Source organism: Triticum aestivum, chromosome 6B (assembly GCF_018294505.1).
Source record: "Triticum aestivum cultivar Chinese Spring chromosome 6B, IWGSC CS RefSeq v2.1, whole genome shotgun sequence".
NCBI classification, from domain to species: domain Eukaryota; kingdom Viridiplantae; phylum Streptophyta; class Magnoliopsida; order Poales; family Poaceae; genus Triticum; species Triticum aestivum.
The window spans coordinates 204,545,000-204,617,088 of NC_057810.1; the positions used below are offsets into that span (position 1 = coordinate 204,545,000).

General features: G+C 43.2%; 1 protein-coding gene across 1 annotated transcript; it reads left to right on the forward strand.

Annotated features, from left to right (window-relative positions):
- The first annotated feature begins 13,720 nt into the window (after window positions 1-13,720).
- LOC123136573 (DNA-directed RNA polymerase III subunit 2) lies at window positions 13,721-38,751 on the forward strand. The gene is made up of 37 exons (XM_044555981.1): window positions 13,721-14,056; window positions 15,437-15,558; window positions 15,651-15,743; window positions 16,761-16,827; window positions 17,255-17,345; window positions 17,452-17,504; window positions 17,705-17,769; window positions 21,828-21,933; window positions 22,399-22,509; window positions 22,655-22,714; window positions 23,250-23,279; window positions 23,507-23,557; window positions 23,635-23,733; window positions 24,324-24,383; window positions 24,463-24,552; window positions 25,474-25,578; window positions 25,663-25,773; window positions 25,841-25,957; window positions 28,193-28,309; window positions 28,392-28,472; window positions 29,362-29,466; window positions 29,537-29,617; window positions 29,694-29,840; window positions 29,915-29,959; window positions 30,217-30,294; window positions 30,394-30,533; window positions 30,654-30,753; window positions 31,372-31,490; window positions 31,598-31,733; window positions 31,813-31,943; window positions 32,751-32,876; window positions 32,977-33,032; window positions 37,186-37,256; window positions 37,544-37,628; window positions 37,730-37,833; window positions 38,125-38,253; window positions 38,347-38,751. The coding sequence occupies exons 1-37, from the start codon at window positions 13,916-13,918 to the stop codon at window positions 38,395-38,397; spliced, it is 3,474 nt and encodes a 1,157-aa protein (XP_044411916.1). The 5' UTR covers window positions 13,721-13,915; the 3' UTR covers window positions 38,398-38,751.
- The last annotated feature ends 33,338 nt before the right edge of the window (window positions 38,752-72,089 follow it).

Below are 72,089 nucleotides of genomic sequence, written 5' to 3' on the forward strand. Positions count from 1 at the left end.
AATCATGTAAAAATATTATAAACATGGCATGAATTAAAAAACAGTATAACAGAGTAACCTACGACCCCTCTCAGTGATTTGACTCTTGCACCCGTCCGATCAATGGTAGGAACGCGTAGGATCATTCTATCATCTGGCGGCATCCCTGACCTCTCATTTGCGTCGTCTGCGAGCCAGTCGGGCCAACTAAAAAAGGGTCGCTGCTCCATTGATCAATTTTGGAGCCTTCTAATGAACTGGGTCGCATGGTCGTGAGGGGGACAGAAGATCGGGCCTTTATCTTAAGCGTAGTTCCTTCTAACAAGGCGAACCAGGCTCGATCTGCTCGCAAGGCGGAGCGACGATGACAGGTTGGGAGGCAGAGTGGCGGCGTGGGGAAGTCCATGATGGCGCCGCAGTAGTTTCTTCAAGGTTCAAGCTTAATGGCGCAGAAGATGGCCGGCCTTGCATTTCCTCTTCTTCTAGCTCTAACGAATGGCAGTTTCTGCCTACAAATACTCTCCTCCGCTCGCATCATCGTCCTTCCTTTTCTGCGGTATCCATGATCGCAAGGCTACAACAGCGGAGATGATGCAAGATAACCACCAAGCTCGCAACCATCGAGCTTGCATATGCTCTAGGCGCCCGGCTGCACTACCAACCCCCTATCTCGGTGTCCGGTGGTGGCGGAGCTCAAGAATTTTACGGTGGCTTGCTGACCATGGCCAATTACCCTGATACACGCTTGATAAGTGAATCGGGAATTTTACAACTTGGACTGTATAACATTTTCTCCTTTTCCATTGACATGGCTCTTTGACCTTCGCACTTAAATTGATTGATGAATTGTCTGGTTTGATGTGAAGAAAATATGATGACAGTTTCACCATTAACCTCAGGTAATTATCCCTCCTAAATATTCTAACATTGTTAATCTTCACTGCTCACAACCAACCGAAGGTTTTTGATGTTGCATCTTATTTTCAATTTGGTTGTTGCTAATCAGATATGAAGACGTTTGTGCGGACATATATTTCAGCTACATGTACTATGTACCAAAAACATGTTGTTTCTGTACTTTAAATATTACTCATCAGTTAACTATGCAGCTGCAGCAGATTGGTCAATGAATAATGTATGATATAAGTTTGCACAAAACAAAGTGTGTCTATTGTAAGAGCTGGGGATGCGTGTTTCCTCCCTCTTCCGAGTATCTTGATCCCCGGTAAGTTATCTTTGGCTCACGTAAGTACACTGTGTTCATGTTCAAATCCCATTTTCATCCAGTTAATTGCAGAGCTTAAACTATTACTATGGCCCAAGCTCCAACCAGCTTTTGACTCCTCTTCTGATTTAAAGAAAATGATTTTTTATCAAGTTGCACCGCTCGTTTTCTGCGCTATATCAATATCAGGTCATTCTTCTTCTAATTACGCAAAACGTTTTCTGAGTTACTTGTATGTGTGATGGTGCAGGAGCCTTTCTATGAGTTAGATGATTTAAAGCAATGCTTGATTCACTATAATCAAAGCGGGACATCTAAGACACAATTGCAGCGTCGAGTAAAACTAACAATGTGCAACTTGATGGACACCATATGAAAATTATTATCAGTTCTATAATTTCAGCTGCACTTTAGATGATAATGGAGCCTATGCTAGGAACTTTGAGGTATGTTCTGCTAGCTGCATCAGTTATTTAATAAGTTGAGTGCACAAAAAATTGAATACATGCATTTTTATATCTGCTAGAATTCTCCAGAAGTTATTGGACTAATGAGTGGTTAAATGTTAGGGATGGTGATGTAGTAACCATTCATGCCTTTTCAATGGTAGTTACTGAATTAGCTCTTGCTTCTCTATTGCTTGCTGCCATAGAAAAAAACCAGACACGCTCCACCACATATTCAAACATCTTAGCAAATGTCATACGTAAACAAACTTTTATGATGGAATTGTCACCCTTTGATTTTCCAACCTATACCTAGAGCTTGAACCAATATGCTGCACTATCCACACTGATTTACTATAGCAATTCTTCATTTCCCCCTTAAAACTAAAGGCTTTTAGACTTTTTACATATTTAAATAATTCTTTCATTAAGACGGGCGTCGCAATGCACGCCTTTATGTTCTAGTACTTCATAAATTACAGATACGTTGGAGACGTATCAATGCTATGCATGAAGAGCTACACAATTTCGAGAGGAACCAAATGTGGACGTTGGTTGAAAAGCCTGATGAGAAGCACAATGTCATTGGAACCAAATGGGTGTTTCGGAATAAGAAAGATGAAGATGGACAAGTTGTACGCAACAAGGCCCGTCTCGTCGCCCAAGGCTACACTCAATTCGAAGGTATGGACTATGGTGAGACATATGCCCCCGTTGCTAGACTTGAATCCATTCGCATCTTACTTGCTTATACCAATCACCATGATATCACATTATATCAAATGGACATTAAAAGTGCTTTTCTAAATGGTGAAATTGAGGAGGAAGTTTATGTTAAACAACCTCCCTGCTTTGTTAATCCTAAGAAATCTAATCATGTCTACAAACTTCACAAAGCTCTTTATGGTCTTAAACAAGCTCCTAGAGCATGGTATAAATGCTTAACTAAGTTTCTCATTGAAAAAGGCTTTGAGATTGGAAATTTTGATTCTACACTTTTTACTAAAAGGGTTGATGGTGAATTATTTGTGTGCCAAATTTATGTGGATGATATCATATTTGGTTCGACTAACCCTCATTTTAGTGAAAATTTTGGAAGGCTAATGTCGGAGAAGTTTGAGATGTCTATGATGAGCGAACTCAAGTTCTTTCTTGGTTTGCAAATCAAGCAAACTAAGGAGGGTACCTTTGTTTCCCAAACAAAGTACACCAAGGACTTATTCAAGAAGTTCAACATGCAAGAAAGCAAAGGTATGAAAACACCCATGCCTACTAGTGGACATCTTGACTTAACTAAGTATGGTGAATCGGTTGACCAAAAGGTTTACCACTCTATGATTGGTTCATTGTTATATCTATGTGCCTCCCGTCCCGATATTATGATAAGTGCGTGCATGTGTGCACGATATCAAGCGCCCCCCAAAGAATGTCATCTTAAGGTTGTGAAAAGGATAGTGAGATACTTAATCCATACACCAAACTTTGGCATTTGGTGCCCTAAGAGGTCTTCTTTTGATCTTGTTGGCTACTCCGATTCGAACTATGCCATTGATAATGTTGATAGAAAGTCCACTTCAGGTACTTGTCCATTTCTTGGTAGATCTATTGTGTTTTGGTCCTCCAAGAAACAAAACTCGGTATCCTTATCTACCACCGAAGCGGAATACATTGTTGTCGATTCATGTTGTGCTCAATTACTTTGGATGACCCAAACTCTTAAATATTATGATACATGTGAAACATGCTCCATTGCTTTGTGACAATGAGAGTGCTATTAAGATTGCTCATAATCCCATGCAACATTCTCGGACTAAGCATATTGAAGTTCATCATCATTTCATTCGAGATCATGTTGGTAAAGGTGACATCAATCTTAAGCATGTTCATACCAATAAGCAATTGGCGGATATATTCACAAAACCGCTTGATGAGAAGTATTTTGTCGTTTGAGAGGTGAATTGAACATCATTAATGCCTCAAACTTGGAGTATAAACTCCATTTGGATGCATGCAAGGCATGAGCCTTTGACCAGTCCTTGATATTTCTCTTATGATGATGATCATATGTCTTGGATCTATACTTGTACGCTTGCATGTTATCTAACCCTTGTAGGCACTTGGATAAGCCCAAATATATGAGATTGCAAGTTACTCACATCCTAAGCAATCTCTACATCATCAAGTATCTACAATATGGTGGTTGAAGACAAGGAAGCATGAATCCTTTCAACACATCCTTCGACAATTTCTATATATCAAATCTCATTTGACATCAAATTTCATGATTGTCATTTTGGATACAAAAGTGCTCTTCCTTGCAAAACTAACCCATGTAGGTAGACGAACTCAAACTACAAACGATTCTCCCAACTCTTGATGAACTACATCAACCTTGAGCATCCTACACAAGTTCAACTACATGATCAAGACCAACACCACCACCAAGGTATGTCATTCCATCTTAGAGAAGCTTTGACCCAAGTTATGAGTTAAAGCAACTCAACAAGATATGAATACATCAAAGTGCTTAAATAAAAAATGGCAACCCCATTTTGAGCTTAAACGATGAGTATGACCTATGACCAAGTGACTTCACTTGACTCCTAAGTCAATATACTCTAACATAGGTGACTTTGTCACCGACAAATTCTAGATGAAGTTCTCTAGTGTTTCTTCGTGTTCTTGCATTTGTCTCTTGCTTGCTTGTCCCCCTTTCAAAAAAAACTTCATCTAGATTTCATTTCATTTCTTTGTTATTTTCTGCATTCCCTGCATCTAATTCCTTGTAAATCCTTTAGCTAATTCCTTGCAAATCTTTGTGAGATCTTATTTGCCAAGTGAGCTGAGATGACAAAATATTTCCTCTGTATTGAACTCGGCCTCACCTATTTCTGCCTATCGGCTCGATCGAACTGCAATATTACATTATAGAGTGTTCATCGGTACGACCGACAAGGACAAACCCAGTCTGACCGATATGCATCATCTCTGACACTGCCAACTTGGTGTCACCGATGAAAATGAATCGGTGTTATTGATTTCACTACTGAGAAAACATTTTGCCATTGCAATTGTCATGTCTTTTCCAGCTCCACTCGATGATTCTTATCCTCTACTCGCATCTTAATCTACATGCTGCTTTGTCATGTGACTCAAGGACCAAACTTGTTTGACTCATGCTCCAGATGATCCCTTCTTGGAAATTGATGTCAATGGGGGGAGAGAGCACATCAAAGCTTATCACATAAGAGAGCATACTTTAAGCTTCTCCAGATGCCTATTGTCCATAGAGGAGAGAAGTCACATGTCTTTAAGAGGGGAAAGACATGTTAGTAGATGTTACTTTGCTCTGTCTTTGCTCTGATTTTCTCTTACCTTATATTCTCCCATTATCCAATATCAGATCCAGGGGGAGAAAGAGTTCATATCTAAGGGAAGAAAATCTTTGGAATTCATTGCATATCTTTTATCCTTGGGGACATGTCTATATCCAAATAGGGTACTAAGTACTCACTCACTACATGTCATCCCAGTCTTGGTACTCTTGTGGTTTCCTGAACTTGCTCTGGTTAGTAGGTGTTCTTGTGTTATCTAACCCTGTTTTCTCAAGATCATCTTTTCCAAAGTCAGCTCAAGACCACAAGGTAAGTATATGCATCACACTTATATATTCTGATCTCTTGCTAATGTACATATTGTTTGCAAGAAGGACTCGTGAACATGAAGGTACATCTTCTGTATTTACATCATTTGCTCTGGTGCATATAGCCAAGATACATGTAGCTCATTTCTTGCTCTGACATGCTTATGCATTCACATGCTTTCATAGTCTATCTTCACATGATTGCATACATGTAGGGGGAGCCAATGCATGTTACATGTCTTTCCAAAGCTTTACTTGTTACTCTTCATATCTTTATCTAAAGCTTTGATGTATGTTGTCATCAATTACCAAAAAGGGGGAGATTGAAAGCACAAGTGCTCCCTGGGTGATTTTGGTAATCAATGTCAACATATCTCTTGTTGGACTAACATTTTCATCTAGTATATTTCAGAGAGTCCAACAAAGGCGTGGCACGGACAAGAGGATGTGGAACCCCTTCAAGATGCTAAGGACAAATATTGGCAAAAGCTCAAGACTCTTCATTTCTATTGTAGTGACCCAAGATCACATTGAGTCCATAAAAAAGCCAATACTATTAAAAGGGGATGAGGTGTTGCTTAATGGTCTACTTGCTCAAAGTGCTTAGTGATATGCTCCAAAGCCCTCAACCACTTTATCAATTCCAAATATGTCCAAAACCTAAAGTCAAACTCGACCCCAACGATTTGATTCATCCGGCGCCACCGAGTTCATTGACATAGCCATTGCCAGAAACCCTAATCAATTCGGTCTCACCGATAGGACCTCGGTCTCACCAAGATGGCCTTGCAAACCCTCTGTTGCATGTTGCAATTATTTCGGTCTCACCAAGATGTGCAATCGGTCACACCGAGTTTGCCTGACCAACTCTCTGTTTGCTCACTGCTGAAATCGATCTCACCGAGTTCATGCAATCGGTCACACCGAGATGAGGTTTTGCCTTAACCCTAACACATTGGTCCCACCGAGTTGATCATGTCGGTCCCACCGAAAACCCTAACATTCACATTTTGAACTAGATCGGTCCCATCGAGATTCTCTATTCGGTCTGACCAAGTTTGGTAAATTGTGTGTAACGGTTAGATTTTGTGTGGAGGCTATATATACCCCTCCACCCCCTTCTCCATTTGAGAGAGAGCCATAAGGACGTGCCTACACTTCCACTACTCATTTTCTGAGAGAGAACCACCTACTGATGTGTTGAGACCAATACATTCCAATCCTACCACAAGAATCTTGATCTCTAGCCTTCCCCAAGTTGCTTTCCACTCAAATCATCTTTCCACCATATCCAAATCTATGAGAGAGAGTTGAGTGTTGGGGAGACTATCATTTGAAGCACAAGAGCAAGGAGTTCATCATCAACACACCATCTATTACCTTTTGGAGAGTGGTGTATCCTAGATTGGTTAATTAGGTGTCACTTGGGAGCCTCTGTCAAGATTGTGGAGTTGAACCAAGGAGTTTGTAAGGGCAAGGAGATCGCCTACTTTGTGAAGATCTACCCAAGCGAGGCAAGTCCTTCATGGGCGATGGCCATGGTGGGTTAGACAAGGTTGCTTCTTCGTGGACCCTTCGTGGGTGGAGCCCTCCGTGGACCCGCGCAACCGTTACCCTTCGTGGGTTGAAGTCTCCATCAACGTGGATGTATGATAGCACCACCTATCGGAACTACGCCAAAAATCTCTGTGTCTCCAATTGCCTTTGCACACTCCAATCCTATCCCTTTACTTTCTTGCAAATTGCATGCTTTACTTTCTGCTGCTCATATACTCTAGCCATGCTTTCTTGAAATGTATTGTGAATGCTTAAACATGTGCTAAAACTCCACCTCAACTTGAATAACTAAAAAACTGCCAATTTTGATTGTTGAGTGTCTAATCACCCCCCTCTAGACACCTCTTCTCGATCCTTTCACAAGGAAATATCACAATTGGTACCGGATCTTGTCAATTTCTCACACCTACACAAGTAAATCTTATGGAGTAGCTTGGTGAGGATGGTGGCACAAAATTTATGCAATTTTTAGTAAGACTCAAATAATGTTGAAGAAGATTCATAAATTTGCAAATGCAACAAGTAGACCGATAGCAATATGTGGCACACGGAAACACATGCACGGATAGATAAATGGGGTAGTGCAACCAATGAATGAGCTTAAAATGTGGAATCCACAAAAAAAATGCTCTTGTTGCACAACGCTAGAGAGACGCTAGCACGATTGCTCAATAGGAGGATACGAGACTTGTGCATAACCTACAAAGCAAAATGCAACGGTGATAAGATCCAAGATGATCAAGTATTACAATCTTAAGTGCAATGTAGTATGATGTTATGGTTCTTGATCACAAGCTCTTTGCTTATCTTCCTCTTGCTTTAAAGCTTTTTGGTTCTTTTTCTTTCTTTGTTTGGCCACTTATGCAAGACTTCACGAACCAAGATAGCAATTGTGTATGCGGAGACAAGGTATTACACTAGTGATGATAAGATGATACTAAGACGCTTGTACCAAGATGATATGGTATGTATGCAATGGGAATGAGGATCACTAATGTGCACAAGTAACATTGTCGACAATACTCAAAGGCTAGTCTCGATGGGAAAGTGAAGCAAAAATGGGCTATGGGGTTATCAATGTAGTGGCAAGGGAGAATATACTAGAGTGTCGTCGAGGTTACCGCCCTTGCTTATGGTTGAAGGTGTCAAAATGGTGAAGTGGATGTTGTCGATGACGAGTTTGTGGTGAAGATGAGGGGCGGTGATGTCGGTGTCGAACCGTCCCTAAGTAGCCGAAACATGATAGGAAACGGAAACCATGACTCAAATTCTCATAGAAGGTTGTAGCGGGTAAGCAATGGTGGTTGTGGAAAGAGGTGGGGTTATTGGAGTGGTGGTGCGGAAGAAACTGGTTGTGGCTGAAAATTTTTGGGTGAAAAAAAAACAGTTTCGTCAGGAAATGTCGGACGTCCGGTATAGGTTTGACGACCGGTATACGTCGGGCGTCCGGTAACTGTCGGATGTCCGGTGCCTGGGCGATTTCGGGTTGCGGGAAGAACTCGAGGATTTCGTGAGAAAATTTTGGTCAAAATTGGACAGTTTTTGCGGATGGAATTGAGGCAAAAGATAGGGAAAAGCTAGATCCACTCATGACAAAGCAAATCCATGGATCAAATTCAACAAAACTTCATCAAACCAACAAATCACAAAAAAATCAGTGAGGCTATTTTTGTGGGGATTTTTGAAATTGGACAAAAACACACAAAAATAGGCTAGAAAACGGGGGTAGGGACTCCAAATTTGTGATCAACCATGGCTCATGTTACCAAGATGATGTAGGGTGGAACCCTAGTGGTCGATATTTCACGATTTGGAGGGGATCCCACGAAGAACACGAAGAACGCACGAGAGGGGAAATAAGAGGAAACATTCAAATCAACAAGATTCGATTACACATGTGCTAGATCCAAGTACACAAGGAGATACATGATCCAAACACAACAAGGGATGATACAAACAGTCGGTAGTTCTTCCCAATCCATGAGGAGATGAGGTCTTGAATCCACGAGGGAATCTTCTTCGTGAGGAGGTCTTGAATCCACTTGGGGAGTCTTCTCCTAGATGGAGGTCTTGGCCTCCAATGGAGTAGGTATCAAGTGGATGAGCAAAGCTCTATCTCCAAAACGAGCTATCACAATGCTACCCTAAAATGTGGGCGGAGTTGGAGTATATATAGTCTAAGGGGGGCGAATGGGTACATGGGCTTCGACCCAAGTCACTGTGCGCAGACAGGCGCCGGACGTCCGACCGTTACTGGTCGTCCGGTGGCTCACGAGGGTCCGGACGTCTGGTAGTGCTCGGACTTCCGACATTTCGGCTCTGATCAGGTGGCGTCGAATATTCGGAGGCGGTCGATCGTCTGGAGGACTTCGGATTTCCGTCATTTTGGTTTTGTGATGGTGGTGCCGAATTTCCATAGGAGGCCGGTCGTCCGCGCGCTGGAGGTTGTCGGACGTCCAGTCCGGGTTGGTTGTCCGACTGTTGTAGCACTCGGGGGCTGGGTCGTATGGCTGGTGGAACTTCGAGACGTCAGACGTCCGACCTGTACCGGTCGTCCGGTGGATGTAGATTCCTGGCAGCTCTTCCTCTTAGTCTTTGCACTCGGTGTCCTCGCCATCTTGTCCAATGGATGTAGTTGCTCTGTGGCTTTCCTCTAAGTACCTGATCACACATAGGGTTTCCGCTTGAGGTAGTGGTCATGTCTCACATGAAGAATGTGTAAGTTTGGAGAGGAACGAGTTCACCTTTTCTCCGATAGCCCTTGCTCGAGCTCTAGTCATTGGTCCATGTGGTGTCGTGGGTGACAAAGGTAGGTCCATGGGGATGAACGTTGGATACTTCACATCAAATCTAGTCATACTTGTAATAGCGTATCACACACGATATCCATTGTAAAGCATATTATCGATCAATCTATCTTCATGATGTGTTCTTTGATGTGTTCTTCGTGTGATCTGATCTCCATGTGTGCGTAGTCTGGTAAGGTATGCGTTGGGACAAGAGTCTTCCACCCCATTGTATTTGTTGGAGGGATCAATGGAAGGGCTTTGAATTAACGTCTCGTATGTGTAACATAAGATTGTTCCGGAAGTTGTCTCTTGTCTCGTTCATGTTCTTCATCCCTTCATGTACCCAGGATCATGGAGAATGAGCCATGGAGAGGCTAAGGGCAGGGAGACCGTGAAAGGTTTTGTACGGTAACACAGATTATATCCCTAGGGATTCAAGAGGTGTAATCATTAAACGTCAATGCTTTTGACTGATTATTGCAATCTTAATCATCGAGGCAACCCCGCATGACGAATAGGTAGGGCCTTCGGTTGGACAACTGATTCTTGATGCAGGATGCGCGTCAGTCAAGACGTAATTTGGACACATTCTCCACTTCGATATGTAACAAGCACATCTTGATGGGTGACTTTCAGAGCACAATTTAAGATCACATTTGGTCCCGTCACAAATATATGGTCGTAAGCATAAGACGTCATACCCATGCTTGTTTTTATTATAAGTGTTCGTCCTGTGTAAGCTTGATTTACAATCCGGTACAAGGCTGGAATTAATTCTTTAGCAAAATCTTGTTTGAGACCCTAGCTTAAAGGGCACAGTTCTCTCGTGGATTCGATAACTCAGGTCACCTCTAGAAAAAAGGTGAGAGTCTTTTCCGCTCCATTTTCGGATCACCAAAAGAAGTAATCATGAGGCAACAAAAATTAAAGTATCACACCAAGACCACGATGATAAAGAACTTGATGTCTTTCTCAAGATTGTGAATGATGGGCGGATAGTCATCACAAGGGGTTAGATTAAAGTTGTTAAAGCCTTCAACATGAAGGAAGGCACGATATGGGTCTTCCATTTCTTCAACAACAAGAACAATCTGGATGTATTTTGCCTCGCTCTGCATCGTCTCTAAAGCTGTCCTTGCTAATTATTGCTTGGTCCTGGCTAGTTGTTGTATTTCAATTCAATCAGTATGATGCTCTTGTAATTCTTGAACATGTGTTGTATGTTTGTTATAAATGACCACTTTTGCCTGCATTCAAGTTGGAATGAAGTTTCTAGTATATTAATTAGCCATTGCAATAACCAAATTACATATAATCTAATACCTCTGGTTTGGTACATAACATTGTAAACGGTTGCTAACAAAAAGGCGCGACCATTGAACTCTAACAACCCACATGCTTTATCTAAGCAAATGGATCATGATGGATAAATCACCGCACACAATCCTTGTTATAAAATGGTTTGCTATAATCTAATTCATTACAGACCGTTCGTAACGAGAAACTGTTTGCATACAACCAAATCATCAGTCACACTTATTCCTACATAATTGTCTGCGACGAACATACTTTCGCAAACAATTCTTTTTCAAAGAAGTGTGTGCGAAAATTGAAAGAATCCCACACATATACAGTTTCTCGACCGTTTGGGAACTCACGTGCATCGCATACATTTTCTCATTACGTCAACAATGGACCCCCTATCACCAACCCACCCAAGCACAAGGTTTGGGGGACTATCTGCGATTGGGGGTCAGAATCATGTGAATAACACTGTGGTGCACTAGTGCTTGCCCCCACATAAAAACCACAAAGACCACTTCCAGTCGTATGCTAAAATCAAACATCAATTCAACACAAGAGTATTGATTCCCCTAGAAAAAGAAGCAGAACCACAACAACCACTTGCCAACACTCAACAACAATCATAGTCAGCCCTAACCCACCAAAATCAGGAACAAAAAAGTCACCGTCACCCCCACAACCTAACAACAAAATCGAAATCCACCGCTGAAAGGTCAACACCACATCAACACCATGCAAATTGGATAGAAAGTAAAATAAATAGAGGGGAAAGAATATCATGCTGCACCAAAGTGAGACATCAGAGGAAGAAGAGAATGACACGAAGCGGAGACGAAGCCCTTCCCCAGGCAACATCTTGACACAACAACACATGTACGGTGAAGACGGTGAACCAAGGCCACACCAAAGTACCTCCAATGCCACCGCCAGCAGAAACTCCAGGGACAACCAACGACGATGATGAACAAGCAGAAGGAGAAGCTCCACGAACAGCAAGCACAACGGCTACATACCCAGATCTAGCAATATCAGCTGAAATACCTCCCTAAACAGCGCAACAACATACCAAGGTCCGGTGATGTCGGTTGAAAACCCTCCCTAGACAGTGCTTTCTCCCCTGTAGACAACCGAGGGGAAGTAACCGCACGACACCTATCACATGAGCGCCTTGCAGACGCAGCGACGCTAGCGTGACCATAAAGCGCCCCCCTCTTTTCAAAAATAAAAATAAAAATAAAAGCCCCTTCTCCCTGCCGCCGACCAAAATGGCTCACCAGCCAGGCAGCCCACCCCGCGCGCGTGACCCGGTCAAAATTGGTGACAACGGGCCAAATTGATGACCGCAATCGACTCTGGAGGTTCCAATCCACATGGGGTTTAATGAATCGGAAACACTAACGCCCACACGTGTGGGCGTTTGCATCTCGCCCACACACGTGGATCCGCGTCCGTTTGTAGGTGCACGAATCTTGGCATATTTGCGGTGCCACGTAGGACTAGACTGGTATGTGAGCATTCATCCGGTCGCCCACACGCCCGTTTCATCACACGGAGGGGCCGGTGTGTGGGCGTTTACCAGTTTGCCCACATGCTAGTTTTCATTCACGCACAAGGGCTGGTGTGTGGGCATTTGCCATCTCGCCCACACGTCCGTCTCCTCTCTCCACACCCAAGCTGCCAGTTGCCATGCGTTTTGCAGTGCACATGGCAACTGCCCCAGCGTGCTTGTAAGCAGATGTCAACTCTCTTCTTTTTTACCCGAACATGTTAGTTGCCATGTGTTTTTTGCAGGGTACACGGCAACTGCCCTAGTGTGCTTGTAAGCAGATGACAACTCTCTCTTTTACCCGAATATGTTATTTTGACATGTCTCTTTGTAGCGCTACACGACAACTGCCTAGTGTTAGTAGGTGGCAACTTCTAAGGTTTTCAAATCATGACAATTGTAGTAAACCAGACTATACATGGCAACTGCTTAGTGTTAGTAGGTGGCAACCTCTAAAGTTTTTAAATCATGGCAACTATAGTAAACCAGACATACATGGCAACAACTGCAGTTGTCCTAAATGGCATCTGGCACTTGACCTGAGATGGCAACTACAATTGAGCAACCATGGCAACTGTAGTTGTCCGACATGGCAACTGTAGTTCAGCGACATGGCAACTGCAGTTATACGGACATTGAAGAGGGTCGGGACCATGCCAACTGCGGGGACGCGTGGTGACTGTCACGCGGACGTGCGGGACCGTGAGGTAGGTGGCTGAGAGAGGTGTGGGGGCATTATGCATTTTGCCCGCACGTAGGCGTGTGAGTGGGACCGCAGGAAAAAAAGTGTGTGTGCGCTAGTTATTTTGCCCACACGCAGGCGTGGGCTGGTTCGTAAATCTCAAGATGATATGCCGGCTCAGTCTTTCGGAGGTGCTCATAGGGGTAGGGTGTGCGTGTGTGTGTTCATAGGGGTGAGTGTATGCGCGTGTATATGAGCGCTTGTATCTGTACTGATGTTCAAAAAAAAATCATGTGGGCAGACCCCTCAGTGCCCACACGTGTGGCATTTATCGTCGTCCTAATGAATTTAGGATACCTGTACCTTTAAATGCTGAGGAATAAAAGACCATTCTTAATGCTAAAATAAAATCTGTTAAAAAAAACTTGGACTGTCCGATTACATACCTTCGTAACGTGACGTGAGTCCGTAGCCATCGATATAACACCTCGCAAACCCTAACTAAACCCTTGCCGCCCCAAATCCACCGCCTCGTTTCCGGTGTGTCTCGCCGCCGAGACCCCTTTTCCGCTCCCCCCGGCCCTCCCCCCTCTGGCTCTCTTCTCCCCTGGACCAGAACAGCGCCGCCGACATCCACTCACCCGCGCAGCCCCCTACCCGTCTCTCGCCGCCAGCCAGCCCCTCCACCCGAGGTGCACGCCTCCGCCGCCGTCAGCCAAGGGGATTCAGTTGACTGAATCCCCATGCCCCCTGCTACGTCCGCTCCCGATGCCCCGGTGGCCGAAGGGGACGAGGAGGCGCCGCCGGTGCCGACTTACCGGTCACTGGCAGCGCCGGTCAGCAATCCGGTCGACAAGTTCGCGCTCCTCCCTGCCTTCCTCAAGGTACCATCTGGAACTGGATTTTGCGTGGGACTGCTCCTTCTGCCCATGCAATTTCGTTTAAAATTCATGGCTCCGCTGATGTAATTTAGCGACACAGGCCGTTCTTCTTCTTCTTCTTTACACGCACTGATAGATTTATGGCACGCCCATTTTCATAGGAATTTTTGCCTTATTCAGCTCAGTCATCTGTTGGTTTAACAGCCAATGCCGACAGCACACTCTTCATGTTAACCAGCTATTGTCATCCCCGATTTAGTCGAGAGCCTATGCTACTAATAAAAGTACGAATTGATAACATCACCCCAAACCTGACCAACGTCTTTCATCTAAAAAGCCTGACCAACGTCTGCCAAAAAAAAGTAGGACTGTTCTAGATTATGCTTTATCGTCTTTGTTGCAGTTAGTGCTAATCAAACATATTATCGACACTGCAAGGCAACACAATTAGTTAAACCCATGTTCTGGAGCATTTTCGCTTGGTGGGGTGGGATGGGGGGATCAGGCGTCTTGCCAACCGTCTGATTGCTTTGCTGGGTGCCGTTGGATCAGCCCCGTCTGTCCCTGTCATGCAATCCCCTCGTGTTGTGGCGCTGCATACCAATCCCGCGGCTCCCTGCAGCACTGGCAATGAAGACAAAAAAAGGAAGGAGCTCCTCTGCAGCACCGATTGTCGCCCCTTGCAGCAGCAGGTGACCTGACAGCACTGACGGTGGCGGCCCGGTGAAGCACCGGTGACGGTCGTGGATGGGATGGGCAGCGGCCGGCACATAGAGATTGTAGAGAGATAGAGCGCCATGATAGGAGCCTGGGGAATGGGAAAAGGCTATGTGGATGCGCGAGGGAGAGAATAAAGCCACACCATTGTTTCTGGAGGGCTGTGAACTGGTGGGGCCCATGAGAAAACATAGTGTGGCTACAGCGTGCGATCGCGATCCCGTCTGATGGTCGTGCGCCCGGCTGATTTGTGGGATTAGCCACCTGAGGGAAATTGTTTCAGTAGTAATAATCACAAGCAGTGATGATTTTGGTGTAGATATTTTTTTCAACCTTATATTATTGTTTCAATCCTCTGGTCTTTGGCTAATTCAGTCATATGTCACAAAAAAAAGTGTATTGCACATGCATGATAGCTAGTCTAGTCTTTACAATGTCTCACATCACCTATCTTTGCCTGACCGCTCTCTGGTTTGTTCTGCCCTAGGTTTATTCTGTCCCTGACGTGCGTTTGTTTCATTCCAACTGCAACACTACAGGGGCTTGAGTTTCTATTTGCTGCGTCTTTATTTTTCAAAGGAGGTGCCAACTACTCATTTGGTCTGGGCATCTTTTGGTCGATCCATCTGATTTGCCCCTTTTCTCTTTGTTTGATGTTATCATTAGGTTAGAGGCCTTGTGAAGGAGCACATTGACTCTTTTAACTACTTCATCACCAAAGGAATCAAGAATATTGTCAGGGCAAACAACCGAATCGAAGCACGCAGTGATCCAGATATTTATCTTGAGTACGATGTTATTCAGTTATACAGCTGCTGTTTTCTTTGTGTCAAATCACGGTTCTCTTATCTTATGTGTTCTTTTGTTTGCCTTGATGTAGGTACAAAAATATATACATCGGCGAGCCCTCGGTGCAAGTAGATTTTAGAGTTGAGACTATCACACCACACTTTTGCCGCCTTACTGATCGCACGTAAGCTTGACATTGCCTCACTTGTATCCATCTGATGTAACTCTGTGCCGATAATTAACTGAGCATATCAATGAGCTGGAGATATGTGACGGATATCTCTCTCTCTCTTGTCTACCAAGAACAGCAGGATAACTTCAAATAGCTGCTGGTTTGGTGAAATAGGCAGCTCAAGCTTGTATCTTGTCATGTCATGATCCTAAGCACAAAAGGCTGGATAAATAGGTAGATAGTTGGAATAATTAAGTACTATAAGCGAGGGTTTTATTTGGGAGGGGGGTTGGGAAGAGAGAATATTGCCTATATAATTCAGGCCGGCCATTGCAAGATTGCTGTTGTAGAAATGCACAATGAACATCAGTATGGATGTCTGAGTTTCTGAGCATATATTACTGGGGACAACTTAGATTTCTGAGTGAATTGATCTTTTTCACGGGCTAGAATTTTGTAAGGGTCTCTTTGAAAATTGGAATGCATGGGTCTAAAAATACAGGAATAGGAAAAACTTAGGATTAAGATGTCATTAGAATCTTATAAGAAACCAAAACACATTGCAAAGCTGGCTCTTCGGATGCTCTGCAGGAATTTAGCACGAATTTGAAGAGACAATTTTCATGGAAAAGACAAATATTTTTTCAATGAGGTCCAAGCTCATGTTAGGATTCCTAAAAAAATCCTATGGATTGAGCCATTCGGCAGAAAACCTGTAGGGTTCCTACAACCTCATTCTTATGATCTGAAAGGCTTCTGTAGGAGAAATAACTATGGATTGAAACCCTACATAGTTTTCTTGAAAACCCCTCAATGCAAAAGGTCCCTATGTTGGAAAAGCAAGAACCTTGATGCCCAATATTCCATAGGACAGACTAGCTGTGGAATGTGCTTTTAACTAGCTGATTCATCTAACATCAAGCTCATCTTGATTGTACCGCAGTAGCACTGAATTTCATACCTTTTTTTTTGCCTATCACAAGCGTCCTTTTACCTATTCTTGCTTAATATGTTCCTTTGTTCCTTCAGATATTCTGCTCCTGTGATTGTTGATGTTGAGTACACTGTAGGAAAGACACATGCCAAACATAGGAAGGTAACACATCTAATGTCTGGCTGAAACATACCCCCTTTCCACCCCACAAAAGAATATTTGCTTATTTTGCACGCGTATATGGTACTCCTTTGTTCCAAATTAATTTAAGTTATATCTTTGTCTTAAGTCAAACTTCTTTAGTTTGACCAGGTCCATAGAAAAATATGCTCAGATCTACAACATTGAATATATATAGTACGGACTATATTTTATATAAAGAATCTAATGAAACTAATTTGGTGTTGTACATGTTGATATATTTTTCTATAGAATTGGTCAGACTTATAAGTTTGACTCAGGACAAACCTAGAACTGAAATTAATTTGGAACAAAGGGAGTATGGCAGTATGACAATGAACTCAGAAGTACCTGTTACATGCTTGGTTGTGAAGAAACTTGACCTCCTTTAATCTTTTTTTTTCTCCAGCCAAATTTTACCATTGGGTACATGCCTATTATGCTTAGAAGTTATGCTTGTGTTCTGAACGGGAAGGACGAAGCTGAACTAGCAAGATATGGTTAGCCTTCTTATGTTCATCACTGTATATTGTTTTTATGTTTCTTAGATAAATTCGCCACTCTACCTTTCTGGTTATGTTGGTGGTTTCACTATTGTGCCTGTAGGTGAGTGCCCTCTTGATCCTGGTGGTTACTTCATTGTGAAAGGAACCGAGAAGGTAACTGGAAACATTGATTCTTATGCTAAGTGCTCATTTTTCTCGACATTGATTCTTATGTTTCTTATGCTAAGTGCTCATTGATTAATAGCATGCTAAAAGTGATAGTGCTAATGCTAAGTGCTCATTTTTTGCAACACAAGCTCCTGGCGGATTCTTATGTTAGTATTATTTATCGTGCAATATGTTTTGATTCTCAGGTCATCCTAATACAAGAACAGCTATCAAAGAATCGTATTATTATCGACACTGATAATAAAGGAAGGTACTATGTCTACTATTTTAAAATTTATTCAGTATCCAGCTGATTGTTCTATTTTGAAGGTTTGACAACTGTTGGAAATTGCATTTATTTTGTGAATTACTTGTCTCTGTGACTATTCCCCTGAATTTACAATCTTGCACTAGTTTGATAATTTACTTGAAGTCATACACTTTGATGTATGGACACATGCTATTAATCCTGGGAAAAGTTTGAAAACTACACCATACTTCAACCAAACCTGCATGGGTAAACTTGGCAGCCCAAACCAAACTAAACCTATTGATATTCCCGTCAACCCAACCAAAACCAAACCTATTTGACTTTTCACCCAAACCAAATTAAAACTGAGTGGCCATCTGTGGGTTGGAACCATTTCCTGAAATTGTTTGAGAACCATCTGTGCAATATGAGACATTAAAATCTTGCAAAAAAAAGAGACAACAAAGATGCCCTCTCGCGAATGCGCTTGCGACGGGTGAGCGCGCCCGGCGGCGCCGCCCGATCTCCTCATTCTGGTCACCCCTGCATCCACCTCGGCCGGATCAGTGAAACCCACCGCACCCTCTCTCCTCAAGCCGGAGCTCTGCTCCCTCGTGCTCCCGGCCATCGTGTGCGCCATGGCTCCTCACCCCTGCTCCCGGTTCCGGCCCGTGTCCGCGCCGCAGGCAGCGGCTGACCCTTTGCCTATGCCGGGCGCCGTCTCTGCATCCTGCTGCTCCTCAGATGTGCCCCGTCGTCCTCCTGCTTGGAGATACTAGAAGGAGAATGGGGGCATCATGTCCTCGCGCGCGGGCCCTAGGAAGTCGGCGAGCGGCGGCGGTCGCAGGCGTTGCTGACGGACGCATGATGCCCATCCAAGAGCAGCAAACCCGGGGAGACCATAGAGCAGTCGACGCGGGAGCCAGGTCCGGGCTCGTTGGCCGTGGAGGTAGCCAAAGTGCGGAGACCAGGGCGTCGACCGCCGCCTCGCCTACACAGTGACCAGCGCGGTCGCAAGAGCCCCATGCGCTAATGGCAGAGAGGAGTCGGAGGAGGCCGGATCCAGGCGCGGCAGTCATGGACGTGGCCGGAGCAGGCTGATCTGGGCAGCGGCCATGGCCTATCGTATTGTGGTTAACAATGAGACTAAGATCAGTTAATAACCGTGAGAACGAGGTTAATGCGATCATCGTTTTACCGTACTGACCATACCCAGCGTTTTACAAGAACAATTAAGCCTCCTGTTCAAACAAGTTAACCGAACATAAATAACTATGAGCCTCGCACAACCCGGTTTAGATAAACTATTCAGATGTCATATGCTTAATCGATATCTTATTACACATGGAACTTTGCTGCAAAAGATTAGAGCCGAGTGTAAAAGATAATTTTTCTGATGGTCCATAATATTAAGAAGATTATTGCCTAGTTAATTAGGAAAACCTGGCGGAAACAAATACATCAAGGCCAAGCCTCACTCAACAAAACGACATCACGGGGCCATGCCCCACTCGAAGCCTGAGTGCCTGACACAACCCCACTCTCACCGATGGCACGTCGAAGATCACAAAAGCATGCCAAAAACATGTGCACAAACCAACGGTGATAGCTTGCCTCCCACCATTGCCGAAGATAAGCCACAACTGCTATGGGAGGAGCAGACCATACACGCTCCCGTAGATGTGAAGATGCCTGCACTCCATATGACTATGCGCCTAATGTGACGTCCAACATATCGCTGACCACCTTATCGCCCACACGACCGAGGGCAAAATCCATGGCGCCTCCAAGCTTTTGGGGTCGCTGCCCCAACTTCCAAACGCTTCGCCGTGCCCTGCGCAGTCCACCTGCACCACCTTTCAGGGTTGCTGCCTCGACGTACCACCGCTCACCCTCGAGGTGCAATACCGTCACATGATAGACAGCCTGCAGCCTGCAGCCAGAGCTGCACAAGGCAAATACCTGCAGAACACAACTGCCACACCATGTAGGGACCGCCCTAGACATATTGTCCAACTGTCCTTACCAGGATATGTGACCAAGTCACCAAGTCGACTACCTTGCAGCCCTGCGCACAAGGTCACCATTGAAACTGGGCTCACTTGAAGCCTTGCCCAATAAGGTGTCACGACACTGTTGGCCGCCGCCTCGACACACAAGCCATTCGGGCCGCTGCCGCGACATCCACCAACCCCATGCAACCGCCTCAAGCCGACACTCCAAAGTGACACCTCCAAGGATGTCACGACGTAGACGTCGCCATTAACCGCTCCGGAAAGACCGGAGCTAAGGTTTTCACTTGTAGAGTCCAAGCTCTTCTTGAAGTGCGAGGAAAAGAAGCTCCATGACGGTGCATCCAAAGAGGGAAAACGACACCTGTTGATGCCGCCGTCGCTGGCCCGACCGAGGCCGGGGCAAAGCTTTCGCCATAGCTCCTCCTCTCCCGTCAAGCCTCAAAGGGAGAAGGGGGCTTACAGATCGGCAACACCCGAGAGCGCGTAGATCACTAGAGTAGGCCATGCTGCACAGGAAGTCTTCACCGCCTGCAGCCCAACCACCACATGGCGCCACACCTCAACACCTCAAGCTACGAAGAATGTCGCACCCTTCTAGCATCCGCCGCCACCGCCAACGACGTGGGACCACCAGCCGTTGTCAGATCCGGGCGCTAGATCAACAGGCTCCCTGAATTGCCACCGCAGCAACACCTACAGAGACGCGCCTCCGAGGTCGAGCGCTGCCGCCAGGATCAAGCTCTGAGGCCTCCGCCCTGACGTCCACTTGCTACAAGCGCCTCCAGCAGCACCAACTGAAGTAGAGGAATCGCCCCGCCCCCACGCGCAACCTTAGCCACCGCCGTGGCAGGAGCCAGCGGAGGCAGCAAGCTGGGAGTTGCCCTTATGTTCCCTGGGGGCAATATGGGACGAGACCAGTTCACCTGCTGACTCCCTGCAGTAACTTTATAATGTGGCAGTGAAAGGTTTAATTCTTTGATGTTAGAGATTTTATAATTGTTACACAGTATCTCATTGTCTTATGGTGTTGCACATACTTTTGTGCTTTCTCGGATTTATTCAGGGCCAGTGTCACGTTTGTTCTAAAACACCACATTTGGGCTAGGTTTGATGTCTTGTTGAACATTGAAGCGAAATTATTTGTCTAACAAAGACTTGACACTCGTGTTATATTTTCGTTCAAGAAGAATAACCAAGCCTCTATTGATTGTACATTTCTTCCTTAATAGTGCTCTAGTGTATTAGATATCAGGCATTATGCATAGCTTGATGTGCTGGGATCTTTGGGTACTTGTCTAATTCGATCCATGTTGGTATAGTTTAAGTAACATTGATTAGGCTGCTTATAGCTATAAACCATTTGGCAAAGTATATACATGGCTAAGGCATTTTTGAATATCTGATTGATAAATATTCACATGATTGCCTTGTCTCTGATTAGTACTGTCAGGGAAGCAGTTCATCTCTAATCCCAACCATCCTGGTTAAAATCTTTAGCCTTTAAGTTGCTTGTTCACTCATTATTGAAGTTGCTTCTTTTTGTGTGCATGCCATTCCATTGATGTGGTTCTATTATGAGGCAGTGAGCCTAGACCTTTTTCGCTGGGGGAGTGGATATGCAACCCCATCATCTGGGTTTATGTCCTCATGGACACGAATTTGTGTTCCTATTTACTCCCTCCGTTCCTAAATATAAGGTGTAATAGTTTTTCAAATAGTCAAACGTTGTCTATGTTTGACCAACTTTACAGCAAAATATATAAATATTTACAATACTAAATATTTTAAGTATTAAAATATATTTCATGGTGAATCTGGTGATAATGATTTGGTATTCTAGATATTGTTCTTGTCTATGAATTTGGTCAAAGTTAGAGAAGTTTGACTTCTTGAAAAAATAATACACCTTATAATTAGGAACAGAGGGAGTATACTATATGGGTCTCCCTTACAGTTTTCTTTCGAAAAGGATGTCGTTCTGCATGTTCCATTCCCTTTCTGAGGTGCACTGCAATCCATTATAGGCTGCTTAGAATCTTACGACTTCATTTTTCTGTTGTTTAGGGTAACTGCATCTGTTACTAGCAGCACACATGAAGTAAAAAGCAAGACAGTGATTTGCATGGACAAAGAGAAAATTAATCTACATCTGAATCAGTTCACTAAGCCGGTATGTAACTGATGCACTGTTGTCCCATTAAAAAGTCCTTCCATTTCATAGTAGTAGACCGTTCTACTTGACCCTTGTTTAACAATATAGGATCCACACATTTAACGAGTTCTTCAACTTCTACGTTTATTCTTTTCAAATACTTAATGGTCATGGCTTGGTGGTTGGTAATATGGTTCATCGATGGATATGCCATTTTCTCCTATGATTATAGACATGGTGAAAAAGAGTTATAGGTGTGGGACCGTACATGTTTTCTATGAGGCAACTAGGTGTGCAGCTCCTTTTAAGAGATCAATCATCTCCTCTAATAGGAATAGCATGGTCTGAGTAGTTTCTCTTCCCTGATATCATATCACACTTGATGTATCCTTAATGATTGCGAACATGCAAGGCCTTACGTTTCTTACCGATAATTATTAAGTTGATCATAACTGTAGTTTCCGAGCATTGAAACTTCTGCAGATTCCTATAATTGTGGTTATGAAAGCTATGGGAATTGAAACTGACCAAGAGGTTGTACAAATGGTTGGAAGAGATCCAAGATATGGTGACCTCCTATATTTGTCTATTCAGGTAACTTATTATTTTTACTTTGTTGCTTTACTTTTGTGGCTATATTATAACGATGATCCTCTCACCGTATTATTATTTGATCTTTTAGACTGTCAATTGTTAAATCTTTCAGGCCGTCTGAATTTTGTTGTTTTTGCTCTATTAGGAATGTGCCACAGAGAGAATATATACACAACAGCAAGCTTTGCAGTACATGGATGACAAGGTGAAACTTCATGTTGTATTATTAAATAGTGATGAAGCAATCTAAGCTTTGGAAGAGTACATCCCTTGTTTCTAACTCATGCATTTTCTTCTGCGTCTGTTGAAAGAGTGCTAGGCATTTGACCAGAAATGTCTAATACTTCCCCAAGAGTAGTCTGTGACACTTCTGATCTCTTTATTACTTCTACAGTCGCAGTATTTAGTTCTTTTGAAACCGCCTCAGTCTTCTTATTACGTGATTATTTAATTACCCTACATCTATACTCAATTTGGGCGGTAGAGAGTTTCTTTCGCTTTTTACTATTATACTAAGGTATTTGCTGATTACCAAACTACTAAAAACCACCAGGATCTGTAGCATCCATGGGCTCTTGTCCATAGAACAACTGAAAGAATGTATTTGATGATTTTTCATTTTGTTGAAACATGAAGTTGATGGTTTACCTAGCATAAAAAAACTGAATTTCTTATGTAGTTGCATGTGTGTATTGAATGTTGGATCTTTTCTGAACATACACTGTGTGCTGTATTTGCAGGTGACATATGCTGGTGCAGGAAATATTAAGGTAATTATTAGCTGCAGATCATATGTTGCTTTCTTTGAAAAGTTGATGGTAATAAAAAAATATAATACAGTTACAGAATCCCATTTCTGTTGCTAAACTGATTGTTTTGGATTATTGGATTAGTAATAAAAAGCTCCACGTGTCAATCTATGCTCTCAGAATGGTATATATACTGACACTTCAGTTTAAATCATCTGATGACTGCTCTCTCTGGCTCTCACTTTCAGGACGGTCGGTCAAAATTAATCCTCCGTGATGTTTTTGTTGCGCATGTACCGGTGAGATAGATGTTTCACCTAGATTCTTCACCCAGAATATTTTATTCTTTCTCACATGCATGTCGTCTCTCCTGTAGGTTAACAATGGGAACTTTCAACCAAAGTGCATATACACTGCTGTAATGTTAAGGCGAATGTTGGATGCGATCTTGAATTCTGATACCTTCGATGACAAGGCAAGTCCAGAGCTGGTCGCTGTATCATTTTAGTGAATAACTCCTAAGATCTACCAAAAACGCATTCCTTTTTTGCTTCACTATTGCTTCGGTGGAATGAAAATAAGAATCCATGTAAGTTTCAGCCTGGGCCTAAAGAAGAATTAACTTGTTCTTTTTTTCTGGAAAATTAAGAACTTCTATTCACACTGTCGCAAGATTTCTATGGAGATCAGCTAATCGCAATTTTACAGAGTGTTTATGGTGACATATGTTTTTATGATGTACCCTTGAGTACTGTTCACAGTAAGTTCAGTAAATTAGACTAGTTTGATCTTAAAAAACCAAGGAGTAACTTATCTTATTTATTTCTTGGACATTATTCAATTTTGAATTCCAGTCTGCTTTTACTTTTTATGCATGATTGCAAGCACGAAAGCATGCAATCTGCTGATAATCTAGGAACCAAAGATATTTCTACATGAGAAGTTGAGAACTAAGCATGGCCTATTCTCACTAGGCTCTGTTTAGACATGTTTGAATTATCTTATACATCAAATTTACCTGTTTGCCGCCCTGTTGATATTTCATGTTCGATTTTTTTTTTTCAGGATTATGTGGGAAACAAGAGGCTTGAGCTGTCTGGTCAATTAGTATCCCTGCTTTTTGAGGTATTTATTTTTCTTACCATTTCATTAGATGGTGTGCATTATGTGATTGTGTCTCTCACTGTGCTACTACTTTGTGAAGGATTTGTTCAAAACGATGAATACCTATGCTGTAGACCGTATGAACAAAAACAGTGACATGGCCCGTTCCAGTCCTTTGGATTTTAGCCAGGTAATGAAAATTATTGATGCTCATCTGGTTATCCCTTTTGCCTATTACTGCAATATAATGTTACTGTAGCTTCACACTTTGACGTTGCACACAGTTCCTGTTTCGCTATTTCCTTTGAGTTGCAGTCTCTAGTAATATAGCTGTTGCTGCCAGCTTATGTTACCTTGCTGAGTTTACTAAATGGAGTCATTTTTCGTTGTTTGGTAATTTTGCTACTTCTTAATTCCACATATTGAAATGTCTTCAAAACCACAAGCTTGTTCAGCAGATCTGTAAAATATTTTCTCATTTATAAAAATACGAAATGAATTTCTTGTCTGCTCTTGCAATAGGAATTGGGAGGTTGTTAAGCTCTTAAGGACTTTAGTTGTTTTTGCATGTCCTGAAAGTACAAATTCTGTTGGTTAAACATATATTAATATAATAGGTAAATTAGCAACTCACAAGCAAAGACAAATGTAACTCTGCAAGTGGTCGCTCTTTACCAAAGCCGCAAATTCACTCTTAACATGTGGGCGGCAGTGCAATTTACTCGTTCCATAACAATGTGCAGCTTAAAGTAACCATCTCTTTGCATGAACTTTTAATCTTATACATTACAAGTTACGTTTGGATGCTGAAAATGCCACTTTCTGTATCATGAGGCTCCATAACAAACTTGATAAACGATAACTCAGTATATGAATTCATTACCATTTTGGTCTTGCTCTGCACATTATATTGGAATGCATCTTATTTGGAGTGTTGCACCTGGAATCAGGAACCCAGTAGAATAGTGAATGAGGTGCTGGTGTATGAAATGATTCAGTGTAGTTCCTTTGTAGTTCTGAAACAAACAGTGTAGTTTGGAGAAATTTACTCAAGTCATTTGGGATGCTCCAATGTGGTATCTTAGATATGTAATTCCCTTCCTTTGTGCAGTTGATAATGCAGCAGGATGTAATAACCTCTGGTTTGGAGAGAGCTATTTCCACGGGAAATTGGGACATTAAACGATTTAAGATGCATAGAAAGGGTGTTTCACAGGTATCTACTCGTTCAACCTATGAGTCCCAATTCTCTGTTCACTGAGTTTGAGGTGTTTTAATTTTTTCTTCTACTTCTATGCAGGTTCTGTCTAGGTTATCCTATATGGCGTCTTTAGGCTATATGACACGCATAACACCACAGTTTGAGAAGACCCGGAAAACAAGTGGTCCACGTGCTTTGCAGCCCAGTCAGGTAAGGACAAAGTTTAGTATGTTTGTACTTCATAAAGGTACATAAATAGCCTTTTTTTCTGTAACAGTGGGGTATGCTTTGTCCTTGTGATACACCGGAAGGGGAAGCTTGTGGATTGACGAAAAATCTAGCTTTAATGACTCATGTTACAACAGATCAAGAGGAGGGCCCACTGAGGAATCTGGTTTGTTTTCTCTAATTCAGCAATTTTTATTTCCTTGGCTTTAATGCTCTGTATCTTCATCCCAGTGCATTTTTTAGCATGCTCATGTGTGTATGAGCTGCTATTGACGAGCCGATAGTCAAACTTTTGGTTGGTTGGTGGAATTTGGGAGTATTCACATACTCCCTCCGTCCCAAACTAAGTGTCTTAACCTTAGTATAACTTTGTACTAAAGTTAGTACAAAGTTGAGACATTTATTTTGGGACAGAGGGAGTACCATGTTTTGGCACCTCAGTGGGTAAGCGTGTAATCTGTGATGTGAAGCTGCAGCATTTGCTGCTTCCAGATCAATCACGCCATGAGCATCACCGACGAGTTGCGTTTTTTAGATCTCGGTGGGGTGGAATTGGTGCATGTTGCCACTAGTCCAGTAAGTCCTTAAAACCGGAGGCTGGGAAGTTGATCTGATAAGGACAGCCTGAGCAGGTGGGTCATGGTTTCTTCTGATTGGCCACGCAAGAGACAAGCCGGTGCATGCTGCAGCCCTTGCACAGTGAGCCTCTTGCCGTCAAGCAGTGGTCTTGACATGCCAATCAAATGAAGAACTTCACCCGCTTCCAGGACCTTGTTAAGCTTCAGGCCAAGCTTAGACCTTGAGATGATGCTCCCTGTAAGAGGAGGTCGTAACAAAGACTTGGACCTTGAGATGATGCTAAACACCAGGTTAGCTTGTGCAGCAGTGTTGTGAGCTGCAGCACACAGACCATGAGCCACACTTGGACGTATTGCCACAGGACGAGTGAGCTGAGTGCCCCCTGATGTTAATGATCCATTGCCTGCCCTCCAGCGCCTCCTGCACAATAAGGCACACGACGCTTCCTAGTGCGTCTTGAGCTGAGCTTCTATAGCTCAGGAGCAATCTTGATTCTGCCGTTCGACCATCGATCCTCCCAGAAGAGCGTTGTTGTTCTGTCACCAACAGTCTTCGAGGAGACAGCTAACATACTCCGCTTCACCTCTAGGAGACGAACCCCCACCAAGGAGATAGCGGGACTGTGCACAGCGTGAGGCTAGTCACAGTCCTTGGATACCAAGGCCACCATACTTCATTGGCCGGCACACCTTTTCCCAATTGGATGTGCCACCCACCCTGGGTGTCTCCACTCTGCCTATCCAATGGAATCCCTGAAGGATCTTCACTGCTTTTGAAACTTATTAGACAAACCGAACATCAGAAGCTGATGAACTGATGAAGCAGGATTGCTGCAAGCACCACCTTGACAAGGGTAAGCCGTTCGCCTTCATCATCATAGGCGCCTTCCACGTAGGTACCCGCTTTACAGTCCGGTCTCCGAGGGGTTTGAAGGCTTCACTAGAGTGTTTTTAAATCGGGAGTGGGATCATGGGGTATTTAAAGGCTTCGCTGGAGTGTTTTCGAAGGCTTCGCTGGCACTGTGGCACACTCCATCACCGTCCCAGCATCCCCTTCTTTCTCCTCGGAGCAACCTATGGGGGTCACCAAACACTTGGCAAAGTTGGTGTGCGGCTATCTTCTCCGTCTCTCGTCGAATCCGATCTCTACCGCCACTGAGGAGCCGCCAGAGAGAAGACAGACAGGCTGCTTGCTCGCCCAACCTCGGAGGAAGCCACATCGCACACTGTTGCTTTGTGGACCTCCCCGCAAATGGCAAAGCACTTGCCATTGTGGATCTTTTGGTGGGGGGAAATTCCCCAACTTCTCTGATCCCAACTCTTCTGCCTCCAATCTACTCCGTTGTTGAAGCATGTCGTGGCAGATGCTGCCATCATCCTTTAGCTTGCTCCATGCCACCTGCTATTGGAGAAACATCGGTGTCTCTTCGCTGATGACCTCCTTAGAAAATCTATTGGTCCTTGGACTGGAGAATAAAACCACCAAGCATGGTCTTAGTGGTACCCAACTCATCTGTGAATCTGTATGGTCCAGGTGCTTTGCTTCACAGCATCCTATGTCTCCACACCAAATGGGGTGTCAAGGTTCACTTAGTCTTCTGCGTGCACCTAGAAAGTCTAGGTTAAGTGGGAAGTCCTGTTGCTCTGCCGTACCAGTGAGTGAGTTGAAGTGATCAAAAGTTACATTTGCCACAGCCTTGTGGTTCGAGACTATGAATGTTTTGAGTCAATATATGTGTTGCAATATTTTGTTTATTATTTTCTCTCGTTTGTCTTGCACCCATTGACATATAATTCTATGTTTTGTTCATTCTTTGTTGTAGTGTTTTAGCCTAGGTGTGGAAGATTTGTCACTTCTGTCCGGAGAAGAAATCCATGCACCGGGTTCGTTTCTGGTCATGTTCAATGGATTAATACTAGGGAAGCACAGGCAGCCTCAGGTCTAGTTTCATATAAACAGTACATATATCTCAAATTATTTCCCTTATTTATTCTCATAAAGTTATATATGATGCTTTCCAGAGATTTGCTAATAATATGAGAACATTCCGCCGATCAGGCAAAATTGGAGAGTTTGTAAGCGTTTTTGTAAATGAGAAACAGGTATCGTTTCTTCTCTTGATTACTACTAGCTTAAAATGGATCTTATCGCCATGCTAATAAATATTTTGGTGAGAACCTCAAAACTCTACCTAGGATGGTACTAATCGAAACTTTGTTACTAACTTTCACTGGTGTATTTAATGGTCACCGTGGGCTCGTGGCGGCATCAACTGACCCAGAGCTTTTCGGAAACAGCTTTAGAGTTTGGATTAGCTGATTTTACATGTAATATTAATCTAGTTATGTATGAAGGACTGGCCAAATAGGTATTAGTTCCTGCGGCCATCACTGCTTACACCTGCAACTAACTAAATCTGCCAGACTGATTATGCAAAGGTGATACCCCCAGATTGTGTCCTGTATCCAACTGGATATTAACCGTTTTGGTTCAGCATCCTCATATCATACACAAAGAGCTCTCAACTTTTTGTAGTGAGGGCCACTCTTCCGCCCTCTTGTTTGCAAATCTATCGTACCTGAATTTTGCAATGCAAGTTGGTGTAAAGATTGTCTAATGCAGCCAGTTCAGCAAATCCTTGCTAGGACCATATTGCGCCATGCCAGCCAGAAGTAGGGTTTTGCTGTGCAGTTCTGCTATTCTGAAGCTATAACATAATATTGGCATTTGCTTTCAATGCGGGTTTATGTACCAACTACCAATTAATTAATTGCTATGGCAAGCTTAGTTTCAATGCCATAAGGCTTGGAGGCCAAACATTTTAGTATTCTTGAAGATTTAAGTCAAAAGTCTATGCAGTATTCAGGATGTATTGCTCTCTCTCCATGGATGCACCTTATGAAGTTGCACTGTGTAACAAAACTCATTGATTTGCCTTCTCTTTCTTCATTAAGAATGCGTTTGAGATACTAACCTTGTTTGTCATTATAGCATTGCATTCATATTGCCTCTGATGGTGGCCGCGTTTGTCGTCCACTTATAATTGCTGACAAGGGCAGATCAAGGGTTAAAGAGCATCATATGAAAGAACTGAGGGTTAGCAACTTGTTCTTCTTGATCTATTGTCATTTGTTTGATCTTTATCTCACAACTGATTTCACTGTAGGATGGTATTCGTTCATTTGATGATTTTCTGCGTGATGGATTGATTGAATATCTTGACGTCAATGAAGAGAATAATGCATTGGTATATCTTGATTCTTTTGTGTTTTCGTGCATGCTTCATTTATAGTCTGATCAAGTGATTAAGATGATTCAAACAGATTGCGTTGTATGAGCATGTGGATCAAGATGGTGTTCAAAGAAGCAGCATCACTCACATTGAAATAGAGCCAATGACCATATTAGGTGTTGTAGCTGGACTTATTCCATATCCGCACCATAACCAATCTCCACGTAACACTTATCAGGCAAGGATGCGGATTATTGATATACATCTCTATAGGTTTTGGAATATTCTTACTTGATGTGTTCTTGTCTGCAGTGTGCAATGGGTAAGCAAGCGATGGGAAATATTGCATATAATCAGGTAAGAAGCAGCTGGAGTTCCTTTTTCTCAGTTTAATCCTGCATTTTCTTGCTTTCCATGAATGCTAAATAAAGTGGTCTTATTGCCGACGGTACATGCATCCAGATCACTCAAAAGCATCTAACCACATCCCTGGATAAAATTAGTTTCATTTGCACCATATTTGACTCTATGATGTTATGATCCTGTGGTCCTTTCTTGCTCAATTCTTCTTTCCCTCTTGGTGTGCACTAATGTGTATTTGGAATTTTCTGTAGTTGTTTCGAGCAGATTCTCTACTTTATTTACTGGTGTACGCGCAACGTCCCCTGCTTACAACAAAAACAATTGAGTTGGTTTGTCTCCCCCTCCCCCTCCTCTTGTCCCCGTGCAGACACAAACACACACACCCTCTCATAGTTCACGTGACTAATACTTTATGGCAAATCTTTCAGGTGGGATACGATAAACTTGGCGCTGGGCAGAATGCAACTGTTGCTGTAATGAGTTATAGCGGATATGATATTGAAGATGCAATTGTGATGAACAAATCATCTCTTGATCGTGGTTTTGGTCGTTGCATAGCAATGAAAAAGTATGATACACTTCAAATAAAGATGCTGTTTCATTTGCTCTGACTGAAGGGCTTGGGGAGCATGTCCTTAATGCTGTTGTTTCTGTTTTTATAATTGTATCTCTGGTTCTCATCCTACAGGTACACCGTAACATCGGAGAAATATGGAGATGGTATATCAGACAGGATTGCTAAACCCCAGAGAGATAGAGATGGTGTCTTGATAAAGCAGAATATGCGGGTATAAAAATGACTGATAATTGCTATTTATCCTGAACTATTAAATCCTTCACTTTTCTCAGTAGGATGGCTTATTAAGCAAATTTAAAGTGAACAGTACAAAAAGTCATTTTGAAAATCTAGGATAAAAGTAAGAAAATTGTGTAGGCAGTGAATGTCCAACCCATTCCTATTGAGCTAGTTGGATTTTCGGGAAAGAAATAAAATAAAAGTCTCCTATTGTCCACATTTGGAGATGTATAAAGAGGCCGTTTCATTCAGTCTGTTGTATCTCAGTCCCATCCGCCTAAATATGTATATGAAATTTGGATTTCATGAGCTTTCGTCGAGATGATATTGTTGTTGTGTTGCAGCCTTGATAATTTTGACTTTTTAGTATCAAATTTCATTTTTCTTTGAGTGTTTTCTAAGAACTGCATAGAGAATGTATAACAGAGCCACAGTGGTGTCTGCAGTTTATTGTTTGTGTTTAGTTGGTTAGTTATGTGTTGTAGGATCAAAAGGGGTTCATCAGTTCCAAAAATCCGAACTGTATATTTTTTTTGTATCTATAATCTGTGTATTTAGTTATTCACAAGCATTTAACTATAGCTCCTAAAACAAGAAACATTTTTGTAAGGCATTGGATGAAGATGGATTTGTTGCACCTGGTCAAATAATCCGCAATCATGATATCTATGTGAACAAGCAAACACCCAAGGTTACCAATAGAACTCCTGGTACTGCGTTAACAGACAGGTGAGTATTGCTATGTTCGTGATTCATTTTGTTACGTTCCATCCTCCACGTATTTGGCTTTTGAAGAATGATAAATGTGCTTTATTGTTTAATATTTACTTATCCAGGGACTATAGGGACTCACCTGCTGTTTACAAAGGTGTCGATGGTGAGACTACCGTTGTAGATCGTGTAATGCTTTGTTCGGATACAAATGACAAATTGACCATTAAGTGTATTATCCGTCACACTAGGAGGCCGGAGGTAGGTTTGTTCGGTAAATTCCCTTGAATTCAGGTGTAGTTATATGAACTTAAATTTGCTATTCATGTTTGTGACTCAGGTTGGTGACAAGTTTAGTAGCAGACATGGACAAAAAGGTGTTTGTGGCACCATTGTTCAGCAGGAAGACTTCCCCTTCTCTGAGAAAGGAATATGCCCTGATTTAATTATGAATCCCCATGGATTTCCAAGGTTTTGTATTGGCTTTGGTTATATTCTACACTCGTTTTGTCTTCTCATATAATCTCTGTGTATGGGCTTCTATTTTTGGCATGTCTCTGACTGGAACCATTTAACTGGGAAACTTTAATTCATGTCTTATACTCTTATTTAACTCTGCTTCAACACACAAACATGCTAGCCATCTCAAGGAATCCATTTCTAGAGGTTTAATTTGAATAATTTGTTATCGCTTCCTCTCCAGTTCAAAAAAACATGTTGTACTAGACTTAAGTTTTGCTTTGGGAATTGTGCTTAGATTCAAAATTTAGGATGAAAAAGTGAAACTGGGTTACCATCACAACTTGTGACTTGTTATTGTGATAACTAATAAAAATAAATAGATTGGATAATTACTCCATCATTGGAGTTGTGATTGTGACACTTAAAATAGAGGTTGATTCCTGTGATCCAGTCCAGCTCATCTATGCCAACCCGGGTTTTATGATGGTCATGTGCATACTAAATAGCAATTACAGTGTTATATATTCTGATTGTTTGAAGTTGGTATTTCCTCCATGTCACAAATTCCCAGTACATGTCCTATTAGAATCTGCACCGGTCAAGCATTTCAAAGTTTCACCGTTAATGTAGACTATGTCCATTGTGGAATATACTGAAATTATGTAATGCTTATTTGATTTGAAGAGACATTTTCATGATCAAAGTGTAACCTTGACAAACGTGTTAATGTTTTTAAAATATGTATCGTGACAGAGGAAGTACTATTTTGTTTCGTGGTGTTACTTCAGCCTGACTGACTCTTATTCTGCTCACCAGTCGTATGACAATTGGTAAAATGATTGAACTTCTTGGGGGAAAGGCTGGTGTTTCTTGTGGCCGATTTCATTATGGCAGTATATTTGGTGAACCAAGTGGTAATGCTGATAAAGTTGAAGACATAAGGTATGCTGGTACCATGTAATACCATAGTTTGCTGACAACAAATCATAATTAGAAGACATTTACAATGATTCATCAACATTGCTTTTCTTTTGCATACCAGCCATACGCTTGTCAAGCACGGGTTCAGCTATAGTGGAAAAGATTTCTTGTACTCAGGTGTGTTTTCAGTATGAAGTTACTTTGGCAAAAAACTTCTATTATGTTATTACAAGTCAGTATTGAGTATTGACTGAATTCACTGAATCTGAATGTAGTAGTGCCACAGCTAATATCCTAATAAACTAAGAAAACAGATTCTTGAACCTCCTTCACTCTCATGTCCAAGGTTTTTAAGGTGGTAAGGCGTTTAAAGGAGATCAATCCCTGCCTTACCACCTAATGGACGGTTAAGCACAACAACAACAACAAAGCCTTTAGTCCCAAACAAGTTGGGGGTAGGCTAGAGGTGAAACCCATAAGATCTCGCGACCAACTCATGGTTCAGGCACATGGATAGCAAGCTTCCATGCACCCCTGTCCATAGCTAGTTCTTGGTGATACTCCAATCCTTCAGATCTCTCTTTACGGACTCCTCCCATGTCAAATTCGGTCTACCCCGACCTCTCTTGACATTCTCAGCACGCTTATGCACTGGAGCTTTTGGAGGCCTGCGTTGAATATGCCCAAACCATCTCAGACGATGTTGAACAAGCTTCTCTTCAATTGGTGCTACCCCAACTCGATCTCGTGTATCATCATTCCGGATTCGATCCTTCCTCGTGTGGCCACACATCCATCTCAACATACGCATCTCCGTCACACCTAACTGTTGAACATGTAACATGTCGCCTTTTAGTCGGCCAACACTCAGCGTCATACAACATTGCGGGTCGAACCATCATCCTGTAGGACTTGCCTTTTAGCTTTTGTGGCACTCTTATCACAGAGAGTGCCAGAAGCTTGGCGCCACTTCATCCATCCGGCTTTGATTCGATGGTTCACATCTTCATCAATACTCCATCCTTCTGCAGCATTGACCCCCAAATATCGAAAGGTATCCTTCTGAGGCACCACATGCCCATCAAGGCTAACCTCCTCCTCCTTGCACCTAGTAGTACTGAAACCGCACATCATGTACTCGGTTTTAGTTCTACTAAGCCTAAACCCTTTCGATTCCAAGGTTTGTCTCCATAACTCTAACTTCCTATTTATCCCCGCCCGACTATCGTCAACTAGCACCACATCATCCGCAAAGAGCATACACCATGGGATATCTCCTTGTATATCCCTTGTGACCTCATCCATCACCAAGGCAAAAAGATAAGGGCTCAATGATGACCCCTGATGCAGTCCTATCTTAATCGGGAAGTCATCAGTGTCGGCATCACTTGTTCGAACACTTGTCACAACATCATCGTACATGTCCTTGATGAGGGTAATGTACTTCGCTGGGAATTTGTGTTTCTCTAAGGCCCACCGGATGACATTTTGCGGTATCTTATCATAGGCCTTATCCAAGTCAATGAACACCATATGCAAGTCCTTTTGCTCCATGTATCTCTCCATAAGTTGTCGTACCAAGAAAATGGCTTCCATGGTCGACCTCCCAGGCATGAAACCAAACTGATTTTTGGTCACGCTTGTCATTCTTCTTGAGCGGTGCTCAATGACTCTCCCATAGCTTTATTGTATGGCTCATCAGCTTAATTCCACGGTAATTAGTACAACTTTGAACACCCCCCTTGTTCTTGAAGATTGGTACTAATATACTCTGTCTCCATTCTTCCAGTATCTTGTTTGCCCGAAAAATGAGGTTGAAAAGCATGGTTAGCCATGCTATCGCTATGTCCCCGAGGCCTTTCCACACCTCAATGGGGATACAATCAGGGCCCATCGCCTTGCCTCCTTTCATCCTTTTTAAAGCCTCCTTGACCTTAGACTCCTCGATTCGCCGCACAAAACGCACACTGGTCCCATCAAAGGAGTCGTCCAGTTCAATGGTAGAACTCCCATTCTCCCCATTGAACAGCTTGTCGAAGTACTCCCGCCATCTATGCTTAATTTCCTCGTCCTTCACCAGGAGTTGGTCTGCTCTGTCCTTGATGCATTTGACTTGGCCAACATCCCTCGTCTTCCTCTCACGGATCTTGGCCATCTTGTAGATGTCCCTTTCGCCTTCCTTCGTGCCTAGCAGTTGGTAGGGGCCCTCATACGCCCGACCCCTTGCTTCACTGACAGCTCGCTTTGCGGCCTTCTTCGCCATCTTGTACTTCTCTATGTTGTCTGCACTCCTATCCAGGTATAGGCGTCTGAAACAATCTTTCTTCTCCTTAATCGCCTTCTGGACATCATCATTCCACCACCAGGTATCCTTAGCTTCGCTTCTCCTTCCCTTCGACACTCCAAACTCCTCTGAGGCCACCTTACGAGTGCAAGTCGCCATCTTCATCCACACATTGTTCGCATCTCCTCCTTCCTCCCAAGGGCCCTCCTTAATGACCCTCTCCTTGAACGCCCGAGCTACCTCCCCCTTGAGCTTCAACCACTTCGTTCTAGCGACTTTGGCACGCTTATCCCGCTGGACATGGACCCGAAAGCGGAAGTCAGCAACCACCAGCTTATGCTGAGGGACAACACTCTCTCCAGGTATCACCTTACAATCTAGGCACGCATGCCTATCTTCTCTTCTCGAGAGGATGAAATCAATCTGGCTAGAGTGTTGGCCACTACTAAAAGTCACGAGATGTGATTCTCTCTTTTTAAAGAGGGTGTTAGCTACGATCATGTCGTAGGCTAGAGCAAAGCTCAAGACATCTTCTCCTTGATTCCTGATGCCATAGCCAAAGCCCCCATACACCCCTTCAAAACCTATGTTGGATGTACCGAGGTGGCCATTGAGGTCTCCTCCTATGAAGAGCTTCTCGCCAATTGGTACACTCCTAACCATGTCCTCCAGGTCTTCCCAGAACCCCCTCTTGGTGTTCTCATTGTGGCCTACTTGCGGGGCATACGCGCTGATAACATTGAGAACTAAGTCCCCAACCACCAGCTTGACCAGGATAATCCGGTCCCATGTCTCTTGACGTCTACCACTCCATCCTTGAGGCTCTTGTTGATCAAGATGCCTACGCCATTTCTGTTTGCAGCCGTCCCCGTGTACCACAGCTTGAAGCCGGTATCCTCCACCTCCTTCGCCTTCTGACCCCTCCATTTGGTTTCTTGGACGCAAAGGATATCAACACTTCTCCTCACCGCTGCATCAACTAGCTCCCGAAGCTTACCTGTTAGAGACCCTACGTTCCAGCTACCTAAGCGAATCCTCCTAGGCTCGGCTAGCTTCCTTACCCTTCGCACTCGTCGAGTCAAATGTGAAGACCCTTGCTCATTTTCCACTACATCCGGGCGCCGATGTAGCGCGCCACTAAGGATGTGACGACCCGATCCTCGCTCACTTGACACCGTATCCAGATCAAGATACGGCGCGCCAACGGGGGGGGGGGGGGGGGGGGGACGGCCCGGCCCTTGCCCATTTGACACCACACCCGGGTTTCGATGTGGCGCGTCGCTGAGAGGGTTACGCCCCAACGAAAATCTTTTGGGTTTCATCTCCATAAGAGTGGCTGGGTTTTTACGCTGGCTCGCCAAGCCTATCACAACCCTCCTCCTTTACCCGTGCTTGGGACCGGCTATGTTGAGACAACATAGGCGGAGTTAATGGACGGTTAAGTACCTAAGGTGAAAAAGTGCCAGGGCATCTTACTGCTTAAACATCGCCTTATGGAGGCTTTAAATACCATGCTCATGTCAGTTGAGCCATTACAGAAAAAAGAACTGCAAAATCCATTTCAGTGTAATTTATAGAAGTGCAGACTGTAAGTTCAATCTCGGTAAAGATAGCAATAGGGATGTCTTGGTACAAGCAACTTTTATCTGTCAGCTTTTGCCTGTTTTGGTCAAACTGGTCACCATTGTTCTGATCGAGGCAAGATCTATTCCAATGAACTTAGGCCAATATATGTAGGAATCCAAATACGGAAGCAAATACGTAGGGCATGCTGGTAGGAGTGTTTATAAATTCCATACAAATACAAACACAAATAGTTAACTATTATCACTCTTAATCACATAGAAACTTAAGAAATATAGATACTCTATGCAATCTTCTAATTTCTTGACTACACATTCTGTTATCTTCTGGTAATCCGAATTTATGTGGCACTAGATATGTCGTTTTAGATTTTGATAATGCAAATTTGGTATTGTCTTATTTGTGAGATGTTCTTTCTTCATGGGGTGGGTCTTGAAAGCTGATGTTTTTCTCCATTTTCAGGCATTTTAGGCCATCCTCTTCAGGCATATGTCTTCATGGGGCCAATCTATTACCAGAAACTGAAGCACATGGTAGGCATGTTTTGTTTGTCTGGTTCTCTTTTGTTTGGTCTTTTTGGGGCTTTGTTTTCTGTACGATTGGTGAAGAATGTTGACAGGACTGACCAATGATTTTTCAAACTTCAAACTGTACATGGAAAGTTCTGAAATGTTTTGGCAAGTACATACTTGTTGCTTATTGGTTTATCCAAATTAACTGGTTCCTATGATGTCTTCTTCTCAGCTTGCTTGAGATGTCATTGTAGTTTTTTTTTTTGGTATAATTTTGTAAAATATTTGCTTGTGTATGGGTTCCCCAGGTTCTTGATAAGATGCATGCTCGGGCTAGTGGACCACGAGTACTACTGACCAGGCAACCTACTGAAGGGCGAAGTCGTGATGGAGGTTTACATCTTATATATAATTTTGTAAAACATGTGGCTTTGGAGGCTAGCCCTTTTTCTTGTCGACTCTTTGTTCATCATCTTTAATATGTTCTTTGATAGGTCTGCGTCTTGGTGAGATGGAGCGTGATTGTTTAATTGCATACGGTGCCAGCATGCTAATCTTTGAACGTCTCCTACTATCCAGTGATCCATATCAAGTCCAGGTAATTTTCGAAGTAGTTTGTGATTCTTTCAGCGGTTGCGATCATGCATGGAACATAAGTACGCATGTTGTTGATTCTTTCATCAGTAGTGTGATGGAAACCTGTCAGCCTTCATCGCACAATTCATTCTCATGGTTCAATGGTTAAACATCCCACATAGCTAGATATTACATCTAGTTGAACTGTAAAAGAACTAAAGTGTCCAGTTGAACTCTACCATGGGTTCATTGGTCATTTTATGTCCTGGTAATTCGTGGAGGCCCCCTCTTATTCACTGTTCATGTTCCACAGGTTTGCAGGAAATGCGGTCTGTTAGGCTACTACAATTACAAGCTGAAGACTTCCTTCTGCTCGATGTGCAAAAACGGAGAAAACATGGCCAAGATGAGGATGCCGTACGCTTGCAAGCTTTTGTTTCAGGTACTGCGTATTGTCAAAGTACCACCAGCGATGGCTGTCCCTGCACAACACGGCTAACCTGGTTCCCCTTGTACTGTTTGGTGCTCTTATCAGGAGCTGCAATCGATGAACGTTGTCCCACGCTTGACGCTGACAGAAGGATAAATACAGAATTCGACAAAGCTATGCCCTGATGTTAGGACCGTCAGAGGCGAATCAGTCTCCATTTTCCTGGCAGAACTGTAGCAGCAACGCGGTCGCCTCGTCGTGCTGTAACCTGTGGATGACAGAAGCATCGGCACGGGGAGATTGTTACAAGGGATGCAAGGCCGAGTGTGTTTTTATGGATTTATTATAGAAAGATCTCAGGCTCTCGGCATAGTTTCTGCATAGAAGAGATATATGAGAGTAGGTTTTGTTGCCCTCTTGATTTATTACGAGGGAGAGATGATCAGAGATTCAGAGGAGTCGTGAAATAATAGTTGGATCATTTGTATATGTGGTGTTTTTCGGTGCGCATCTGATGTGTTTTGATTCCTGTGCATGAAAGGATAGTTCTGTCATCTGTGGGAGTAGCTAGTGCGATGGCAGTCTATTCGGTGTCGAAAGAGAATATGCCCTTCTGATCCGCGTGCTTCTCACGATGGCGACATGTACGGTAGTGTTGACTGACCGGCCGGTGTACATATTCGTCGTGTGAGGTCATTTGATGTCGACGCCTTGATGTATGTGTCTTCAGAACTGTCCTAGTCGTTGCCTGTCTTACTCGAAGGTCTCAAGCCGTGTAGCCAACGTACCAATATTTCAAACGGAAGGAATTCTCCGGCGGCTATCGTGGTTAAGATAATATTTCAAATGGAACAATATTGTTTTGACTGTTCTGACCAAAATCGTAATGACGACGTTCTTACCGTTGTCAGTTCTGGGGAATCTGTGATATCCATTTTACATAATAATACTCTCCTGGTTCCCTTTTATATAAGTTCTGCTACTCTATTCGAATATCCATTTCTGAGATCAGCCTCGTCTACACTAGGTAAAAGGAAAATCACAACAAGTACAAAACAAATTCACAAAAATCCAATTTTTTTTGTATGGTAGATAATTTGGTGCGTGAGATGCGCTCCAAATTCCAAATCATTCAAACAATACAAGTATCTTTGGGCAAAAAAGACAAACTAGGCTAGAATAGTAAACTTTTTTACAGATATCAAATTTGTTTTTTTTTCTTGAGAGATACTTAGATGTCCAAATGATCTGAAATTTAAAGCGCATCCCATGCACCAAATTATCTATCATGCAAAAACAGTTGGATTTTTGTGAATCTTTCTAGTATTTGTTTTGAAAATTTTCTTTATCAGGGGTGCAGATGAGGCTGGGCAGCGAATCGCTGCTCTTACTCTATTGTTTTTCACACAAAAATCACAATGTAAGGGCATCTCCAACATTAACACGCAAATTTGCTCTGGCATCTGTCCACGGACCGGAGGGGGGGGGGGGGGGGGGGGCTGGTCCGTGGACACGGATGTAGGAGTCAGCCATCCAATGCTGCCCGCATACATTTCAAACGCAGTTCAACACGGCATATTCTCATATAAACCGGACAAAATTCTTTACATTTCAAACATTTTCATTACATTTTGAATATTTAGGACAAAAAAACGGTCAGACCCTAAACCTATCCTACGGCGATGGCCGCCGTCCACTTCCTTTGTATTCCGCAACGGCGACCATGTCCTCCTTCCGTCGTCTTCATGAACGACGACGGGGGTCAAGACCCGTGAAGTGGAGGTGCGGTCTCCGATGAGGAAAAGTAGAATATGGGAGACGGACCGGCCCACTTGAGACACAATGCTATGTCGCCTCCTCGTGCTTCATCTCTGACGACAGACTATCCCACAAAACCGTTCTCGCTCATGGTCATGACGGATGTGGAGCAAAGGACGAGGATGTGGAGCGGATGTGTTGTGGTGTGGAGTGTGGCCGCCTTTAAATAACATATTGCAGTGATGCCAAGCGTCTGTGTGTGTTAATGCGCATTGCCGGAGTTGGTTCCTTGGTCGGCGAGCCTGCTTAATGGCTGCATACGGACGGCCGGGCATTGAATGGGCGTGGTATATACCCGTCCCGTACATCAAACATCGATTCGGCATTGAACAGACATGGACACTGGAGACGTGGTGCGGACGACTCTCGGTCAGCATGACGCTGAGGTTGCGTCCGTTCTGGGCCGGCGTCATCCAGAGCATCCGCTCTACAACGACAAGAATGTGGGCAGCTGGCGTCGGACGAAAACGCACGCGGGTGTGGGAGGAGGGTTTTGGGTGGGTCAAGGCAGTCAAGAGCTAACATGGCAGCGGTCCGGACGCCAGCAAAGCCCCCTAGTTTATCTTCGATTTGTAGGAAAAAATGTGTCTGCACCACCGAACAGACTAATACATGACCGCGTCGAAGGGCAGAACAAGTCCGATCCATGACGTGTGGTTTGAGAGTCCGTGTTGGAATTGCCCTAGGTGTAATCCCCCTTTTCGTCAGTTCTCCGCCTGTGCCCCTCCACCCTCCAGCACGTGACTATCTCCCACAAAATAAATCAGTTTCCCCCAATTGTTTGTCTTTAGGAAAATAAAAAGAGGAACACATTTCTCTTTGCAGATTTGCATGCGCCTGCATCAAAACTATTTTTGACCATATAAATTTGACATGCAAGCTCAAGAACAGGATCACCTAAGCAACAAAAATTTGCAATAAAAATAAAGCATTAGAATAAAAACTAATTGGACCATTGGAGAAGTCACATACCAAAAAACAATCCCCCAAAACAGTTTTGCAAATGGAGCTTTGCACAAGGAAATAAAAAATGACAGCAAGATGAGCTAGAACACGAGTTTGAGCAATGAGACGTATTCCTCTGCCGATTGCATGCACATACGTATCTCTCTCCCCCAGCCTGTCGTATCCGAGCAACACGATGGATGTAGGCCACTGATTGATTTTATTCCAGGATTCGGAGCTCCGTGTTGGGTAGCCTGGCTATTATAGCACGATGGATCATCAAGGCAAGAAGAACAGAATCACATGCATGACGATTGACGGAAGAATGCAGTTTGTCATCAACAAAATGATTGTCCTTTTCTTTACACCGTCGTGTCTTGTTCTTGCAGGTACTACTAAGAAGTCATAGCACCACCAAAGATATGACATCACCGGTAGACAGCGAAAGAAGAACCAGACGAGAACACGTAAGGGCATGTCCAACGTTGGGCGCCAGGCGTGGCCGCTAGGATAAAAATCCTACTCGATTGGCAGTTAGCCTGATTGATCCTGGCGTCCAGGTCGGCATCGGCGCAAAGAAAGGTGCTGGGCGCTTAGCTGTTTTTTCCTTCGTACGAGTTAAATGGCGTTGCTGTGTAGCGATCAACTCTCCAGTTAATTGGCGCCTATAGTTAGCCCCCAGCGTTGAGTCACAAGTGCTTCGTTGCTTTTTTATTTGACGAGATTTTTTTTTACTCATTAGCGCCTATGTAAGAGTCTAGCATTGAAGATGCCAAGGACAACTTCAACGCGGTCCATCAAAACAGACACTACCAAGTATTTGAACATGTCCACCGACAGAAACAGGGGGGCCTCCATTTAATCTGAGTGACAAAATGTTCGCTTTCAGTTTTTTTCTATATATATCTGGGCTATTCAAAACAATCAAACATAAACATAGCACAATTCTTAAGCAATTGTAATATAAACATTCCAATGCAACAATAGTTCAAATAACAATATTACAATTCAAACATAAAGTTTTGAAATAAAATAGTTCAAGTTTGAATTCAACTTAGTCAGGCACATGTTTTACTAGTCCTTATGGATGTTTAAAGATGCTCAACCAGATCATTATGGAGTTGCTCATGAGTTTCTCCATGCCAAATTTGATGATGAATTTGGATAAAATTCTCAAATGTCATCAGATTCTGCTCTCGAAGCTGGATAGGATCACCCACATTTTGAAAATTCAGATCATGGCGAACTCCATCACCCTCATCCTCCACAATCATGTTGTGCATGATCACACAACCTGTCATAACCTCCCATAATGTCTCTGGATCCCATAGTTTAGGAGGTCCGTGAGCAACTACAAAGTGGGCCGGGAGCACTCCATATACCCTCTCCACAACCTTTCTACCAGATTGTTGTTTTTTCGCAAAGTGACAGTTTTTTGTTACCCCTTGGTTTGGAGATGGTCTTGACAAAAGTCACACATGGAGGACAAATATCATCACAAAGATAGTACCCCATGTTGTATTTATCACCATTGATGGTATAGCTGCACTCAGGATCTTGGACTGCACACAATCTTGCAAACAATGTAGAGCATTGCAGCATGTTTATGACACTATGAGGCTCAGACATCCCAAAGAAAGAGTGCCAAATCCAGCGGTAATGTGATGAAACTGCTTCAAGAATGATGTTATTTGTTTGCAATGACCTTGGGGCAAATCCTTTGCTTATGCATATGGGAACTTCTCCCATTTCCATTGCGTGCACTCCAGGGATTTGAGAATGCCTATAAACCCTCTTACTTCTCCAGTGGCCATGAGCCTTGTTGTGTCTGCGGGAGTTAGTTCTCTCAAGTACCCTAGTCCAAATACCTTCACCTCTGCAGTAGAAAATTTCACAATGGCTTCAAGGCATGTGTTTTCAGACAACCGGAGGTACTCGTCCTGTGAATCTGCGGTTGTACTATATGCAAACATCCTCGTTGCAGTGATGTACTTCTGGTAACCAGAGAACCCAAATGGTTCCAATGGCATCCTTCTTCAGGGTGAAGTAATCATCATAGGCCCGAACACCGTGGTAAAGGCGATCAAAGACTTGTTACCGCATCCGAAAATGACCATGAAAATAGGGCTGACAGGGTGCATCGGGGGCAATGTAGTTGTCGACCAACATCAGATGCCCCCATGCCCTATTCCGGTTTGACACTCGATGTCCCTTTATTGAACACTTGTTGATGATAACAAGCTCCTCCGCATGCACTGTGTTTGCAAGAATCGACCTCATCATCGCCGTTTCATTCTCACATTCCTCCTCATCCAATGAAAATGATTCAATGAACTCCATCATGTTTGCTTCAAAGTAAACAACAAGAACACCAATTTTTGGGCAATGGCATTTGACTGAACACTTGTCGAGTGTGGTGTTCGCCATGGATGGCGTCGACATATAGTAGAGGATCCTTGGGTTGCGACCGGAACTAAGGTGGAACGACGGTGTAGTCGAAGGCGGGAAGACACGAACGGGGTGGTACAACAGGGCGTCGGTCACCAACGGAGCGGATACAGAGCACAATGGAAAGGGACGGAATGAGGAAAAAGTGATTTATGTACTACTATGGCCAACCTTACACTCTCATAAAGTTTTTAGGAGTACCTTCTTCAGTTGGTTGTTAATCTACAGTCCGTTTATCTTTTCTCTCTCCTTCAACTCAACAAAAATATATTATTTAAATCCTTATAGCTCACTTACACCACCTTATTATACTTGCTCTTATCTTTTTCTCACCTTTTTTTCTTCCAGATCGGCAAGAATATAACATTTTAACCTTATAGTCCGCTTACATCACTTTATTGTACTTGCTTTAAGAAAAAACTCACAAATGCATTTGGAAGTTCTTGGTCATTAGTGATCACACATGCATGTACTGCAATTAATGCGTTGATAAACATGATTTTTTTCATTAAAACGAGTGCATTAATTTAGTACTTCTGCAAACTATAAATTTTATTCCAGCACTTACTATCTACCTTGGTTGGGGAGAAAAACTAGGCCCTTTAGTCCCCTCTAGTTAGTTCTCGGTGGTGTACATGTGCTAATCATGGTGTATAAGCAAAAAATGACATGGCAAAACAATTAAAGAGGGAGATCAATTTTTTCTATGGGGTGAGAGAGCACCTTTTTTGAACACATTACAAATGCAAGTGCTCATATATACGCACATACACTCACCCCTATGAACACACACACGTACACCCTACCTCTATGAGCACTTCTGAGATACTCAATCGGCAATCTTGAGATTTTACGAAGTCAACGTAGGCGCCTCATAGTCGACGGGAACGTCTCCTCCCACTGAACGCACATCGCCAGAAATTGTGAAATAAATCCAGAATAAATGCAAGTACCAGGACTTGAACTCTGGTGGACTGGGAATACCACTGTCTACCTAACCATCTGATACATCTCCAACGTATCTATAATTTTTTATTGTTTCATGCTATTATAGTATCAATCTTGGATGTTCTATATGCATTTACAAACAACTTTATATCATTTTTTAGGACCAACCTATTAACTCAGTGCCCAGTGCCAGTTGCTATTTTTTTGCTTGTTTTTTTACTTTGTAGAATATCAATACCAAACGAAGTCCGAATGCCATGAAACTTTTTGGAGGTTTTTTTTCTGGCGATAAGAGACCCTGAAAGCTTCGGGAGGGGACAAGAAGACGAAGCAGTGGCCCACTACCCTCTGGGCGCGCGTTGGTGCCTAGTGGGGCCCACAAGCCTCCGTTTAACCTAACCCTGCCTCTATAAATTCCCAAAAATCATAAAACCTATAGGGGAGTCCATGAAATAATTTATTTTGCCATCGCAAGCCTCTGTTCTCGCGAGTTCCTGTCTGTGGACCCTTTATGGCACTCAGGCAGAGGGGGATTCAATCATGGAGGAGCTCTACATTAGCCTTGCTTCCCTTCTGATGATACATGAGTAGTTTACCACAGACCTACAGGTCCATAGTTTTTAGCTAGATGGATTCTTCTCTCTCGATGTTCTTCAAGACAATGTTCTCCTTAATATTCTTGGAGTTATATCCGATATAATTCTTTTTTGCGGTGTGTTTGTTGAGATCCGACGAATTGTGAGTTTATGATCAGATCTATCCATGAATATTATTTGAGTTTTCTATGAACTATTTTATGCATGATTGGTATAGCTTCGTATTTCTACTTTGATCTATTGATTTGGTTTGGCCAACTAGATTAATTTATGGATGAGGTGCTTTGTGATGGGTTCGATCTTGCCGTGCTCAATCCCAGTGACAGAAATGGACATGACACATATGTACCATTGCTATTAAGGGTAAAAAGATGGGGTTTATTCATGCGTGAGTTTATCTTGTTTACATCATGTCATCTTGCTTAAGGCACTACTCCATTTCTTGTGAACTTAATACACTAGATGCATGATGGATAGCGGTCGATGTGTGGAGTAATAGTAGTAGATGCATAATTGTTTCGGTCTACTAATTTTGGACGTGATGCCTATATACTGATCATTGCCTTGGATATTGTCATAATTATTTGCTTTTTTATCAATTGCCCAACAGTAATTTGTATACCCACTGGATGCTATTTTCTCGAGAGAAGCCTCTATGAACACTATGACCCCCGGGTCTATCTTGTATCATATAAAAATCCTAAAAATATTTGGTGCAATTTTTACTTTATTCATTTTAATTTATATTTTGTGTGATATATTTATCTCATACAATTCAATCTTGCAAATAACCGCCAAGGGATTGAGAACCCCTTGTTCGCGTTGGGTGCAAGGATTTGTTATCTTGTGTGCAGGTACTGTTTACATAGTGTTGCTTGGTTCACCTACTGGATTGATAACCTTGGTTTCATAACTGAGGGAAATACTTATCTCTACTGTACTGCATCATCCCCTCCTCTTAAGGAAAATCTCAACACAACTCACAAGTAGCAGGAAGAATTTCTGGCGCCATTGCTGGGAAGACATCATCAACATCTATCAAGTACCTACGCATAAACTTTCATCTCCTTACATTTACTTTATTTGTCATTTGACTCTTATTTTCATCTCCCCCACTTCTAAAAAGTTTTTACAAAAATACAAAAATATTTTTTGTTTGTCTTTTTTCTTGTTTGTTCTTTTGCTTGCTTGTTATCTTTTTTGCTAGTCACGATGTCTCAAGAAAATACAAAATTGTGTGATTTTTACAATACTGATAATAATGATTTTATTAGTACTCCGATTGCTCCTCCCATCGCTAGTGTAGAGACTTGTGATATTAATGCCGCTTTACTAAATCTTGTCATGAGAAAACAATTTTCTAGTAGTCCTAATGAAGATGCTGCATCCCGTCTTAACACTTTCATGGAATTGTGTGACATGCAAAAGAAAAAAAGATGTGGATAATGATATTGTGAAATTCAAATTACTCTCGTTCTCATTGCAGGATCGTGCAAAAATTTGAATTCCATCCTTGCCACGAAATAACATCGATTCTTGGGATAGATGCAAAGATGCTTTCATTACTAAGTATTTTCCTTCGGCGAAAATTATTTACTTTAGAAACCAAATTATGAATTTTAAGCAACTTAAACATGAGCATGGAAATGATGAAATTAATGATAAGAAATTGCCCTACTCATGGTTTAAATTTATGGATGATCATACAAAAAATTTATGCGAGGTTAAATTTTGTCTCTAGAACTTTTTTTGGATTCCGCCGCGGGTGGTACTTTTATGGAGATTACATTGGGTGAAGCTACTAAATTACTTGATAATATCATGGCAAATTATTCACAATGGCATACTGAAAGAGCTTCTACTAGTAAAAAAGTGATTTTTGTTGAAGAAATTAGTACTTTGAGTGATAAAGTTGATGCACTTATGAAATTGGTTGCTGGTAAAAATACTCCTATTGATCCTAATGATGTGCCTTTGTCTACCTTGATTGAGCAAAATAATGATCCCGTAGATGTGAATTTGGTCTCGCAAAACAATTTTAATAGCAGTGCTTATAGAGGTCATTTTAATCCTAGTCCGTTTCGTGGAAATTCGTCTAATAATTATGACAATTCCAATGATAATTCTTATAATAATAATAATAATAATAATAATAATAATAATAGGAGGCCCTCTAAACTTGAGAATAATATCAAAGAATTTATTAATGCTCAAAAACTTTTCAACACTACTATAGAAGAAAAATGAGTAAAATTGATGATATGTCTAGGAGCATTGATAGAATTACTCGTGATGTGGAAAATCTTAAGACTAGAATTTGTCATCCAAGATTGATATTAATGAATCAATTATATATGTCTCCATGGATGAGAGTAAGAAAAGAATCGCTATGCAAAGAGCTAAACGAGAATTTTTTGAAAAAGCGATTCCTCCTGATTTCTTTCGTAGCAATGATGAGGATATTAAAAAAGATTGATGTTTCATGTATTGATTCCTTGTTTAACAATATAAAACTTAATGAAAATGGGACTGAAGAATAGTCAACTTTAGCTAGAAGGCGTCCCCATAATCTGGAGGGTGAAAATCTTGTTGAAAAAATTGATAAAAGTGGGTTTCGAGAGGTAAAAACTTTAACTAGTGATGTGCCCACTCTTTTGGATTACAAAGACTTTAACTATGATAGTTGTTCTTTAATTGAATGTATTTCTTTGTAGCAATCCATGCTAAATTTGCCCTATGTGTATGAACAAAATAAGGCTTTTACTAAACATATTGTAGAAGCGATGATGAAAGCTTTAGAAGAAAGGCTAGAAGTAGAGATTTCAATTCCTAGAAAAATATATGATGAGTGGGAACCTACCACTAAAGTTAAAATTAAAAATCATGAGTGCAATGCTTTTATGTGATTTGTGTGCTAGTGTTTCAACAATTCCAAAATCTCTATGTGACGTGTTAGGTCTTACCAATATAGATGAATGTTCTCTTAATTTGCACTTGGCAGATTCTACTATCAAAAAGCCTTTGCGTAGAATTAAGGATGTTCTTATTCTTGCAAATAAGAACTATGTAAGTTGATTTTATTGTACATGGTATTGAATGCAATCTGTCTTGCCCCATAATATTTGGTAGACCTTTTTACGAACTATAAGTGCCGTGATTGACATGAAAGAAGGGAACATTAAATTTCAGTTTCCATTAAAGAAGGGTATGGAACACTTCCCTAGAACTAGAATTAAGCCACCATATGAGTCAATCATGAGGGCAACTTATGGACAAAGACCAAAGATGACAACATTTGCAACTATGTATTATGCCTAGCTAGGGCATAAAACAATAGCGCTTGTTGGGAGGCAACCTAATAGTTATCTTAAGTTTTCTTGTTTATTTTCCGTTTTTTGTGTTCACACAATTTTGCTACTGTTATGGTTGTATTTTTATGTTTTAGTTAGTGTTTTTGTTAAGTAAAGCCTTTAGGATGATGTTGGATGATAGTTGATTTGATTCTATGAGAAAACATAAACTTTTGCGCCTAGTTCTGAAATTTTGTAAATTCACAGAAACGTGTTTCTGTGATGTTTTTTCACATAATTGATATACAAATTGCTCACGTCGTCCTAATTTTTCAGAATTTTTAGAGTTACAGAAGTATGAGCATAATTCAGATTGCTACAGACTGCTCTATTTTTGAAAAATTATGTTTTAGCTGCATTATGTGCTTATTTTGAAGAATCTATGGATTATACCTGGGGTATAAGCCATGGCAAAGTTCGAATACAGTAGGTATAGTGCAATAACAAAACATGAATGGGTTTGCAATAGTACTTAAAGTAGTGATTTATTTTCTTATACTAACACATCTCATGAAGGTTTTGTTAAGTTTTGTGTGATTGAAGTTTTCAAGTTGTGGGTGAGATCATGATGGATGAAGGAATAAGGAGTAGCAAGAGCCTAAGCTTGGGGATGCCCGAGGCACCCCAAGGTAATATTTAAGGACTCAACTAAGCTTGAGGAAGACATCCCCTCTTTCTTCTAACGACCATCGGTAATTTTACTTGGAGCTATATTTTTGTTCGTCACATATTATGATTTTTGCTTGGAGCGTCATGTATGATACGAGTCTTTTCATTGTTTGGTTTTTGGTTTGCCACAATCATCCTTGCTGAACACACCTATTTCACAGAGACATACATTATCATGATTTGTTAGAATTGCTCTATATGCTTTGTTAGAACCGAGTGTATATCGACCAGAGGGGGGGGGGGGAGGGGGTGAATGGGAGATTAAAAAGATCTTTCGAATGTTTTGAACTGATCCCAAACACAGCAGCAGAGATAATGTTCGATAGAACAAAAATTAAACAAGCAAGCTATTGAGGAACATATTTATCAACATATGAAGCAATAATGGTTCGAGCATAGGATATCACAGGCTTGACGATGAAGGTTGTAATTGTTGGTGCAATATCTGTCTACCTTGTATTTTGGAGATTGTTGACAGAAACAGGTATGGACTGATTTGTCTGCTAGTGCACAGAGAGAGAAAAAGTCCATACACAACCGAAGAGAATGTTGTCTGCGGTGCTGAGTTCGAGGAACCTCACCGAAGTACATCTGCACTGCAGAGAAGAATGAGCTATATTTGTTGAAGTAATAGAGTCAAGAGATTTGATGTGAAGAAATCGACCCCTTGAAAGTTTACCACTGAAGCAAAGCTTTTGGCTTCGGTACCATCGTCTGAAGAAATTGACTGCAGCAATGGAAGTTGAAGACAAAATGAAGACGTAGTATTCATTTCATTGTTCTTCTTTCATTCTTTCGAGTCATAGGACCTTGATGCTTAGATCCATTGTGATGCTTAGCCATAACCTATTAAAGATGCGAGAGAAATCACTTTGTGATCCGAGCAAATACTTGCCAACAAGAGACTGTGATCTTCTTCGCTGCAAGAGATTTGCCTCGGACCGAGGAGTTAGCATTTCTTGCTCAGCAAGAAATGTTACCGTTGTGCTCAAATCCGACCGTTGGAATTGCATCGTTCGGCCATTGGCTGAGCCTGATGTTTAATTTGGTCATTTCCCATCTAGGAAGGCTGCAACTATAAATAGCCACCCCGCTCCAACGTTGTCCGTTGGCTGCTCTGCTTGAGATTTCTGAGAAGATTGATTTGAGAAACCCCTCTCCGAGTCATTTGAGTTTAAGATCCACCGAGAGAAAAACAAAGAGCCCAAAGTTAGACAGTGGTTTAGCATCATAGTAGTTCCGAGTGAGAGTTCTTGTACCTATTACTCTTGAGAGCTGCTGTAGGACCTTGAAGTATGTCTAGAGGGGGGGTGATTAGACTACTTGACCAATTAAAAACTTAACCTTTTCCCAATTTTAGAGTTTGGCAGATTTTAGCAATCTTTGGACAAATCAAGCAATCATCACTCAAATCAAGCAAGCATGCAAAGAGTATATAGGCAGCGGAAATTAAAGCATGCAACTTGCAAGAAATTAAAGGGAAGGGTTTGGAGGATTCAAACGCAGTTGGAGACACGGATGCTTTTGGCGTGGTTTCGATAGGTGGTGCTATCGTACATCCACGTTGATGGAGACTTCGACCCACGAAGGGTAACGGCTGCGCGAGTCCACGGAGGGCTCCACCCAAGAAGGGTCCACGAAGAAGCAACCTTGTCTATCCCACCATGGTCGTCGCCCACGAAGGACTTGCCTCACTAGCGGTAGATCTTCACGAAGTAGGCGATCTCCTTGCCCTTACAAACTCCTTGGTTCAACTCCACAATCTTTTCGGAGGCTCCCAAGTGACACCTAGCCAATCTAGGAGACACCACTCTCCAAGAAGTAACAAATGGTGCGTTGATGATGAACTCCTTGCTCTTGTGCTTCAAATGATAGTCTCCCCAACACTCAACTCTCTCTCATAGGATTTGGATCTGGTGGAAAGAAGATTTGAGTGGAAAGCAACTTGGGGAAGGCTAGAGATCAAGATTCATATGGTAGGAATGGAATATCTTGGCCTCAACACATGAGTAGGTGGTTCTCTCTCAGAACTGGTAAGTTGGAAGTGTAGGTTTGTTCTGATGGCTCTCTCCATGAATGAAGAGGAGGTGCAGGGGTATATATAGCCTCCACACAGAATCTAACCGTTACACACAATTTACCAATCTCGATGGGACCGAATCAACAAACTCGGTCAGACCGATTTAGTAAACCTAGTGACCGTTAGGATTTTCGGTGGGACCGACATGCAACTCGGTAGGACCGATATGGTTAGGGTTAGGGCATAACGTAATCTCGGTGAGACCGATTACACAAAGTCGGTGAGACCGATGTTGGTAATTAGCTAACCAGAGAGTTGGTCAGGTAAACTCGGTGGGACCGGTTTGCTCTTTTTGGCGAGACCGAAATGTTACAAAAGGGAAACAGAGAGTTTACATTGCAATCTCGGTGGGACCGATCGCTCACTTCGGTTAGACCGAAACGTTACAAAGGGAAACAGAGAGATTACAATCCCATCTCGGTGAGACCGAGATCCCTATCGGTGAGACCGATTTGCCTAGGGTTTGTGGCAGTGGCTATGACATCTGAACTCGGTGGTGCCGGATAGAAAGAATCGGTGTGACCGATTTTGGCTTTAGGTTTAGGTCATATGAGTATGTGAGAAAGTAGTTGAGGGTATTTGGAGCATATCACTAAGCACTTGAAGCAAGAGGCTCATTAAGCAACACCTCATCCCTCCTTGATAGTATTGGCTTTTCCTATAGACTCAATGTGATCTTGGATCACTAAAATGTAAAATGAAGAGTCTTGAGCTTTTGAGCTTGAGCCAATCCTTTGTCCTTGATATTTTGAGGGGTCCACTTTAATCATCCATGCCATGCCATTCATTGAGATTTCCTGAAATAATAATCTTGGAATAGCATTAGCTCAATGAGCTATATGTTGTTATGAATTACCAAAACCACCTAGGGATAGTTGCACTTTCAATCTCCCCCTTTTTGGTAATTAATGACAACATATAGATCAAAGCTTCAACAAAAGATAATAAGATTGTAAAACATCGTCACTTTGAGAAGTATGTGATAAGCAAGAGCTCCCCCTAAATTTGTGCATAGTTTAAGATTTGCTTTGGACTGCAAATGCACAAGGAATTAGGCTCATGGGTTACTCTTCCATGTCACATACATCTTGGTGGAGTGCTCAAAATAATAAAGATTGAATACATGCACCCATCACCAAGCAAAGTGAATGATCATATAAGGATAGGTAAGATAATATCATCAAATAGGCATAAGTGTAGCTTATGATCAAACACATGTTCATCAATGTCTCACAGGTAATTGCATAGTATCTCAAGCAATCAAAAGCAAACAAAGTTTAACCACCAAAGCAAGAGAGAACAAAAAACAACACTCTCTCTCTCTCGAAGCCTATGATCTATACATTTTTCTCCCCCTTTGGCAACAAGTTACCAAAAAGTTCATAAAAATGCATAGTGCTAGGTCGACTCTCAGGCTTGGTCTTCAGGTGGTGGTGATGGTGTAGAGATGGCTCCTTGGACGAAGGCTTCAGTTGATGTAGAGGGAGCTGGAGGAGTTGGTGCTGGAGTTGGTTGTCCTGGAGCTGTAGGAGCTGTTGCTGGTGCAGATGATGTGGCTCTAGTGTATGTCACAGGCACGATAGCTGACCTCTGAGCTCTAGGCACTCTGGCAAATGCATCAGTGGTTGTCTTCCCCTTCCTCTCCTGCATGTCTTCCTGAAGCTGCTCCACAACTGACTGAATCTCAGTTACCTTGACATCAAGATCATATAATTTTTGTTCCATGATTCTCTCCAGGATCTCCTGGTTTTGAGTTAGGGTGGCCAACCCCTTCTCAATCCTCAGTGTTGATGCTATCAGGTAACCAAGCTGCTCCTGTTTGTTCTTCAAGAAATACTCAGATGCCTCCTCTTGAGTTGGCATCTTGGCAGCCTTCTCTTTCCTTGCCTTCTCCTTCTTCTCTTGAGCTTGCACTGATGATGGTTCATTCTCAGTCATGACAACTTGATTGTCCTCAAAGTCTGGATAAAGAGCAAAATGTTCCTTATCCAACAGATATTTGCCTGTGCCCATCTTTGAGTTAATCAACTCCTGAATCTGTGGGGCATATCCACAACTTCTCTTATGGTCTGCTGCAGTCCTCTTAATGGTCTCAACCATAAGGCTCATGACTTTAAATTTCTGTGGCACATCAAATATATGCAGCAAGTTGATAGCATGCCCTCTAATCATGTTGTGGTCACCTGACTTGGGCAAAAGAGTGTGCCTTAGGATCCAGTTGATCGTAGGCAGTCCTGACAGAAGAAAGTGGACTGATCCAAACGAGAAAGTCTCAAGAGCTTTGTCTGGGATCTCCTTGTACATATGTGTCAAATTATTATGTCCCATTTTCTTCTTGGCATAGACATCCAAGTAATCTTCACTCTCCTTGGGGGCATTGATTAGGCTAGCCCATTCTTCTATGGTTGACTGGTACCTCGTACCTTCTAACATCCACACTATCCTGCCATCTGGATAGAATTGTGCTGTGGAGTAGAATTGCATAATGAGTTCATCATTTCAGTTGGTGAGCTTCTGCCGAACAAAATCTGGAACTCCACACGCTTCAAAACTGTCATATACTCCAGGATAGTGTTCCTCATTCTCCTTCATGTAGGTCGAGTCGACCCACCTCATATCACAAACTATGGGCTTCTTGTCCAACAAGATTGTCTCATAAAAGTCCTGTTGTTCCTTTGTATGGAACCTGTAATCAACAACAGTCCTTCTCCTGGTGGCATATGGATCTGTCATCCTCCATAGCCTCAACCCTGAGTCTCTCCTGATATTCATGTCCTCAGCCACGAGATGAGCATCATTGTGGTCTGGAATCTTGGGCTTTAGCTTCCTCAGGACTTGTCCTTCATCCTCTTCATCATCAGCAACTTCAGGCACTGGGGCCTTGTTCTTCTCAGCAGCTGGAATACTCCTAGTATTCCTCTTTGGTGCATTCTTGGGCTTGGGGCAGCTTTGGGTGCTTCTTTGGGCTTTGATGTTGCAGCCCCTGATCTTATAGCATAACCCATAAGCTTCTGTGTCTTGGGTGCTGGTGCAGCAACCTCTTCTTCCTCTTCCATCATAGAAGGTTGACCAACAACTCTGGCCATGGTCTTCTTGACCCTTTTCTTTGTTGGGGAACGTAGCAGAAATTCAAAATTTTCCTACGTGTCACCAAGATCTATCTATGGAGAGACCAGCAACGAGTAGAAAGAGAGTGCATCTACATACCCTTGTAGATCGCTAAGCGGAAGCGTTCAAGTGAACGGGGTTGATGGAGTCGTACTCGTCGTGATTCAAATCACCGATGATCCTAGTGCCGAACGGACGGCACCTCCGCGTTCAACACACGTACAGCCCGGTGACGTATCCCACGCCTTGATCCAGCAAGGAGAGAGGGAGAGGTTGAGGAAGACTCCATCCAATAGCAGCACAACGGCGTGGTGGTGGTGGAGGAGCGTGGCAATCCTGCAGGGCTTCGCCAAGCACCGCGGGAGAGGAGGAGTACTTGTGAGAGGGGGAGGGCTGCGCCAGAACTTCGTCTTCAGCTCCCATGCGTCTCCCCACTATATATAGGGGTGGAGGGGCTGGTTTCTTGCCCTCCAAGTCCATTGGGGCGTTGGCCAAGGTGGGAGGAAAGAAATCCCATCATTTCCTTCCTCACCGATTGTTATCCCCCCTTTTTAGGGATCTTGATCTTATCCCTTCGGGATATGATCTTATTCCTTCTAAGGGGGGATCTTGGTGCGCCTTGACCAGGGGTGTGGGGCCTTGCCCCCACTACCCACGTTCATGTGGGTCCCCCCATGCAGGTGGGCCCCACTCCGGAACCTTCTAGAATCTTCCCGGTACAATACCGAAAAATCCCGAACATTTTCCGGTGGCCAAAATAGGACTTCCCATATATAAATCTTTACCTCCGGACCATTCCGGAACTCCTCGTGACGTTCGGGATCTCATCCGGGACTCTGAACAACATTCGGTAACCACATACAAACTTCCTTTATAACCCTAGCGTCATCGAACCTTAAGTGTGTAGACCCTACGGGTTCGGGAGACATGCAGACATGACCGAGACGTTCTCTGGTCAATAACCAACAACGGGATCTGGATACCCATGATGGCTCCCAAATGCTCCACGATGATCTCATCGGATGAACCACGATGTCAAGGACTTAATCAATCCCGTATTCAATTCCCTTTGTCTATCGGTATGTTACTTGCCCGAGATTCGATCGTCGGTATCCAATACCTTGTTCAATCTCGTTACCGGCAAGTCACTTTACTCATTCCGTAACACATCATCCCGTGATCAACTCCTTGGTCACATTGCGCATATGATGATGTCCTACCGAGTGGGCCCAGAGATACCTCTCCGTTTACACGGAGTGACAAATCCCAGTCTCGATCCGCATAAAACAATAGATACTTTCGGAGATACCTGTAGTGCACCTTTATAGTCACCCAGTTACGTTGTGACGTTTGATACACCCAAAGCACTCCTACGGTATCCAGGAGTACACGCTCTCATGGTCAAAGGAAGAGATACTTGACATTGGCAAAGCTCTAGCAAACGAACTACACGATCTTTGTGCTAGGCTTAGGATTGGGTCTTGTCCATCACATCATTCTCCTAATGATGTGATCCCGTTATCAACGACATCCAATGTCCATAGCCAGGAAACCATGACTATCTGTTGATCACAACGAGCTAGTCAACTAGAGGCTCACTAGGGACATATTGTGGTCTATGTATTCACACGTGTATTACGATTTCCGGATAATACAGTTATAGCATGAATAAAAGACAATTATCATGAACAAGGAAATATAATAATAACACTTTTATTATTGCCTCTAGGGCATATTTCCAACAGTCTCCCACTTGCACTAGAGTCAATAATCTAGTTCACATCGCCATGTGATTAACACTCACAGGTCACATCGCCATGTGACTAATACCCAAGAGTTTTAGATTTGATCATGTTGCTTGTGAGAGAGGTTTTAGTCAACGGGTCCGAACCTTTCAGATCCGTGTGTGCTTTACAAATCTCTCTATGTCATCTCCTAGATGTAGCTACCACGCTCTATTTGGAGCTATTCCAAATAACTATTCTACTTGGAGCTATTCTAAATTGTTGCCCCATAATACGTATCCGGTATCTCTTCTTAGAGCTATCCGGATAGGTGTTAAGCTTGCATCGACGTAACCTTTACGACGAACTCTTTTACCACCTCCATAATCGAGAAAATTCCTTAGTCCACTAGTTACCAAGGATAACTTTGACCGCTGTCTGTGATCCATTCATGGATCACTCTTGTACCCCTTGACTGACTCATGGCAAGACACACTTCAGGTGCGGTACTCAGCATGGCATACTGTAGAGCCTATGTCTTAAGCATAGGGGACGACCTTCGTCCTTTCTCTCTATTCTGCCGAGGTCGAGCTTTAAGTCTTAACTTCGTACCTTACAACTCAGGCAAGAACTCCTTCTTTGACTGGTCCATCTTGAACACCTTCAAGATCATGTCAAGGTATGTGCTCATTTGAAAGTATTATTAAGCATTTTGATCTATCCTTATAGATCTTGATGCTCAATGTTCAAGTAGCTTAATCCAGGCTTTCCATTGAAAAACACTTTCAAAATAACCCTATATGCTTTCCAGAAATTCTACGTCATTTCTGATCAACAATATGTCAACAACATATACTCATCAGAAATTCTATAGTGCTCCCACTCACTTCTTTGGAAATACAAGTTTCTCATAAACTTTGTACAAACCCAAAATCTTTGATCATCATCAAAGCATACATTCCAACTCCGAGATGCTCACTCCAGTCCTTAGAAGGATTGCTGGAGCTTTGCATACTTATTAGCATCTTTCGGGATTGACAAAACCTTCCGGTTGTATCACATACAACCTTTCCTCAAGAAAATCGTCGAGGAAACAATGTTTTGACATCCTATCTGCAAGATTTCATAAATAATGCAGTAATCGCTAATATAATTCCAACAGACTCTTAGCATCGCTACGAGTGAGAAAATCTCATCGTAGTCAACTCCTTGAACTTGTCGGAAAACATCTTAACGACAAGTCGAGCTTTCTTAATGGTAATTCTTACCATCATTGTCTGTCTTCCTTTTAAAATCCATCCGTACTCATTTGCCTTACGACCATCGAGCCGTTCTGCCAAAGTCTTCACTTTGTTTTCATACATGGATCCTCTCTCGGATTTTATGGCCTCAAGCCATTTATCGGAATCCGGGCCCACCATCGCTTCTCCATAGCTCGTAGGCTCATTGTTGTCTAGCAACATGACTTCCAAGACAGGATTACGTACCACTCTCAAGTAGTACGCATCCTTGTCATCCTACGAGGTTTGGGAGTGACTTGATCTGAAGTTTCATGATCACTATCATAAGCTTCCACTTCAATTGGTGTAGGTGCCACGGGAACAACTTCCTGTGCCCTGCTACACACTGGTTGAAGTGATGGTTCAATAACCTCATCAAGTCTCCACCATCCTCCCACTCAATTCTTTCGAGAGAAACCTTTCCTCGAGAAAGGACCTGATTCAAGAAACAATCCTTTATTGCTTTTGGATCTGAGACAGGAGGTATACCCAACTGTTTTGGGTGTCCTATGAAGATGCATTTATCCGCTTTGGGTTCTAGCTTATCAGCCTGAAACTTTTTCACATAAGCGTCGTAGCCCCAAACTTTTAAGAAACGACAACTTAGGTTTCTCTAAACCATAATTCATACGGTGTCATCTCAACGGAATTACGTGGTGCCCTATTTAAAGTGAATGTGGTTGTCTCTAATGCCTAACCCATGAACGATAGTGGTAATTCGATAAGAGACATCATGGTATGCATCATATCCAATAGGGTGCAGTTATGATGTTCGGACACACCATCACACTATGGTGTTCCAGGCGGTATTAATTGCGAAACAATTTCCACAATGTCTTAATTGTGTGCCAAAACTCGTAACTCAGATACTCATCTCTATGATCTTATCATAGACATTTTATCCTCTTGTCACGATGATCTTCAACTTTACTCTGAAATTACTTGAACCATTCAATAATTCAGACTTGTGTTTCATCAAGTAAATATATTCAACATCTACTCGAATCATCTGTGAAGTAAGAACATAATGATATTCACTGCATGCCTCAGCACTCATTGGACTACACACATCAAAATGTGTTACTTCCAACAAGTTGCTATCTTGTTCCATCTTACTGAAACCGAGGCTTTTCAGTCATCTTGCCCATGTGGTATGATTTGCATATCTCAAGTGATTCAAAATCAAGTGAGTTCAAACGGTCCATTTGCATGGAGTTTCTTCATGCATATATACCAATAGACATGGTTCGCATGTCTCAAACTTTTCAAAAATGAGTGAGTCCAAAGATCCATCAACATGGAGCTTCTTCATGCATTTTATACCGATATGACTTACGTGGCAGTGCCACAAATAGGTGGTACTATCATTACTATCTTTTGGCATGAACATGTGTATCACTACGATCGAGATTTCAATGAACCATTCATTTTAGGTGCAAGACCATTGAAGGTATTATTCAAATAAATAGAGTAACCATTATTCTCTTTAAATGAATAACCGTATTGCGATAGACATAATCCAATCATGTCTATGCTCAACGCAAACACCAAATCTCGATGGTAGAGGGAGCGTGCGATGCTTGATCATATCAACATTGGAAACACTTCCAACACATATCGTCAGCTCACCTTTAGCTAGTCTCCGTTTATGCCGGAGCTTTTATTTCGAGTTACTAACACTTAGCAACCGAACCGGTATCTTATACCCTGGTGCTACTAGGAGTACTAGTAAAGTACACATTAACATAATGTATATCCAATATACTTCTATCGACCTTGCCAGCCTTCTCATCTACCAAGTATCTAGGGTAATTCTGCTCTAGTGACTGTTCCCCTTATTACAGAAGCACTTAGTCTCGGGTTTGGGTTCAACCTTGGGTTTCTTCACTGGAGCAGCAGCTGATTTGCCGTTTCATGAAGTATCCCTTATTGCCCTTGCCCTTCTTGAAACTAGTGGTTTCACCAACCATCAACAATTGATGCTCCTTCTTGATTTCTACTTTCGCGGTGTCAAACATCGTGAATACCTCAAGGATCATCTTATTTATCCCTGATATGTTATAGTTCATCACGAAGCTCTAGCAGCTCGGTGGCAATGACTTTGGAGAAACATCACTATCTCATTTGGAAGATCAACTCCCACTCAATTCAAGTGATTGTTGCACTCAGACAATCTGAGCACAAGCTCAACGATTGAGATTTTCTCCCTTAGTTTGCAGGCTAAGAGAATCGTCGGAGGTCTTATACCTCTTGACGTGAGCATGAGCCTGAAATCCCAATTTCAGCCCTCGAAACATCTCATATGTTCCGCGATGTTTCGAAAACGTCTTTGGTGCCTCTACTTAAACCATTTAACTGAACTATCACGTAGTTATCAAAACGTGTATGTTCGATGTTCGAAACATCCACAAACGACGTTTGGGGTTCAGCACACTGAGCAGTGCATTAAGGACATAAGCTTTCTACTGTTCGCATAATCGCTACTATCAACTTTCAACTATATTTTCTCTAGGAACATATCTAAAACAGTAGAACTAAAGCGCGAGCTACGACATAATTTGCAAAAGGTCTTTTGACTATGTTCAGGATAATTAAGTTCATCTTATGAACTCCCACTCAGATAGACATCCCTCTGGTCATCTAAGTGATTACATGATCCGAGTCAACTAGGCCGTGTCCGATCATCACGTGAGACGGACTAGTCATCATCGGTGAACATCTTCATGTTGATCGTATCTACTATACGACTCATGCTCGACCTTTCGGTCTCCGTGTTCCGAGGCCATGTCTGTACATGCTAGGCTCGTCAAGTTAACCCTAAGTGTTTTCGCTGTGTAAAACTGTCTTACACCCGTTGTATGTGAACGTAAGAATCCATCACACCCGATCATCACGTGGTGCTTAGAAGCGACGAACTGTAGCAACGGTGCACAGTTAGGGGAGAACACTTCTTGAAATTGTTGTAAGGGATCATCTTATTTACTACCGTCGTTCTAAGCAAACAAGATGCATAAACATGATAAACATCACATGCAATCAAATAGAGTAGTGACATGATATGGCCAATATCATATAGCTCCTTTGATCTTCATCTTCGGGGCTCCATGATCATCTTGTCACCGGCATGACACCATGATCTCCATCATCATGATCTCCATCATCGTGTCTTCATGAAGTTGTCACGCCAACGACTACTTCTACTTATATGACTAACGCGTTTAGCAATAAAGTCAAGTAGTTTACATGGCGTTCTTCAATGACACGCAGGTCATACAATAAATAAAGACAACTCCTATGGCTCCTGCCGGTTGTCATACTCATCGACATGCAAGTCGTGAATCCTATTACAAGAACATGATCAATCTCATACATCACATATCATTCATCAAATTCCTCTTGGCCATATCACATCACATAGCATACCCTGCAAAAACAAGTTAGACGTCCTCTAATTGTTGTTGCATGTTTTACGTGGCTGCTATGGGTTTCTAGCAAGAACGTTTCTTACCTACACAAAACCACAACGTGATATGCCAATTGCTATTTACCCTTCATAAGGACCCTTTTCATCGAATCCGTTCCGACTAAAGTGGGAGAGACTGGCACCCGCTAGCCACCTTATGCACCAAGTGCATGTCAATCGGTGGAACCTGTCTCACGTAAGAGTACGTGTAAGGTCGGTCCGGGCCGCTTCATCCCACAATACTGTCGAAACAAGATTGGACTAGTAACGGCAAGCATATTGAACAAAATCAACGCCCACAACTACTTTGTGTTCTACTCGTGCAAAGAATCTATGCAATAGACCTAGCTCATGATGCCACTGTTGGGGAACGTAGCAGAAATTCAAAATTTTCCTACGTGTCACCAAGATCTATCTATGGAGAGACCAGCAACGAGTAGAAAGAGAGTGCATCTACATACCCTTGTAGATCTCTAAGCGGAAGCGTTCAAGTGAACGGGGTTGATGGAGTCGTACTCGTCGTGATTCAAATCACCGATGATCCTAGTGCCGAACGGACGGCACCTCCGCGTTCAACACACGTACAGCCCGGTGACGTATCCCACGCCTTGATCCAGCAAGGAGAGAGGGAGAGGTTGAGGAAGACTCCATCCAACAGCAGCACAACGGCGTGGTGGTGGTGGAGGAGCGTGGCAATCCTGCAGGGCTTCGCCAAGCACCGCGGGAGAGGAGGAGTACTTGTGAGAGGGGGAGGGCTGCGCCAGAACTTCGTCTTCAGCTCCCATGCGTCTCCCCACTATATATAGGGGTGGAGGGGCTGGTTTCTTGCCCTCCAAGTCCATTGGGGCGTTGGCCAAGGTGGGAGGAAAGAAATCCCATCATTTCCTTCCTCACCGATTGTTATCCCCCCTTTTTAGGGATCTTGATCTTATCCCTTCGGGATATGATCTTATTCCTTCTAAGGGGGGATCTTGGTGCGCCTTGACCAGGGGTGTGGGGCCTTGCCCCCACTACCCACGTTCATGTGGGTCCCCCCATGCAGGTGGGCCCCACTCCGGAACCTTCTAGAATCTTCCCGGTACAATACCGAAAAATCCCGAACATTTTCCGGTGGCCAAAATAGGACTTCCCATATATAAATCTTTACCTCCGGACCATTCCGGAACTCCTCGTGACGTCCGAGATCTCATCCGGGACTCCGAACAACATTCGGTAACCACATACAAACTTCCTTTATAACCCTAGCGTCATCGAACCTTAAGTGTGTAGACCCTACGGGTTCGGGAGACATGCAGACATGACCGAGACGTTCTCTGGTCAATAACCAACAACGGGATCTGGATACCCATGATGGCTCCCACATGCTCCACGATGATCTCATCGGATGAACCACGATGTCAAGGACTTAATCAATCCCGTATTCAATTCCCTTTGTCTATCGGTATGTTACTTGCCCGAGATTCGATCGTCGGTATCCAATACCTTGTTCAATCTCGTTACCGGCAAGTCACTTTACTCGTTCCGTAACACATCATCCCGTGATCAACTCCTTGGTCACATTGCGCATATGATGATGTCCTACAGAGTGGGCCCAGAGATACCTCGCCGTTTACACGGAGTGACAAATCCCAGTCTCGATCCGCATAAAACAATAGATACTTTCGGAGATACCTGTAGTGCACCTTTATAGTCACCCAGTTACGTTGTGACGTTTGATACACCCAAAGCACTCCTACGGTATCCAGGAGTTACACGCTCTCATGGTCAAGGGAAGAGATACTTGACATTGGCAAATCTCTAGCAAAACGAACTACACGATCTTTGTGCTAGGCTTAGGATTGGGTCTTGTCCATCACATCATTCTCCTAATGATGTGATCCCGTTATCAACGACATCCAATGTCCATAGCCAGGAAACCATGACTATCTGTTGATCACAACGAGCTAGTCAACTAGAGGCTCACTAGGGACATATTGTGGTCTATGTATTCACACGTGTATTACGATTTCCGGATAATACAGTTATAGCATGAATAAAAGACAATTATCATGAACAAGGAAATATAATAATAACACTTTTATTATTGCCTCTAGGGCATATTTCCAACATTCTTCCTTTTCTTTCCTTCTGCAGCTGGCTCTTTGGGATCAGGCTTTTTAGGTACTTGAGTTGATGCTCTGGCTTTGGACTTTGGCTGTCTTCTTACTGGCCTTTTGATCTTCATGCCTGGCTTTACTGAAGTTGAGTTGTGCACCTTTTTGAGCACTACCTTCTTGGAAGTAGCCTCATCTTCAACAGCCACATAATCCTCATCCTTAGAGTCTGAGGTTCTCTTCCTTCTTGCTCTTGTGGCTGCTTTGGGCAAGTTGCTTGGAGTGCTTCTGCTCCCATCATCTGAGCTGCTAGAGGGACTAGTGCCCTCACTCATGTGAATCTGTTCTGCTGACTTGTTTTGACTATCACTTTGGTCTGACATGCTGCAAATCACTGACTGCTGACCATGTGAATAGTTATAGATGAGATAGAATGGATGAGCATCACAAAATGCAGAGATTTTTGCAAAAAAATGATTCAAAAAACTTAGTTTTAGTTTCCACAGAAAGCATTTCGGATCTATCGATTTTCAAACTCGGTGATACCGAAGCAGTTTTGGAACCTACACTAGTGAACTTGGTCAGACTGAGTCACAGTTCGGTGGCGCCGAGACTGCTAGGGTTTCACAAAGTTCTAAAATCGGTCACATCGATTTGTAATTCTCGGTCAGACCGACAGTTACTAGTGCAATGGCGTTAGCCAAATCGGTGGGACCGAGTTTTTCAACTCGGTGGGTCCGAGATGGTTTCGGTGAAAACCTAACCCTAAATTCTTAAATCACATCTATTCTAAGGATCATATTGACTGGATAGGAGTGTTTCAATCGTGGCAAGATACATGATGAACACAATGTGCTAGGAATCAGACGAAGATTGCACTATGATCGAGTCCATACCCTAGCTCGGCGATGAACTCGCTATGCGGCAACGGCAGGGGTGAAATCCGTTGACGGCGGCGGAGACCAGCGACAGGAGGCGGCTGGCGACGAGGAGACGATCCGGAGACCCTGGAGGCAGAGTGAGCAATGCGCGGGCGAAGGGGTTTGGAGGAATTTCCAAATTTTTGCCCGTGACTATATATATAGCCCGACCCTGTCGGTGTGACCGAGTGGAACAACTCGGTGACACCGAGATGCATAACTGTATACAGTTACTTCAACTCGGTGGGACCAAAAAGTTCAAATCGGTTGCACCGAGATTGAAAACCTAGATCGGCTTAGTGATCTCGGTGGGACCGAAATGGAGGAATCGGTCAGACCAAGAATCACAAAGAAGTTTTGGAAGTTTAAGTCTCTGATGAATCGGGGACTCCGAGTGCTCCTCACACAGAGTGGTTCGAATCTGACTTGATCAAATTTTGTGATGTAGCATGAATAGAGTTTGAGACGAGAAAAGCATAGATAGCTAGAGAAGGTTCTTAGGCATTCTTGTCCATCCACTTGGCCAAAGAAAAAGAAACCAATCAATCAAAACAACAAGTGGATGTCCTCGAATGAGTAAAATATGCAACCAACATGCTCACACAATAAAATGACAAATGAAATATGTGGCAAAGCATGCACAACCAATTCTAGCATCTATCAAACAATTGGCGATGACTAGGTCATCTATATATGAGTATATTGACTTAGGAGTCAAATGAGAACATTTGATCATAGGTCATACTCATCGTTTAAGCTCAAGTGCGGTTACCACTTTTACATAATGCATTGATGTGTTCACACCATTAGAGTTGCTTTGACTCAATTCTTAGAGTTAAGCTCCCCCTAGATGTGAGATCCCCTTTTAGAGGGATGAACTAACCTCGGGTTTTGTCGCTGATGACTTCATGTAGGTGTTGAAGATGTGAATGCTCAATGTTGATGTAGATCATTTGGAGCAATCCTTTGGAGTGAGTTGCACTTTCAACATACCTACATGGGTTAGTCCCACAAGGAACAAACAAGAATATCCATAGACATAGAGTGATGCACACACAAGATGATGTCCATGAAATCATTAGGTTACCTTGTCCCTTGCCTTACCAACATGAGGGTTTGTGACTCCTTGAACTAGTGCAAGATGTGGAAGTTGATTGCACTTGTTCTTGCCATAATGATATGAGTGAAGAATGTTGGCGGAGTCACCCTCAAGAACTCTCTAGTTCTTCTTCTTCGGGATCCACATCATCTTGATGAGAATCCTTGGAGTTGTAGTTGTACTTGATGAAGTAGAACTTGACGTAGTCTTGGGAACCCACTTGACCAAGGCCTTGGGTGCTTCTTCAAATGCATCAATCTCCTCTTGAAGCTTGTCCTTGCCTTTGTTCTTGTGGTCTTGTGGTGGAATATCATCTTGCGTTTGTGTTCCCTTGAAGGAAGTAGGGTCATACTTCTCTTGTTGAGGAACAACCTTCGTCTTGGGGTATTGATCTTCTTCCCACTCAACTCCATTGGCATTGAACTTTCGTTCAAAACCAACACCTTGATTCTTCCGGTGCCTTCCTTGCTTGCGTACAATTTCCTCGAATTGCTTACTCCCGGCAAGACTCTTGTATACACCTTTCTCTATAATTCCCTTCAATAAGCTATTTTCTTTCTCAAGTGTAACTTGGCTAAAAGAATCATTAGTGGAATCAAGAGAACTACTAGAAGCAGCAATATTTAATTTAGCATAATCTTTGTTACTACTAGAGGAAGAATCTTCCTTGTTCTTGTTACTAGACTTGACTTGAGGCATGTAAGTGGATAAGAGTAAATGCTTGGCAATATAAGAAGAACTTTTCTTGCGAAGATCGTCATTGATTGCCTTTAAGAACTCATGCTCTTGCTCAAGATTGAGCTTTTCAAAGCGTAACTTCTCATGAGCCCTTAAAAGTTCTCGATGATTCTCGAAGATAGTTTCATGAGCTAACTTAAGAGTGTTTAGTTCTTTATTTAGAAGCTCAATCTTCTCCTTATCATTGTCATTCGTTTTATCTTGTTTAGCACGATTAATTGACGTTTCATCATAGTATTCATCACTAGAGTTGTCAACAAGTAAATCATCATCACCTAGCAAGTCATCTTCATCACTATTGAAATCAACATACTCGGGATGTGTTACCTTTGAAATCAACATACTCGGGATGTGTTACCTTTGGACCATTGGCCATGAAATCAACATAGTATTCATGAAGGTCGGCCAAAGGTTTGGAGATCGCCGACAAGATCTACCACGAGTGAAATCAACCTGAGTCTGGTCAGCTCTACATTGAAGGAGAATAGCGTGAAGAGAGTTTATCTTTCGTGTTAAGTCACAACCCCTCCAACCAGACGTATCCCTTTGGTAGAAGGGTGAACTGGTCTACCAAATCTCTCTGTCACCATTGAGCGCCACTGGTCATTTCTAATTCACAACATTTCCTTCAACAATTATTATTCGTGCTCTATGCCGATAGATTACTTGATCATTTTGTTTTGTTGCCACCATGTTGTGTATCTATGTTCATCACCGTTCATTATCATCGCCTGTATTCCTTCGTCACCATCCTGTATTTCATTTTCACTTGTGAAATAGTTCTATATCATTTTGTTCAGTACCTTTTATGATGTGTCTCATTCTGCTACATTTATTTGCATGTTGCATTAATCTCATTGTAGTTAAACCTGTAATTTATCAAGCTCGTACTGTTGTCAATGTTTATATCGATTAATATGCTTCTGATGAAGAAGATTGATTCTTTCCATTTCCTTCAACACTTCATTCCGCTGCTGTGATTGGATTTAGGTTCAAAGCTTTCGAAAAAAATTGAATCTCCCATTCACCCCCTCTGGTCGATATACTCTCGGTCCTAACAGTAATGCAATATGCTAATAGATGAAGTAACATGTCATAGATGATAAATGAGATACAGTGAGTGAACACAAGACATAATTATAACACGGTGAATGAAAATGATACAGAGCGAACAGAATGCATATGAATGGAATGGGAACACAAAATGATTAAAGTGCAACAGGGTGAGTAACAAATGATAACTGAAGGGAATGACAGGGATGATAGATACGAATGATATGCAACAGATATATAATGATCAGATAGCCTATTGACATAGAGCACGAAAGTAAACTGCCGAACGTAATGTAGTAAAGTAGATTGAACCAGTGGTGCTCGATGGCGGCAGAGAGATTTGGTAGACCAGTTCGCCCTTCTGCCAAAGGACTACGTCTGGTTGGAGGGGTTGTGATTTAACACAGAAGATAAACTCTCTTCGCCCTATTCTCCTTCAACTCAGAGCTGATCAAACTCTAGTTGATTTCACTCATGGTAGATACTTTTCGACGATCTCCAAACCTTTGGTCGGCCTTCGTGAACCACAATCACTCTTGGTTGTTGAAGATCTAGCTTGGTTATGACGCCCCCGATTCAATCGTACACTAATCATGCATGCAAATGTGTACGATCAAGATCAGGGATTCACGAGAAGATATCACAACACAACTCTAAAAGTAAAATAAGTCATACGAGCATCATATTACAAGCCAGGGGCCTCGAGGGCTCGAATACAAGTGCTTGAACATAAACGAGTCAGCGGAAGCAACAATATCTGAGTACAAACATAGGTTAAACAAGTTGCCATAAGATTTTTTTGATAAAGGGTGGACTTTATTGACTCAAGATGAAGCATCAAGAGGATACAAACACAATGAGCACACACCCGACCTCTGCATAGCTAAGATGCACACAGCCAACACTAACACACGCACACAAAACCTCGCCGACGAATAGCAAAGTCATGTAAGACCAAAGCTATGCATGGGCAAGGAAAAAAGGAAAAAGAACCCCAAAGCGATACAAACCGTGATCGGCAAACTACAAGAAAGACCATATCCGCACAAGTTGCCATAAGATGGCTAGCACAAACTGGGATACAGATCGAAAGAGGCGCATGCCTCCTGCCTGGGATCCTCCTAAACTACTCCTGGTCGTCGTTAGCGGCCTGCATGTAGTAGTAGGCACCTCCAGTGTAGTAGGAGTCATCGTTGACGGTGGCGTCTGGCTCCTGGGCTCCAACGTCTAGTTGTGGCATCCGAGAAGAAGAGGAAAAGGGGGAAAAGAGGGAGCAAAGAAACCGTGAGTACTCATACAAAGTACTCGCAAGTAAGGATCTACACTACATATGCATGGGTATATGTGTAAAGAGGCAATATCGGTGGACTGAACTGCAGAATGCCGGGATAATAGGGGGATAGCTAGTCCTATCGAAGACTATGCTTCTGGCAGCCTCCATCTTGCAGCATGTAGAAGAGAGTAGATTGAAGTCCTCCAAGTAGCATCACATAGCATAATCCTACCCAGCGATCCTCCCCTCGTCACCTTGTGGAAAAGCGATCACCGGGTTGTCTCTGGAACTTGTCTGGGTGTGTTTTATTAAGTATCCAGTTCTAGTTGTCATAAGGTCAAGGTACAACTCCGGGTCGTCCTTTTACCGAGGGACACGGCTATTCGAATAGATAAACTTCCCTACAGGGGTGCACCACATAACCCAACATGCTCGATCCCTTTGGCCGGACACACTTTCCTGGGTCATGCTCGGCCTCGGAATATCAACACGTCGCTGCCCTACCTAGGCACAACAGAGAGGTCAGCACGCCGGTCTAAATCCTATGCGCGCAGGGGTCGGGTCCCATCGCCCATTGCACACCTGCACGTTGCGTACGCGACCGGTGAGCAGACCTAGCCTCCCTTATACAAGGGCAGGCATTCCAGTCCAACCCGGCGCGCACCGCTCGGTCGCTGATGTCAAGAAGGCTTCGGCTGATACCACGACGTCGAGTGCCCATAACTGTTCCCATGTAGTTGGTTAGTGCATATAGGCCAGTGGCCAGACTCGGATCAAATACCAAGATCTCGTTAAGCGTGTTATTTATGAAGTAACCGCGAACACCGACCAGGGCCAGGCCCACCTCTCGCCTAGGTGGTCTCAACCTGTCCTGTTGCTCCGCCACAAAGATCCACTCGCAGGTACTTTATGAGGCGACCCGACTTTAGTCACCATCTGTATAGTATGTATGTATAGTATATACCCATGATCACCTCCTGAGTGATCACGGCCCGATAGTATAGCAAGGCAGACGGACAAGAATGTAGGGCCACAGATGATAAACTAGCATCCTATACTAAGCATTTATGATTGCAGGTAAGGTATCAACAACTGTAGCAACAACGACAACCTATGCAACATAATATGATTAACCAAAATAGTAACATGCTACACTACTCTAATGCAAGCAGTAGAGGAAAGAATAGGTGATATCTGGTGATCAAGGGTGGGGGGCTTGCCTAGTTGCGTTGGCAAGAAGGAGGGGTCGTCAACACCTTAGTCGAACTGGGGGTCGCCGGCAGTCTCGGGGTCTACCGAAAAGAAGTAACGGAGGGGGAACACAATAAATAGCAGAGTAATCAAAGCATCACAAAACGTAACATGGCAATACATGGTGCTACAGGTGACCTAACGCAGTAGTAGGTGATACCCGCGAAGTGGGGAAACATCCGGGAAAGTATTTCCAGTGTTTCACGTTTTTGGACAGGTGGACCGAAGGGGGATTGTTGCACATTCGCTATGCTAGGGACGTGTGGTGAATGAACAGGCTGCGTATTCGGATTCGTTGCATTTTTCTGAGCAACTTTCATATATAAATTATTTTCATCGGAGTTACGGTTTATTTTATATGAATTTTCAAAGATTTAGTTAATTTATGAAATTAATTTAATTAAAAAATGAACTAAAATGCTATGGGTACACAGAAGTGTACCTAGAACTATGCAGTAGAGACTGACATGTGGGCCTAGTCAACTGCCCAGTCAGCAGTTGACTGGGTGAACATTGACTGGTCGCTGGGGTCCCACCTGTCACTCACTGGGACTGCCCAATCAATAGGTTTGATTGGCCAAAAGACCAGCGGGACCCATGCGTCAGTGAGACATTTAATTAACAGATTGTTTATTTAAGTAAACTAACTGGTTGTGGGCCCTGCTATCAGTGACTAATTAGTGGGGTGGTTTGTTAGTACTAATTGGGGGTTAGCCCCAAAGTCAACAGGGGCCGCTGGGCACGCGTGCAGCCACCGCTAGGAACCGAGCGTGGTGCGGTCGGCCAACAGAGGCAATGGCGCACGGCAGAAGTGGCTACGACGAGCGGCGGGCAGCCGCGCGCGGAGGTGAGGGGCAAGCGCGGGGCGAGCAGCATCGCGGTGGGCTGCGGGGGCGCGGGGAGGCAGCACGGCCGCATCGGGAGGCGGCGGTGGTGGCGAGAGGGGATGGAGCCCGGGCATGGCGCAGACTGGTGCGAGCAGCAGCAGGCAGTAGCGCGCGGGGAAGACGGTGGACACGAGTAGTAGAAGGGGCGGGGCCAAGCGATGCAAGCGCGGCCGGGCGGAGGCCGACGCGGGCGCAGGCCAGGCGCAGCGGGGACAGGCGGATGCGGCGCAGGGCTATGTAGGCGGTCACGGCAAGCAACAACAGCAGCGGCAGAGCAGTGGACTGCAGGCACGGGCAGTAGCAATGCAGCGGCGCGGGCGGCTGCATCAGTAGGCAAGGCGAACCGTGACCGGGCGGGCGTGTGCGGGGGCAAGGCGGGGCGTGCAAGCGGGTGCTGGACGCGGCTGCGACGCGGCCACATCGCGAGGCGTGGGTGCGGTCAACGACACGCGGGCGAGAGAAGCTGTAGTGCTGAGCAAGCAAAGGGGGCGTCGGCGGCAGCGGCATCATGGGACTACGACAGACGGGCGTGGAAGGGGGCACACACAGGTAGGCGAGGTGAGGCAAGCGGGTGGAGCTGCCCGAGGAGAGTGGAGTACGGGGCTCGGGCACGGCCGGACAGAATCGACGCGGTGAGCCCAACCGCAGTGGATTGAGATAACAGATCAAAGGGGAGGCAGAGGGGAAGGTCCAGGGCTCACCGAGGAGCACAAGGAAGGCTCGGTGATAGCTTAGTGGCACAGATGGTGGCCGGATTCGGCGAAGGCGCCGACGACCGAAAGTTGAAGAGGAGCTTGATCCACTCGATGCAGTCCTTTCCGACTCGAGCTCATCATTGTAGTCGAAGTAGAGGAGGTGGACGAAGCTCCTGGCGAAGTCCCAACCGGCGGGGACGACCGTGGCCGCGGTGATGAGGCGGTCCATGGCGACGGCAACATCGGTCGTCGATGGGATTGAGTCATTGAGAGAGAGAACGAGCGAGGGGAGAGATGGGGGCTAGGGTTCCATAAGGGGGGGGGGGCAGGTTTTGTAGGCAGCCAGGCGGGGTGCCAGATGCCGACACGTGGTCGACGGCCATGGCGGATGGCCGCCACGGCGTCCTCTTCTTCTGTAGCAGGAGGAAGGGAAAACATGGGGGGGGGTGTTGGGCTGGTTTTAGTTAGTTGGGCCAAATGGTCTGGTAGTATAGGTTTTATTATTATTTTTATCTTGTTTTATCTTTTCTTTTTATTTATTATTCTTTTCTGTTTTATTAAGTTTTAGTTTCTATAAAATACAAAAGTTGTATCTAAAATAATATTAATAAATAAGCCAATGCCACAATTAACTTGGCACCTAAAATAAATTAGTTTGTAATCGTTTATTATTCTCAAAGCATTTAAATAATTGTTCTTGCTACGTTTTATTCATTTTAGAGTATTTAAACATTTTATAAAAGTGTGGTTTCTCCATCATAATTACCTATGCATTATTCGGCACAATTCGGACATTTTAGTTTTAATATTTGAAAACGTTTGTGGTTTGCCTTTAACTCAAATTTGAATTTGAATCGTTTTGAACTAACGCGAGATTCACAACAGTAACCGCAGTGACATGGCATCATTAACAGGGAATTACTGTAGCTTAAATATTCGGGCGTCACATCGGTGAAGACAACAACTATTCAACACTCGAGCCGACACCTATCCGTCTAGAGAGTGCGCAGCTCTCAAGAGTAATAGGTACAAGAACTCTAGACTCAGAACTACTGTGATGCTAAACCACTGTCTAAGTTTTGGGCTCTTGATTTTTCTCTTGGTGGATCTTAACTCAAATCACTCGGAGAGGGGATGCTTAGTCAATCTTCTTAGAAATCTTAAGCGGAGCAACCAATGGAAAAACGTTGGAGCGGGGTGGCTATTTATAGCCGCAGACTTCCCTGAAGGGATATGACCAAATTGGACATGTGCAGCAGCCAATGGTCAAACAGAACGAGTCCAACAGTCGGATTTTGAGCACAATGGTAACATTACTTGGGGAGCAAGTAATGCTAACTCCTAAGTTTGAAAGACATCTCCTGCAGCGTGCAGAACAACATCTACTACTGCCAGGTAATCATTCAGAGC

What these genes read in the sequence shown, in the direction of transcription:
- LOC123136573 (XM_044555981.1), top strand. Translation starts at nt 13,916, where the DNA reads ATGCCCCCTGCTACGTCCGCTCCCGATGCCCCGGTGGCCGAAGGGGAC. An exon ending in TGCCGCCTTACTGATCGCAC is followed by an intron (nt 15,744 to 16,760) that starts GTAAGCTTGACA and finishes TTGTTCCTTCAG; the next exon opens with ATATTCTGCTCCTGTGATTG. An exon ending in AGGGCCCACTGAGGAATCTG is followed by an intron (nt 25,958 to 28,192) that starts GTTTGTTTTCTC and finishes TCTTTGTTGTAG; the next exon opens with TGTTTTAGCCTAGGTGTGGA.